The sequence below is a fragment of the Rosa rugosa genome, chromosome 4 (assembly GCF_958449725.1).
Source record: "Rosa rugosa chromosome 4, drRosRugo1.1, whole genome shotgun sequence".
Taxonomy (NCBI): domain Eukaryota; kingdom Viridiplantae; phylum Streptophyta; class Magnoliopsida; order Rosales; family Rosaceae; genus Rosa; species Rosa rugosa.
Window position 1 is genome coordinate 37,930,900 of NC_084823.1, and position 70,455 is coordinate 38,001,354.

The window sequence follows — 70,455 nt, forward strand, 5'->3', positions numbered from 1 at the left end:
TTCCTCATCCTAGTCACTCTAACCGGTTTTGGAGAGCTCAACGAAGTTTTGATTTTCTAGACATTTCGTTGTCAGTTACGGGGTAGAAAATAAGTAAAAGTGAAAAAGTAAAATTTCATGTTTAACTTCTAGGTGGCCGTCCAACGCTTTGCTCCCCACGCGCCTCACCCTCATAGGAAAAGTTGACATTTGTATACCCTCCCACGTGCCACAAGGACACTCAAAAGCCCCCCGTCACGTGCCTGTTGAAAGCCCCTCCTAGTACCCCACTCTCCAATCACAGCCGAGCGTGACGCGCGTCTGAAAAGAATTGCAAGCAGTTTCTAACCTACCCACCTCGCATAAACCAACCCCCCCCCCCCCCCAAAAAAGAAGCCAAAAACCCCCACGCACTCCTCTCTCTTCATCCATGACGTCTAGACTCACTCTCTCTTCCTCCCCCCATTCAATTTCCCTCACCAAACTCTAACCCTAACCCTAACCCTGCAACTCCCTTCCCCCCATCTCCCACCAAAATTCCAAAACCCTCTCAAATTCCGCAATGGAATCGCAGCCGAACAACCTCTTCGACACGGCGTCGCAGCCGGACACGGCCACCGACGCCTACACTTTCCTCGAATTCAACACCCAGGGCGAGGACTTCGACTACCCGGAGTTCCGCGACCCGATTCGGTCCCCGGTGGCCTGGCCCACGCCGTCCGATTCCTTATCGGACCCTGCCGACCGCGACCGCGGCGGAGGAGGAGGTGGTGGTGGCTCCGACCACCAGTCTGATGCGTCGCCTGTTTCGGCTGCCCCGGGCAGCGCCACGAAGGCTCGGGCCGGTGGCTCGGGAAGTAGCGGCGGGAATAATAATCAGGTGGTTGACGCCCTAGCGTCTGGGATGAGTGTGCTGAACTTTGAGGACACTGGGGACGATGATAGCTATGAGTTTGGAAAGGGGGATTTCACTGAGCATGCGTGCCGGTACTGCGGCGTGTCGAACCCGGCGTGTGTTGTGAGGTGTAACGTGCCGTCGTGCCGGAAGTGGTTTTGTAATTCCAGGGGGAACACGTCCGGCTCTCATATTGTGAATCACCTGGTGAGTTTCCGGGTTTATAATCTTGTTACCTTCGGAATTTTTGTTTTGTTGTTAATATTTTTCGAGAATTCAATTAAGAACTGGAAATTTAGGAGTGATTAGTAGGAATGTACTAGTTAGAGATTTGGGGAAATAACTCTGCATTGTATTTAGGAGGTCATTTTCTGTTGAAGTGAATATAATTGTATATGGGGTTTGAATCCTAGAAGAGATCACAAGTATATAGCTTAGTTTTGGATACGGTCGTTGGTGTGCCTGTTCAAAACTGCATTGTTATAAAGAGAACCCAAATTACAGTCACTGGGATAAGAAGCAAACTGGGTAAATTACACTTAGACTAGATGCTTCTATTTGTTTAGCTCGAGTTTCAGTGGTTTGGTCTGATTATGTACTTAAAGAATGTATGTAGAATACAACTTCTTCTACTTTGGTGGTACTTATATCATTCTTCACAATAGTATAAAAGGCATATGATCTGATATGTTTCTATGTAGTTTCATAGAGATTTAGAAGACCTTCCCACTCATGCTACTCTTTAGTAAAGTTCCATTAAGGACAGGGTACTTGGAAAGCAATCAAGAGTACATGCTCTTTAAAATTGAGTTGGTTGTATTTGCGACCACTTACGTACAAGTGCTCATGAGTACATGCTCTTTAAGCTGATTATTATATTATTGCGCTTCCATATTTGATCTTGGAAAACTAGTCTCTGCTCTGTTACAGCATTTTTCCTCTTCTTCTCTCTTACCGTCTCTGTGTTGTTATGGTTTTCTTACCGCAATGACACATTATAATGCAAGAGCATCTATTTGAAGCTTATATCATATATGATTACTTTTTAAAATTGTGTGCTGCTGTGGGGTCGCACTTTAATGTTGCCTGGATACTAAGTTGAAAATTACTTTCAAGTGGCTATTAGCTATTGTTATTATTATTTTCTTGGAGGGTTGATACACCCTGAGAACTTTAAAAACTTATCGGTTATCTTGGGTCCTGCAGGTTCGTGCAAAACACAAGGAAGTCTGTCTTCATAAAGATAGCCCATTAGGAGAAACAATCCTTGAGTGCTACAACTGTGGATGCCGCAATGTATTCCTTCTTGGATTTATTTCAGCCAAGACAGAGAGTGTTGTTGTTCTTCTCTGTAGGGAACCCTGCTTAAGTGTTAATGCATTGAAGGATATGAACTGGGACCTGAGCCAGTGGTGTCCCCTGATTGATGATAGGTGTTTCTTGCAGTGGCTTGTTAAGGTTTGGTATTTTATCTCTTTTATCAGGATTTGTAGTCTTTTTTCCTGTGAGGTAACCTATGATTTTAAGTTCAGACCCTCTAAGTCATTGTGCTTTGCAGGTCCCCTCCGAACAGGAGCAGCTGAGGGCACGCCAGATTAGTGCTCAACAAATAAACAAGGTAGAAGAACTCTGGAAGTCAAATCCTGATGCTTCCCTTGAAGATCTTGAGAAGCCTGGTGTGGATGATGAACCCCAACCTGTGGCCGTAAAGTATGAGGATGCATACCAGGTAAACTTGTTTTCTATGATTGCTTACTGGCTTACTTCATGTGTACCTGATAAACCTGTGGCCGTAAAGTATGAGGAATCTGCAATTGCATATAGCTGCGTATTGATGTGTTAATGGATTTTTTTTATATTTCTGATGCAGTATCAAAATGTGTTTGCACCACTTATCAAGCTTGAAGCTGACTATGATAAAGTATGTTTACTATCCTCTGCTTTTCTCCTTTTTATAGTCCTTATGTTCCTTTTGTGGAGTACAAGCATTTGTCTAAGCCGCTTGTTCTTAATTTTGTTCCAGATGATGAAAGAATCTCAAAGCAAGGACAATCTCACCATTAGGTGGGATATTGGTCTTAACAAGAAGCGTGTCGCTTATTTTATCTTTCCAAAGGTGATTTCTGGGAGTCTATCTGAGATTGACCTTTTTTGGTTGTATTCCAGATTTTTCATGTCCATATATATCTAAGCATTCTTTTTTGTGTTGTGTTGCAGGAGGACAATGAGATTCGTCTTGTACCTGGTGATGAGCTGCGGCTTCGTTATTCTGGGGATGCAGCTCATCCAGCATGGCAGTCTGTGGGACATGTGGTATGATTTTTCCTGACTGTCAACAGTATATTTTTCTATGAATTTATGACCATTTTTTCTTTGGCTCAAATCATATATTTCTCATCTGCCCAGATCAAGTTAACTGCACAAGAGGAGGTTGCGCTCGAACTTCGTGCTAGTCAGGTAATTTTGGTTTTCATGTGGCTAAGTTCCTTCTTTTTTTGGGAAATTGGTTGTTTTTGTTTGTGCTTACTGGTAGTATTGTATGCAGGGAGTTCCAGCTGATGTGAACCATGGCTTCAGCGTTGATTTCGTGTGGAAGAGTACAAGTTTTGATCGTATGCAGGGAGCCATGAAAGCTTTTGCAGTGGATGAGACAAGTGTTAGTGGGTAAGTGCTCTGGTATTTTTTTTATGCGTATGCATTTTCTTTACATGAACAAAATTCTAGAAAGAACAGTATGTTGATAAAATCTTGGTTAGGATCGAATTCCTAAGTTCTAATATGGTTCACAAAACAATCTATCTTTCATCTATTAACATTGGTTTTGTCACCTACCCAATGTCGATACCTGTGTTCATAATTTATCTATTGCTCGATGTTGTCTGGAAATGTCGAGCCTAAAATGGTTTTGAGATCAATGATTTCACTAGTTTAGATGGAGATTAAATTAGCCTGAATTTTCTGGTCGTATCCTTTCATGGAGCTTATTAACCTGATATGAACATACGTATGAAGATTGAACTTTCATGAGTTGTATTGTGTAGTGATCTTACAGCCTGATTATATATCTACAGTTAGGGTCATATATCTAATCTGCCTGTAGGGATTTCTATGCATCTCAAATTTAATGCTCTTTTGTACTTTCTGCAGGTATATTTACCATCACTTGTTAGGCCATGAAGTAGAGGTTCAGATGGTCCGTAATACACTGCCTCGTCGTTTTGGTGCACCCGGTCTGCCAGAGCTCAATGCATCTCAGGTTGATATATTGATACACTTAGTGGTCATATACGCTGGTTGTTATGCTTGTTTGACAAAGATTTATGTTTTCTATGCCAAATTTGTAGACTAGGTCATTTCCGTTTGATTTTATAGATAATTAAGTTGTTTGGAATCTTGGGTCAAAAGTGAATCATCATCATTACCAGCAGTATCAACATCATCAGTGTATATTAGAATGGCATGTATTTTGTTATATATATATATATATATATTGTCTTTTACTTGATAAATGCCTCTGCATGTCCTGGTTTTTCTTGGTTCATCATAGCTCTAACCATTAGCTTACTCAATAATGGCCTATATACCGAGAAACTTTTGGCTTTCAGTTTCATGTTTTTGACTTTCAAGTCTGACTTGCTATAGAACATATTCACACCGTGTCTGTATTTGTGCACGACATAGTTGAGATTTTCTTCATGTGTGCTTAGTAGAATTTTTTTTAATCCTCTAGTTCTTGAAGGGGTCTCATTTCCAATTATTTCATGGTTCCTTAAAAGTTTTGCATTGTAAAGGACTTTTCTGAGTGTCTTATACTCCTTTGTGGATAGGTTTTTGCTGTGAAAAGTGTTCTTCAGAAGCCTATAAGTTTGATTCAAGGTCCACCTGGCACAGGAAAAACCGTCACTTCTGCAGCAATTGTGTATCACATGGCTAAACAAGGGCAGGGACAGGTAGAATCACCAATGTTGATTGCTTCCCCCCTCTCTCCCTCCCTCCCTCCCCCTCTCTCTCTCTCTCACTAAATTTTCACCTTCTCCAGGTCTTGGTTTGCGCTCCTAGTAATGTGGCTGTAGACCAACTAGCTGAAAAAATAAGTGCAACTGGGCTGAAGGTAAAGGAGCAGTGCTTTGCCTGCATTTATATAAACTCTATGGTCTTCTTTGTTTGGTTGTATATTTTGGATTGAATTTTCATACCCTTTCTGGTTCGTGCACTTGATTTTGGTGTCTTGACATGAAGTTGGGTTTTTTTAGTTAAAAAAAAAAATTGTAATACTTCCAGCTGCAACATCAGCAAATAAGCATGCAACATGACTGCTGATGCTGTTGCCCTAGTAACCACCAAAAAGAAAAAGAACAAACAAGCACCAGACCTCTCTTTACTAGAGGCAACCAGAAAGCTTTTCTTACTGAGAAAAGCAGCCAATTTAGAATTACTTTCCTCAAGTAATTTTGCAACTGAGTTGTGTCCATGTGTGTCGAGTATGTGTTAGACCAACACCCGTGGAGGTTACGGGTAACAATATCTCACTGGCATCATGGGATGGGAGGGTAGGGGTGTGATTAAAAAATATAAGGTAGCTATTTAGGTTTCACTCAAAGTAGTGTCTCATTTCTAAATCAATTTAATCTCTGTTAACCAAGATAGCTGTGACTATACTCATGCAGTCCACTTGAATTTAAATTTCAGCTGATCTATATATTAGCGAAACCATAAAATGAAATTCTATAATTTGTATCACATGTCTTTTGGGTAAAGAGTTTGTAGTGTAATAGTGGGGTTATAAGTGTTAACATATGCCATTTATTGGTTTGTAGATAATGGATTGCTTTTCACTCATATGTTTATATGTTTTCTTTTTGGATGTCTCTGAGTCTATTTCTTTCTGTTGGGCTATAAGGTTGTTAGACTTTGTGCAAAATCAAGGGAAGCTGTCAGCTCTCCTGTTGAGCATTTAACCCTTCACTATCAGGTTTGTTTTGATTTGCTAGCTAGTATTTTACATTTTGCTTATTAATTACGTTCATTGCTTTAACCTGGTGCTTACTGATAATAAATAACAGGTTCGTCATCTTGACACATCAGAAAAGAGTGAACTTCACAAGTTACAGCAATTGAAGGATGAGCAAGGTCTGTCTCTCTCCCTCCTCCTCTCCCTTTCTCCTTTTCTCCTTTCTCCCTTTATTTTTTGTAGGATATGGACTTCTATCCATGGCTGTAATAGTTTGCGTTATCTATTCTTTAATTGCAAATAACATTTTCAGTTATTATATTAATGTTCTCTTATAATTTGCTCAAGTAATTATACTTTTGAACCTTGCCGTTATTTTGATACCGATGTATCCTATACTGAACTTTGTTTGGAAGTAGTGTGATAAATTCTAATAGATGTTTTTCGGAACTGCATCTGTATTATTTTTTGTAAATATTTTTCCCCACTTTTCTTCATTGACATTAGTGATGAAAATCTGTAGCATATTGATGTTAATAAGTTAATTCAATGTGTCTTTTTGCAGGCGAATTGTCAAGTAGTGATGAGAAAAAGTACAAAGCGCTGAAGCGGGCAACTGAGAGAGAGATTTCTCAGAGTGCTGATGTCATTTGTTGCACATGTGTTGGTGCTGGAGATCCTCGATTGGCGAATTTTAGGTTCCGTCAGGTTGAAATACATCTTACAAAGCCAGTTCTACTGTCAGAGTATCAGTCACAACTTGAAAGAGCTTAATTTTTTTTTTCCTTTTTCATTTTCATTTAGGTACTTATTGATGAGTCCACTCAGGCAACAGAGCCTGAATGCCTTATTCCTTTGGTACTAGGGGCAAAGCAGGTCTGTTGAGATCAATCACTCAGTTTTACATTTTTCTTCAGGGCTTGATGGTTTAAAAACTGTTTCATGGTTTGCAGTTTAATGTGGAATTTCTATTGTAGGTTGTTTTGGTCGGTGATCACTGCCAGCTTGGTCCAGTCATTATGTGCAAGAAAGCAGCTCGTGCTGGGCTTGCCCAGTCTCTTTTTGAACGCCTCGTTTTACTTGGTGTGAAACCAATTAGGTTGCAGGTAATTGGTCAAACTTACGCAGTCTGCGTGGATGTAATGCGTACTGTAGCTTCACTGAGATATAGATATGTGAAATTGGAGTTCTTCCATGCAGCAATTGGTCCTAACTGATGTTATTGTGGATACGAGTATGACTATGTTGCAGTACTGATGATAATCCTTTGCGATTTCAAATTAGGTCCAATACAGAATGCATCCAGCCTTGTCAGAATTTCCTTCCAACAGCTTCTATGAGGGAACACTCCAAAATGGCGTCACCATCAATGAAAGGCAATCAACGGGAATTGATTTTCCGTGGCCAGTTCCCAATCGTCCCATGTTCTTTTATGTTCAGGTACACCAAGTGCCAATTAAATGTGATATGTGAAAACTTGTTTTGTTTAGAAAAGTGCTGTTTGCTGTAAAATTTTATTTTTATTTATTTATTTTTTCTCTAAATGGTTTTGGACTCGTACATTGGTGTTACAGATGGGGCAAGAGGAGATAAGTGCTAGCGGAACATCTTACCTGAACAGAACTGAAGCTGCTAATGTTGAAAAGATTGTCACAACATTCTTAAGGAGTGGTGTCGTACCTAGTCAGGTGAATCCATGACTTCCATTTGGATTTAGATTTCACTTGAGTTCTTGTATCTGTACTTTAATAATGTCAATGTTTCACAGATCGGGGTGATAACACCATATGAGGGACAGCGAGCATATATTGTGAACTATATGTCAAGAAATGGTGCTCTCAGGCAGCAACTTTATAAGGAAATAGAGGTAATCTGTTTGATTCATCAGATGCATAATTTTGTGGCAGTTGTCCATGTCCATCAATGTTCATTATTTATTGTTGCTACAGGTCGCAAGTGTAGATTCATTTCAAGGAAGGGAAAAAGATTATATCATCCTTTCATGTGTGAGGAGTAATGAGCATCAGGTGAGTGGATGGGAGTGGGCATTTCTTGTTTGTGGAAAGTTTCTTTCCTTGCTGTAGCCCAAATACTATCTTTTGTTTTTGCATTCGTCTGTATTGTGCATCCTTCAATGCCCCATTTTCACATGTTTTATTTATCCCGGATTTTCTTATAACAGACTACTAGAGTTTGCGCATTTAGCTCTAAGATGATTATAGAACAGTTGTTTTCATCAGTAAAGAAGATGGTATTCAATAGATTTTATGTATCTGGCTAATGCACCACTCTTTCAGGGCATTGGATTCCTTAACGACCCTCGGAGGCTCAATGTTGCCCTAACACGTGCTCGGTATGGTATTGTTATTCTGGGGAACCCTAAAGTTCTAAGTAAACAGCCCTTGTGGAATAGCTTGTTGACGCACTACAAGGTATCATCTGATCTCTACGAATTATGCAGCGGTTTGTGTCTGCCCGTTTCTTAGCTTTTGACTCTTTCTGCCAGATGATTGAAAAGGAGTGAACATTGTCCAAGTATTTTGTTTTATTTAAAATTAAAGATAACGTACCTGTGATTTACCTTGGAAATTGGTGTTGAAATCCCTCGATCTCGATCAGAGATGAAGCAAAAGAATTTGAAATAATTGAAAAAAAATGAAGGGCTCTTTTCTTGATTGATTTGTTCGAACTTAAGTGAAAGTCAATGCGTTTTCCGAAAGGGGGTCTTGAAAAAAAAAAGGCCTACCTCTTGGCTGTTACTGTCCTTAGTACAAATCTACTCTCTTATAAGAAAAGGGAATAAGGAAAAAAAAATCTGATCACTTATTCAGTGGCAGTCATGAGCTTTGATTGTTGATGGCAGTGGATTATACTTATGGTCAGCATGATTGTTAACGCTGAATGATGTGATTACAGCTTTTATGTTTTTCTCCCTTTGATGAGGCACCCTTTCAATACTTCTTTGATCTTATCATTTGGTCAATCAAATGATTGCGTTGTATTTATTGAAGTATGTTATTGAGTATGATTTCTGACATTTTATATATTATTAGGAACATGAGTGCTTGGTCGAAGGTCCTCTAAATAACTTGAAGCAGAGTATGGTTCAATTTCCAAAGCCCAAAAAGGTATTTTATTTTGCAAGAGACAGTTATTTTTCTATTCAGAATTGATAAAACAGACGCATTATTTCTCAATTTGTTTTGTGGGAGTTGGATCACATATATAAAATAAAGAATGGATGATAGATGTGAAATCATGTTTGCCATTCTTTTACGCAGATCTACAATGATCGGCGTCTGTTCTTTGGTGGTGGTCCTGGAGTTGTCCCAAGTGATAGTTATGGGTCTATTCCCCCATCCGGTCAGAGTGCTGATAGAAGAAGTGGTCGTGGTAGGGGTATGTTATCTCTAGTATCCTTTCCCCCCACCCCGTGCATGAATTGTAGGGTGATGTATGCAATTTAGGATCCTAATCTTAGAACTCTGGAACAGAACTCTAAGTGTGCTTGTTCTACCAAATCGCTGCTTCTTCTCCTAGTAGGAAGAAACAGAATAAAACTTGAATATAGGGATAGTCCTTAGGTGCACCCCTCTGTGATTAACGGTTTGGATTACAAAAATCTAAGTTAAAGTATGTTACTCACAATGCAGGTGAACCTAAGAATTGTCCATCTAAAACTGAATGCCCAGTGAACTTGACTTTTATTATGTGCATCTATTGTCCAAAATGAAATTTCACATGTGAGGCGAACTAATTATGTTTCAAAAGTAAGTTTTTGGTTGGACATTGAAGAATGATTATATCCCCAAGCAATAATTATATGAATGGTTAACTCGGTAATTTAATAACAGCTGGAAAATGTATATTACGCATTTGTTAAATTGTTTTTGTTGGATCCTCATTGTTTCTGTCAAATCCAGGCTCTTACCTACCTCCTGGTCCACCGAATGGTACCCACAAGCCTGGGGTACATCCTGCTGGATATCCAATGCCTCGGGCACCACTTGCACCATTTCATGGTGGTCCCCTTTCTCAACCCTATGCTATTCCAACTCGTGGAGCCGTGCATGGACCAGTAGGAGCTGTTCCTCATGTCCCTCAACCTGGAAGTCGAGGTTTTGGAGCTGGACGTGGCAGTGCTGGTGCTCCTATTGGCAGTCATCTCCAACACCAGCAAGGCACACAGCAGAATGTAGGAAATCTGGGGTCTAACTTTAACTTTCCTGCTCTGGAAAATCCTAATAGTCAGCCATCTGTGGGCGGTCCATTATCTCAACCTGGATTTGTCAATAATGTTCGTATATTTTTTCTTTTCATTGCTAAGTTTATATGTGGATTTTCTACCTGCATTCAGTCTCATGTCGTCCTATATTTTTTTGCCTGTGACAGATGCCAGTTCAAGGACCAAGCCAAACATTTCGTGATGGATTTTCCATGGCGGGCATGTCTCAGGTTTCTTTCTCATACTTTCCAAGTTCCCACTGAGAAGAACTGTCTATAAATTTGTAGAGCTATGTTCACATCTTAATTTCACATCTCATTGCTTGTTGCAGGAGTTCTTGGGTGATGACTTTAAAAGTCAGGGATCTCATGTTCCTTATAACGTCGCTGACTTTTCCACTCAGGTACGTATTTGTTTTCATTTGTCTAGTGTGTTTATCATTAGAGGAACTATTTAGTTGCTTCAGCAGCATATCTTGATGTTGAAACTTCAGGATGTTCCTGTTTGTCATATCTTTGTTCTACTTGCTTTATCTATCCTCTAGATTTCTCTTAAGCATTTTGCTGAAGTTCATTATTTAATGTTTATATTAAACAACGTTGCTATTCCTTGAGCGGTTTGTTAAATGATGTTAGATCAATCTGTCCTAAAGAAGCTCATTTTCTCTTGGTAAACTTATGGTTTAATCTATGCTTGTATGAAATGTATGAAATGAATTCCCCCTATTATGTTCAGATTACAGAGTACCCATCTTGTACATTTTTTACTTGAATCATCCATGTACTCATGTATACAGTAAAAATCAAACATAGGATTAGGAATTTAGTTCGTAGTTTCCTTTAATTGCACTATATGTTGACATGCTGCTGGCCTTCTCTGCAGGCCTCTCAAAGTGGATATGCTGTTGATTATGTTACACAAGGAGCGCAAGGAGGATTTCCAAGCAATTTTATAAACCAGAATTCTCAAGCAGGGTACTCTCGATTTGGTACAGGGAATGACTTCATGTCTCAGGTTTGCTGCTTTCCGCTAGTTATGAAAAAATAAAAATAAAAACCTATTCTGTGTGCTGTCTTTATCATCGTTTGGGCAAATATGAACTGCGAACTGCATATTTCAGGACTACATGGCTCATGGTACACAAGGTCTATTTACCCAGGTGGGCTACAATGACCCATCACAGGATGATGGATCGCAGAACCACTATGGAGTAGGGAATGCTAATGCGCTTCAGTCTCAGGTTTCTTCTCATACAAACTGTTTGATATATAATTATCATGGATAGGTATTTGGCCATTGTGGAGCGAACCCGTGTAAATGGCCAATTGTTTATTGCATTCTCACTGTTTTTTTTCTCCAGTCATACCTTGGATTGGTGCTTTGCTGACCTCTGTAGTTTTAAAGTTGATAAAGTTGTTCAACATATGTGCAGGGATATATGAATTCTCTGTACTCCCAACCTTTTACCCACTACAACACACAGCCAATGAACTTGCAGGCCCCACAACAGCAGCCGCCTCAGCAGGGTCAGAGCTCCCAAAATCAGAAGATTCACTACAATGGTTAAGAAACAGTAGGGAATAATGGCTGTGATGGGTTATAATCTTTGCATTCAGCAACTTGGTTTGTGCTCTCTTGTGTGCCCAAATATATCTACCCTAAAATGCAGAAAATTTGCCAGTTGAGATCAGTGGTTATCTCCGTAACCAATAGTTAATGTTCTGGGTATTGGTTATAAAGATCATATGAGTGGGGCAAATGAGCATGGGTCTGAGCAAGCAAGAGCAGCACATCCAGGGCTGAGAAAGAAAAGGATAACCCCGATTACCTGCTTGAAGTTTTGTATTGTTCTGAAGAAAGGTAAGAAAATGTTCAACGAGTGAGAGCATTACATGGCATGGTTTTGGTGAAAGGGTGTGGAAACTGGAAGCAGCGGCGGGGCTATATATCTGACTGACTGGGGAAAAACCCCATTATTCATACAGAAGCAGTTTACCACAATTTTGTACAGCATGCTGGGGAAAGTCGCCTAGCCCTTTCAGATCGTGACATGTAATTATACTCTTACATTATTATTGAATAGATGATGATGATGATAGCTTAGCAAGTATTATTCGGTGCGTGTACTACTCGCAGAACCCGGTGGTATATAAAAGCGTGATAATGGTTTTCTTGTGCAAGGCTTGATTCCAATACTGTATTGGTTCAACGTAAAGTGTTTTGAGGTTTCTTGTTTTACATTTTTTGTTCCGTTGGTTTTGAAAATCATCTTGTTTAGTTCAGAAAGTAAGATTAGACTTGTTTGACGTATAAATGAAGATGCATGGAATTTTTTCAAACTGGAAGCTGGCAATATTTCGTCCTTGGATGAAGTGGTACCATTTTGTGCCAGAAATAACAAAAGTCTATAAATAAACATGCACTGATGTAGCTCATGTCCTGTGGTCTCGATTACAAGGGCCATCCATCTGGCTTTCTTCATGCGGTGGTATGACTTGGAAGATGGCAAAGGAATCCAAACTCTCCATGTCCATTCCTTCTGAAGAAGCGAACTCACTCGGCAACTCAACAAGCATAAAGCCTTCTCTAATAAACTCGCTCAGACACTCGGCTGTTGAGGGCCTTACCTCAGTTGCTGCCAAAACTGTCGTCTTTCTGTTGCACACACATTTCAACGTCTTGGCCAAGCCAACCATCTCCTCGGCGTTGTAGAACACATCTGACATCAAAACCAAGTCAAACTCACCGACTTCGCTCAATGACTCGTCTGATCCCCATATGAGTTCCCTGACATTGACTAGTTCACCAAGTCCGTTGGCTTCGACATTCTTCAGCAAACCTGGAAGCAGCGGCTTGATGTCGGTGAGCACAACTTGGCTCGCTCCTAGCCGGGCTGCTGTCAAGCCGGGGAGTCCAGCTCCCGCACCAAGCTCAAGCACGGTCTTGCCTAGAAAACTGAAGTTGGTCCGGCTTTCGTTGGTCATCCAGTTGGATAGGACCAAAGCCGAGGCCCAAATCCATGAGCCGGTGAGTACTCGGCCAGTGGCCGAGTCACAAACGTCCTCGAGCTCATGGATTACAAGCGTGTCGTCGGCGACTTGGATTTGTCTCATGGCCATTGACTCTGAGGCTATTAGTTCCTCGGCTCCTTTACTTGAACTAGCTATATGGTAGGTGCTTTTTATATCCAATGATTCTCTGAAGTGGAGATTGCTGACAGTTTAAAGTACGAGTATTCCAATTCCCAGACAAAATTGTTCTATGAGAATTTGTTCTGCTGGGATGTGTTGGGATTGGAATATGAAGCAAGTGCATAGGCACTACTAGAACAGAAATTTCCCCAATGGCTTATTCTGGAATACGCCGGGCCCGGGCGGATGGTACGCCTTAGATGTCCGTTAACGGAGGGGTATTCACGTCATTCCATGTCCATGGTAAATGAGTTTTAACTGAGCCACCTCCCTCTCACGTGCTATTCAATGGGCCTCATCTTCTTCTTCGAAGACTTCGCGTCTGATATTGTACGAGTCTGGGAAAGGTGGAGAAAAGGTTTGGGAAGACGAAATCGGTGGCGTTGAGTGGATGAAGAAAGTGTAGGCAGGAGCTCATGTTGGTTTTTCAAGCTATTGAATGCATCAAGTTCAGGTTGAATTTCACCAGAAAGATTGTTGTTAGTATCAATGCAAGCAGGCGAGCAGCTGAAAACAACCAACGATGTTTAATGGAATTGAACCTGATAATGAGTTGTGTGAGAGATTAATCACTTGTAGATAGGTTAAGTTTCCAATCCTCGCCGGAATATAGCAATCAATTTTATTTCAACTTGTTTCCTTTTTTGGGGTATTTTCCCTAAAAAAAAAAAGTGATTTTTAATTTTATTTCAAAAAAGAAAGAGTAGTAATTAAATACTACTGGTAACGCTCCAGACTCCAATAGGAGTAGGCAATATTCCTAGATTTGAGGATCTTGTTCTATATAACAGCACAATGCATATAGATTTCTGAAAGGGTCGGGCGTCGATCAATATTCATTATTGTTTTACATAAGCAAAGACTCTTTTAGGGTTTTAGCTCAATCCTAAAACATGGCGTCTGTGATGACAGCGTTTCGAAGCAGAACCCTAACTTCCTTGTTTAAGGTACATCGCTTTTTCTTTTTTTTTTTGGTTACAAGGGGCCTAAAAGGCAAAAACAAAGAGGAAAGGGAGCAAATTAACTACAAGACCTATCAGCAGGTCTGTTCCTGGACTTTCTAACTCTAGTAACAGAGTCCATATCATCGAAATAAGCTTGCAAGGCATGAGAGGGAGGATCTTCAAATTCAACAGTTCCATAGTCATGGGTAATGTTGTTCATTGCAAGACAATCAGCAACGACATTGCATTCTCTATAAATGTGTTTCAGAGACACAGATCGAAACTGAGCAAGCAGATTTTTGCAGCAAGAGATAAGAGAGCCAAGGGGATGCAACGATATATCACTGTCAGTAATAAGTCTAACCAAGATTGCAGAATCAGTTTCGATCTCCAACATACTAATTCCACAGTTATGAGCTTGCTTTAGACCGTAGTACAGGCCCCATGATTCGGCATGAAGAACTTCCCCAATACCCAAATTGGCTTGGAAACCTTTAATCCAGCTCCCATCAGAGTTTCGAATGACACCACCTGCACCAATTTTTCCAGAGTTGTCACTTCTAGAGCCAACAACGTTAAGTTTAAAAGCACCAACAGATGGTTTAGACCAATTTAGCATATTTAAACAATAATCTGAGGTCAAAGATAGCTTCGCTTGAGCTGCACACCATTCCTTTGCAGCATTGGTTATGAGAATATCAGGAGAATGAGGATAATGAAAACCTGGATCAAATATGTGCTTGTTTCTCCATTTCCAGATAAACCAACAGATAAAAACAAAGAAAGAACTCCACTGAATATCCATGTCAAACTTAGTATTGCTAAGAAGATGAGCTTTAATCCATCCAATCCAACTCATGGAGAACGTATTTGCAAGAGCAAGAGGAAGGTTAAAAGAGTTCCAGATAAACTAAATGGCAGGGCAATCTCTAAAAAGATGAACTAAAGATTCAGTTCCAGTATGACAGATGGGACAAGAATCATCTCTAGTAAGATTTCTTTTTGCTCTCTGGACATTGGTTAAAAGTTGGCCATGACAAAGAGTCCAAACAAAGGTTTTCAATTTAGGGGGTAAATGCATTTTCCATATGAATTTCCATGGAGAAGTAGTATGACAATGAGAATCAAAGAACATACCATAAGAAGATTTGACACTAAAAGAACCACAGGAAGTGTGCCCCCAAATCTGGACATCTTCACCGCAGCCATCAAAGCCGGGAGGAATATGAATAATTTGATCAATGACGGTCTGCGGGAGACAAGTAGAGAGTTTGGTGAGGTTCCAGCCATGATCATCCCAAAAGTCCTCAATCTTATCATCAAAGTTGAAAGATGCAGAAGGAAGAACATGGTTAATAAGAGGCTCTGGAGGTAACCAAACATCAGACCAAAAGTTAATTTTCTTTCCATTTCCCACCCTTCAAACATGGCCTCGTTTCAGCAAAGCAGCACCATGAACAATGCTCCTCTAGGTATTAGAACAATCCTTGGGGATTTGATAGTTAGTCGCAGTCAAAGTGCATTTACGAAGATATTTTTCTTTGCATATGTTGGCCCACAACCCAGAATCATTATTGAGAATTCTCCAGCTAGACTTTGCTAGCATAGCTTGATTCATCTCAGTTGTTTTCTTGATTCCCAGTCCACCAAGAAGCTTAGGTAAACAGACAGTCTCCCAATTAACAAGGTGAATTTTCTTTCTGTCCTCAGTATCACCCCACAGAAAATTACGATTCAACTTATCAAGCTCCTCACAAATATGCATAGGTAGTTTTGCCGTCTGCATTGCATAGTTAGGAATAGCAGAATTCACAGACTGAATGAGGGTCAATCTCCCTGCCATGTTAAGTGTTTTGCATTTCCAGCTAGAAAGTCTACTCTGAACTTTATCAAGAATGGAGGCATAAGTGTATCTATTAACTCTTGAGTGTAGTAAAGGCATGCCAAGATATTTTCCCAAGTCAGAAGTAAGAGGAGAACCACAAATGTGACTTATATTACCTGCAAGCTCATTCTTAGTGTTAGGAGAACAAAAAATAACAGACTTTTCATAACTTACAGATTGTCCAGAGATGGAGCAAAAAATGTCCAAGCAACGTTTGAGAACATAAGCTTGATTATGAGTAGCTTCAGCAAAGAGCATGAGATCATCGGCAAAGAAGAGATGAGATATTTTTGGGCTAGATTGTGAAGCTCTAACAGCTTTCCAATTACCAACATTAACTGTAGACTGAATTAAGTGCAAGAGCTTTTCCATACATAAAACAAAGATGTATGGCGATAGAGGATCCCCTTGTCGTATGCCTCTTTGAGCTTGAAATGAGTCAGTTAGTTCTCCATTAAAACATATTTGAAAACTGGCTGTAGTAATGCAGCTCATGATGAGTTTAACCAAAGTAGCAGGAAGAAGAGCTTCATAAAGAACAGTCTCGATAAAACTCCAACTCAACCTATCATAAGCTTTGGAAAGGTCAACCTTCCAAGCAAAGAAACCTTTTTGACCATTGGATTTTCGAAACTTATAGAGCAACTCTTGAGCAACCATAATGTTATCAGATATATGTCTCCCAGGAACATAACTAACTTGGTTAGGACTGATTAAATCTTGCATTAAAGGCCTGAGTCTAGCAACAATTACCTTGGATATCACTTTGTAGATCGTAGTACACAAGCTAATAGGCCTGAACTGAGTCATATTTTGAGGACCAGGAACTTTAGGAATGAGAGAAATGATGGTGTGATTCATACCTGCAGGAATACTACCAGAGGAGAAAGCATTAGACACTGTAGAAAAGATGTCGGAAGCATAAATGTGCCAAAACTTTTGATAAATTAAGGCTGGAAATCCATCATATCCAGGAGACTTGAGCCCCCCGATGGAAAACACAGCATTCTTAACTTCAACCATGGATATGGGACTACATAAAGATTCAAGATGAATAGGCTCAATTGTTGGAAATAGCCAAGGAATGACAAATCTGACATCATCGAGCCTGGAAAGGGAGAAAAGATTCTGGAAAAAGATCACAGCAATACTCTTCATCTTATCAATATCAGTTTGCCAGTGACCATGCTCATCAAAAAGACCCTCAATTTTATTTTTCCTCCTTCTCACAAGAGTTGTAAGATGAAAAAACCTGGTATTTTTGTCTCCATCTTGCAGCTATTTGTCTCTGGATTTTTGCTTCCAAAATAAATTTTCTTGATCCCTTAGATTTTCGTAATCTTTGATTAACTCAGTTTCAAGTTTGACCAGAAAAGGGTTCTCATATCTATCTCTTGCCTTTTGAATACCCTCAATTCTAGCCAAAAGTCTTTTTTTCCTCTGAAAGATATTTCCAAAAGTATGCAGATTCCATTGCTTCAAATCATTCGCCAAATTAGTCGTCTTATCCATCAAGCTTCCAGAGTAAGAATTCCAAGTAGTAGAGATAAAATCAGAAAATTCATGATGTGTCAACCACATAGCCTAAAATCTGAAAGGGGTAGCTTTTCTGTTGACTGAGTTATTGGAATGAAGTTGAAGGAGAATAGGGCAATGATCAGACTTCATCTTTGGGAGGTGTCCAATGAAGGCTTCAGGGAAAGCAGTCCTCCAATCACAAGTACAAAAAGCACGATCAAGTCTCTCTTTGATACTATTATTCGACCAGGTGTAACACGAGCCAACGAATCCCAAGTCAATGAGAGCATTTCTATCCACCCAGTTTCTCAGACCACTGAATCTACCGACAGTATTTCCAAAGTTTTTATCAGTAATAGAATATAATTCGTTGAAATCCCCAATGAAAATCCAAGGCAGCTGATGAAGATTAACCAAGTGTTCAAGATAACTCCAAAGTTTGCATCTGACAGAGTTCGTAGGGCTAGCATAGAGAGTGGTGAGCATCCAAGGAGATTGTCTAGGCAAGGTAATTTTGATAGTAATTGTTTGGACCCAAAATGAGCATTTTGGCCTGACAAAGCACGTCTTGGAGAAATTGAGCCAATGTCAGTGGCTCAAGCTATATATTGTCGACAAGTTTGAAATATATATTTAGAGGCTAAATAAAGCCTACTATAGAAGCATGGAAGCATGGAAGCATGAAAGCATGAAAAGTCAACTTTAGCACATTTTCCTACTTCGGCTAGGAGAAACCGAGGTAAACAAGGAAGGAGGGGCGGAAGACTAACCAAAAGAAATTAAAATGAGCTGAAACTTTCCAGATTAAATCTAGAAAGCCCAAGGATCATTTCTTATGAAGAGTGCCAAAGCTAGTTTTGAGTGGAAGGCCTTCAAACAATCAGTCCAATTTTCTGTAAAAGAAAAACTGGAAAACTGGACCTGTAAGAGGTCCAGCAGCGTTTCCGGCCCAACCACTATATCAAAAGCTCTGAAATTGGACTAGGATGATCTACACTCATAGTGGAACATTTGTTATGAAGAAGTCACGGTCAAAATCTGAGTGCTTGATGGAGATATAATTGAAGGAATAAAGGAGCCGAAAGTGCTTCCTTATCTCCAAAATTCATCATTCCTTATCTCCAATTATGCCTCCTTATCTCCTTATCTCCGAAATTCATCATTCTTTATCTCCAATTATGCTTCCTTATCTCCAAAATTCATCATTTCTTATCTCCAATTAATGCTCCACTATCATTTGTTTAATGCTTAACACTTTGGCATGGTAGCCTATAAATAGAGGTTACAATGAAACACTTAAACAAACAATTCACAACAACAATCTCTAAGATTATCCAAGCCTCTCTAGAGCAACCCTCTCCTTCTCTTACCGGTAGTCATACTCCAGTCCTAGTCTCCTCACGAGCCGACTGTTAGTGCTACCAAACCTTACAGCCAAGCTAAAGTCACGCTTTAGCAAGTTCTCCTCACTTCCTAGTAGTTCTCGCTCTGCTCGATCTACAACATCGAGTATCGATTGTGATTTTGAAAAAGCTCAGCAAAAGTCCTCGCCACGAGGCACAAAGAATCCCACGACGAGGTTGGTGCTCTCCTCGTCCACAATCACTTGAAAAAAGTCAGGTCAAAGGACACCCCCGACGACAGCACCCGAACGGTGCTGGCACGCCCACGCAGAAAAGAGACTGTTGACCAGCTGTAACAAAATTGGAGCCAAACAGTAATAGTTTGGGAGTTATCATCAACAAAGTCAACCAAAAACTTGCTACTATCCCAAAATAACCAAATCCCTCCGGAGAAACCAGTTGCCGCAACAATTCGATGACCAGTAAAACCAAGAGTAAGGAGAGTATCCTTAGCTTTAGTAAATTGTACTCTAGGTTCACATATGGCAAGAATGTCAACATTATTTAATTTAACAAGATCTACAATTGCAGATCTGAATCTCTCACTACCAGCACCTCTAGAGTTCCAAAATAAAGCTTTAATCATTGAACTGAGTAGCAGAGAGGGTGGAAATCCCAAAATTAAGAATCAGCCATACCCTCCACATTAGAGGGTAGGCTGTGATTATTGATATCAACATATGAATCATTATCATGCATTATATTATCAATAACAGGGTCAGAACAAACCTGGCCACTGTGGGAATTTTCACCTTGATGAGTTTTTGTGTCCTGTGATGTGTTGTTGCTGTCATTCTTCAAAATTACAGGTGGACAATGTCCAAACAAGGCAGAAGTATTATTATGAATAGGAGAAGCTTGAACACCATTGATTAAAGTAGTCAAACTTGGAAAAGCAATCTTCCTAGCCGGATCATGCTTCATCAGAGACGACTTTCTAGCAGCAGGTTTGGAAGTAGAAGCAGCAGATTTAGTAGTTTTAACATGAGCCTTGCCATTGGTAATATCATGAAGAGCCACTGTAGAAGTATTGGTAGAGTTGGCATCAATAGTTGTGGACTTCACAGTAGCACCAACATCCACAGAATTGGTTAGTTTTTCCTGAACTTTCTTCCAAACCTTAACAATTTTTGGTTCAGAAGAGCTGTTAAGCTTGGGAAGATGGTCAATGGATGTTGGTGGTTTTTCATTCATGGCATCATCCCCATCAGCATCGAAAGTTTGCAGAAGAGAAAATCTAGAACCAGATTTAGTTGAGACAAGATTGGCAGGGGATTTAGCTGGGTTGGTTTTCCTGTTCTTATACGACATAAGCATCCAGGGACCATGACCTGTGATGGGAGTTGAACTAGCTGGACTTGGATTTTCAACAGTGGATGGCTCAAGTGAGAGATTGGTCTCCATGCTAGCAGTAGAAGAATTGGGCTCAGGTGAGTTTGCTGCACTCGAAACCATGATAGTAGAGGGCTCAGGTGAGATGTTGATCTCCATGTTAGCAACAGTAGTAGTTGCTGGGGATTTATCCATACTCATGGGGGTAGTAGTGTTGGCTTCAGTGGATGCATCACCATTATATTGGTAAGAACAATTAGCACGAAGGAGGTGTGGTTGTGAGGATAGGAGTCAGTGAAAGATAGCGCGTGAGGCACTGACGCTATGCTAGTATGCAGAGTAAAGTTCGTTCCATTTCATAGGTACATCGCTTTCCTCCTCTTTGCTTCGCCTCTCTAAGTCCCAGCAGAAATAACATTCAGACGCCAATAACAACCTGCTTCACCAAAACTCTATGCACCTCTCCTGCCCACCATGGAATTGGTTCTTCCTCTGATGAAGAGGAAATAGTGATTAATAAGCCTATGGTAGAATACAGGAGAAAGAAAACAAACATCGCACTCGGAATCACAAAGAAGCTGCTTCTGAACGAAGCCAAGGACTCAAACCTAGTGTGCACGCCGCTTTCCATGCAAGTAGTGCTCTCTCTTCTCAACTGTAAAACCAATTCCACCTTTGACGACCGTGCGTTGGCGCTCGAGCTCGCGGCTCGGGTGTTTGTAGATGGGTCCCAAAAAGGTGGGCCCCGCCTGTCATGTGCCAATGGCCTCTGGGTGGACGAGTCAGTCCATCTAGAGCCTTCTCTGGAACAGGCAGTGGGCAGTGCCTACAACTCGGCTCTGCACCGAGTGGATTTCGAAACCGAATATGAGGAAGTGAGAACTAGAGTTAATTCATGGGTGGAAGAGGAGACTAACGGCCTCATCAAAGCTGTTCTTTCTCGGGGCTCAGTAAACAGCCTAACGAGGCTCCTATTTGCAAATGCATTGTACTTCAAAGGAGATTGGGCCAAAAAGTTTGATGCATCATTGACGAAAAAGTATGACTTCCACCTTCTCAATGGGAACCCAGTTAAGGCAGTGCCCTTCATGACCAGCTGCAGGAAGTGGCAGTACATAAGTGAATTTGATGGATTCAAAGTCTTAAAACTTCTGTACCGAACAGGAAAAGACAAGCGGGTGTATTCCATGTGCTTGTTTCTTCCGGATGCAAAAGATGGTCTGCCAGCTATGGTCGAGAGACTTAGTTCTGAGTGTGGCTTAAGAAGCCACATTCCATATTCAAAAGAAAGGGTGGGTGAGTTCAGAATTCCAAAGTTCAAGTTTTCTTTTGACTTTGAAGCTTCCCGTGTTCTTAAGGAGTTGGGACTTCTGGGAGGTTTGACAGAGGAGGTGAAATCACGCGTGGGTGAGCCACTATTTATTCCCAGCATCTATCAGAAAGCCGTCATTGAAGTTAATGAGGAAGGCACCGAAGCTGCAGCTGTTACTTGCGGGATAATGGTGTATGCAGCTTCACCTCGTCCTCCTAAACCTAAAGTGATAGACTTTGTGGCTGATCACCCATTCATGTTCATGATTAGAGAAGAAGTAACGGAAACAGTTCTGTTCATTAGTTATGTGCTCAATCCACTACTTGAGGGCTGATTATTTCTGTATGGAGGAAGAAAATAGGCCTGTAATATTTGGGTTTCTTAGTTTTATTAGGCCACTGCTTTTGCTTTTCTTTGCATGTGTAGCTTTGTGAAAGGTTTTATTATTTTCAATGTAATTAGGACGCTCGGATTACAGAAATTATATATGCCTCAGTCCTTGAGTTCATGTATTACAAGCGTGTTTGGATTCATGGTCATGGACTCTGAGGCTATCCTCTTTCATTTACACTGGCTAGATGCTGTCTTTACTTTGGTGCACTCATGACTCATCGATCATTACTACTAAAGACTAAAGTCCTGGTCTTGTAGATCGTGGTCTCATATGTGTCGAAGTTGGGTGTTCATGGCTTTTCCTGTGGCCGGAATTTTGCGCCATGCATCCTCATTTTTGTATGCGCGGATTCACTTGATTTTCTTACAACTTTGGTTCTATGACTGGTAATTAACATATTTAGTACATAGGTTTACACTTTACACTAATAAGTAATAAGTAATAACATAAATAAGTCACAGCTTGAACTAATATCTAATTTATAGAATATGTCATCAGGTCTGCCTCCAACCCTAACCAAAACTAGAATTTTCCAGTTTCCATCTCGTCGCTCGTCCGACGGCTCCCGCCCGTGGCAAGCGTCTGGCTTCGTCGCGGTGTGGAGAGTGCGGCCGGACGGGAATGTCTTGAGGCTATGGCTCCGATGGTCTGAAAAGTTTGCTGCCGCCCGACATGTTTGTTGAGGTAGCGAGGTCCTGATTTGGAGCCTTCGATGCGCGGCGGTGGGATGTACAGAGATGGAACTTGGTCGATTGGTCGTGGCGTTGATGTTCGTGGCGGCGTTGATGCAGGCAACATAGGCGTCGTGGCAGGCTAGACCGAAGGCAGGGAGGCCTGTTGTACGTGCTACAAGAACGTGGAGGAGGGGAAAATTTTGGTCGGGCCGGTGCTGATCCACCTGCTGGGCTTGGGTTGTGGCTTTTCTATGGGCTGCCCTTGTAGGCTATTCTATTTAGTTAGTTTTTTGCTTTCTAATTAATTTCCTATTGTTTTAGGGCAACTATGAGTTTTTACCTTAAACTTGCTTATTTCCTATGTTTTTTCATAGTGTATAGGCTTGCTTAAATAAGTGAGCATGGGTACCGTCAAATGATCGGACCTAATCTATGTATCGCTGTGGTTTACCACAAACTATTTATCTACCCAGAGATGGTAGAGGGAGGATATGTAATGGTCCTTTCTGGCCGGAGTATTAATATATCGACATGATATTCTTAAAAAAAAAAAAAAAAAAAATCTAATTTATAGTAGAATAATGATAGTCTCTCATTTTTTTTAAATTTTTTTATAAGAAACCTTTATTGAAAATGTGTATAACACAGGAATGATCGGTGGTGGATATGAAACACCTCACTCTTCTCCCTAAAGCCTAAACCAGTTACGGGTCCATCATCATGAATGACCTCCATGAGCCGAGAGGGCCCAACCCCTAACCACCTATATCGCCCAGTCTCTCGGAATACAAAAATTTACGAGAATCTCGATACCACCTCATAGACAACTGCTAGAAAAACCAACGCCTTCTTCCACACCGTGTCCCAAAAATATCACATCATGTGCAAGGATCGCTCATCAGCACATTGACCATAAGATAACATCGAATATAAACCAATTCGTCCCCAGGAAAGACACCACATCCATGACACCTCAATTTGACCCAACCCTACCTCAAAAGAGTAGGGACATGCTAAAGACCAGAATAACCTAACCAAAAACACTACGTACTTTAAATGAAAATAAAAACCAGCCGCCATGATCCTCTTCCCTCTTCCTAGGTGCCCCGCTGGCAGAACACCACCACAAATCAATCCCTTCGAACTCGCCTCGCCGAAGAAACACAACCCACACCAAACCACCTGCCTGTTGTCGGCGGGATCCAGACCAAATCCGCGGACCCAAACCGAGAACCAATAAGGAACTTACCATGCCCTGCCACCCGTCTGTGTCCATCAGATTGAGAGCACGAAACCACCATTGAAAACTCCGACTATTGACGCATCTTATAGAAGTAACCAACGCCATACGATCCATGGCATGTCGTTGCCATGATCTGACTTTTGGCCACCTACTCCATGCTTGCGGTCGCTGCTGATTGCCAGTCGCCCATCATCCACACCTGCGCTGCAGCCTGAGAGGAGAGAAACATTGTACACAGCCCATATTAATGAAGAAAACGGGAAAGCTGGAGCCCCGAGACCCCACGAACCCATCCGGCAACACCTGCCACTCGTCGATGAGGCTGGGAGCCATGGTCTACGCGAGGGCGCCGCCGAACAAGCACCGGTAAATTCTTCGTGTTTCCCATACCCTAGTTTCTGTCTCTTGTTATCTCGGAGCGAAAAGAAGGATGGATACCTCTCGAACAATGATAGTCTCTAATTAAATCTTCAAAATTGTGAAATTGGAAACCTCGTACATTACGGATTTACGGGTTGCATTCCACCAAAACAAGATGTCATATCAAAAGTTTATGACAATGAAATTATTGCCAACAAAGATGGTATATTATATGACTTGAACATGACCTAATTAAATTTAGTGGGTTTGAGTTTAGAATAATTGAGCGATCATTTCAGGTTAATTAACTTGAAAGTGACCTGCTAAGAATGTTCACGCTAAACACAAAAATGTCTTCTTCATATATGTGAATTGTAAAGTGATTGTTGAAGAGGTTACACATGCCATGTTATATAAAATTGTTGAACCAACGAATCATCTTTTTCACAAAACCACATTACGGTGTCACCATATCCCTTAATTTGGAATTTCTAGGACTTTCTAAGTTCTACCTACAAACATGACAACCAAACAATGGGCTTCATGGATTTTTTTTTACCTATATACGAACAGATGAACCTCTTGAAGGATACAGCGAGCCTAATTTTTGGTCATCTTTTTAAAGATACTTTTGTTTAAATATATCAAATAAGATAATCTTGTCTTGTCAAAAAATGAGATTGACATAGTACAAAAAAAAAGGAATTTTAATATTGAAATTTTATCTAGAGAAAGAAAAAAAAAAAAGATTATTGGGAGCTCCTCGTCCGTTACCTGTCAGTCTGTCACACACAGTACAGCTAATACAAAGGGAAACGTAGCTTGAAGAGTCTTTCTTCATTGCGTTCATCCTAAAACGTCACTTGACTCGTGGACTCCTTGGACTCGTTTAGACCCAGACTCTCTCTCTCTCTCTCTCTCTCTCTCTCTCATAAATTCAAAAAGAAACAAACAAGTGAAAAAGGAAAAGCCAGCAAAGACTAAAAAAGCAAGGAGCAACAAAGGCACAAACCATTTTCTGACACCGAACAAAAGCGAAGCTTCCTTTTTTCACTCTATGCCATTCTTATCTCTGCCTCTGCTCTCTCTCCTTTCGCTTCCAGGCCAAAGCGGTAAGCTTTTCTCAAGCTCTTGGCTCTAGAAGTTGGTGTTGAATTTGGAATTGGATTTTTCGACTGGAAATTCTGTTCCTGTTTTTGGTTGATGGAATTGTGTTGTTGCTTCATTTTTGATTGCCAAGTTTGATTCTTTGCTACTGTTCTTCGTTTGATTTCAAGAATTATGCTTTGGGCAATGAGAGGTTATATTTGCTTGCTTTTGTTTGATTCTTATGGGATGCGGTAGTATCACATTGTATGATTTCACTAAGAATGTGTAGTTAAAAGTACGAAACTTTATGTGGATTTCGGGAAGGGCATCAATTTGGTGGAGATATATATATATATAATAAGAAATGTTTAGTTTTGATCCAAATGCTTAGTTAGAAATCCTATAATGTGTTTTAGGTATTGTTGCTAAAACCCAATGAAAGAAGTGAAAAGTAGATTTTAAGTCAAGGATAGGCAAGACAAGGAGAAGAGCCAAGATTCCGTATTCAGTATACTTCATGCAAAGCATTTATAAAATCTAATCAAAAGTCGGAGTCTTTTTATTATTAATATTATTTTTTTTGTAACTATTTTGTTTTTTGTATTGTGTACTTCCCAGGATGTTGGAAACTTGGAATAGTAGGATTACTTAGAGATATGAAAAGAGTAATCACTGGTTTTATTGGAACACTTCACATCTGTTATTAATGTATTGTATTTATGGACATTCTAAAAGTTTGTTTCGAGGGGAATAAGGGTCATTAGTAAAACAAAGGGATGGGGAAACCTTGATAGTTTGTGTGATATCAGTTCCTAAACTTTTATCCTATAGGAGTGCTGCAAATCCTTTAGACATTAGGCTTCTAATATCTATATCCTAATCTCCCATAAGTATCTGCAGCTTTTATAAATCTCACATGTTTTTTCTTTTTCTGTTTATGGTTTTAATATCATCTGTAACTTAATTGTGCTGTTGCATGACAATTTTAATGTAACTGGACAGTAGAAGCTGCAAAGTTCCTGAGGATGGTCTACTGAACTTGATATTGTACTGAGAAGTATGTGACTTTTACTGCCTTCTGAGACTAAGCTAGACTTAATGTTCAATTCATATGCGTATGAGAGAAATGTTAATAATCTGTCTCTCTGAGTGGTAATGTCTCCGTCACAATTGAAATGGTACACTTGGTTTTGTATTCTGGTGGGGCATGTTTGCATTTTTTCCCTGTCCCTTACTTCAGGGCAGTACAGAAGTACAGGCACCATGTCAGAAGAGTGGATGAAAGGTTTGGGGTCACATATAAGTGATGGCTTTGAAAGCAGCACCTCGACTTATGTGGTAACAATGTTATCATCTCCATTAAATGAACCAGTATCTTGTGAGGACCTGGAAGGTGTTGGATCATTCAATACCACATGCTTGTTAAACTCAAACTTCTCTTTGAATTCTGATCTTCACATACGTGGTACTGGAAACCTGGAGATACTCCCTCATGTATCAATTATTTGTCCGATTAGAGGCTGCATGATTACATTCAACATGTCTGGAAATGTTAAAATTGGTCAATATGCGGCTATAGTTGCTGGTTCTGTGGTTTTTGCGGCTGCCAATCTGACTATGGGGTATAATTCTTCTATAAATACAACATCTTTGGGTGGACTACCGCCTTCTCAAACTAGTGGAACTCCAGTGGGCTATGATGGAGGTGGTGGAGGGCATGGTGGCCGAGGTGCTTCTTGCTTGAAAAATAATCAGACGAGCTTTTGGGGTGGTGATGTTTATACTTGGTCAAAATTGTCCGAGCCATGGAGTTATGGGAGCAAGGGTGGAGGCACATCTACTAAAATTCCATTTGGAGGAAATGGTGGAGGACGTGTCAAGCTTCAAGTGAAGGATATGTTATATCTCAATGGATCTGTAACTGCAGAAGGAGGGGACGGCGGAACAACTGGTGGAGGAGGATCTGGTGGAAGTATTTTTATACATGCTGTTAAGTTGTGAGTATATACTGTTCCATTTGATATAATGCTTTACTATTTAATTTTGTTTTCTCCTGAAGGCTTCTCCGAGCAACTAGCTCTGTTGGGGACTGTTAGAAACTTAGAATATATAATGGTTGGACAGACACCAATTCTCATTTTTATATAGAACTTTACCAAATCGAAGAAATCTTTTGATTTGGTGGCATAAATTTAGAAGTAAAGGGCATCCATGTGTCCTATTGAACTCAAGAATTTTCTTGATTCTAATAAAAACTGGACTTCAATTGATGTAGTTTATGTTGTAAACCATATTAAAAATTTGCCATGGGATAGTAAAAACAGGGAATAGGAAACATAAAGTTTCGAACTTTATTTGCTAGATAAAAAATTTAATGTATTGTTGGAGGAGTGGGATTTGGAAAGTATAGAAGTTTCTGCATATGAAGTGAATACATCAATAGGTATTGTGAGAATTAAAATATAAGAGAGTAAAGAAATGGTGTGTAAGAGGGAAAAGTGTAGGAGAAAGTGTCCAATGGCCTGTATGTGGGGCCATGTTTATGTTGTAGATAAGAAAGATAAAGAACTCGAGATTAGAAGCTAAACCTATATAGCTTATAGTACATTAGTCTAGTTACTAAAGTACATCATTTCAATTTAGTGTAACAGAGTGAGTCTACTTTACTCAACACGATGACATTAACATTGTAGTAGATGGGTTCCAAATTAAAATGTTGATATCTATCTGTTGTTATATTATCTATTGGCCATTTGACATTCACATAGAGATGCATCAACACAGAACAAATTGCTTCTTGTATTTTTCTAGAGAAGAAACAGCTTTTTATTAAAAAAGCAAAAATTGAGATACAGGGAGGCGGACAAGGAGTCCGCTTTAATGATCTAAAGAGGGCAGCTAGGGCTATAGGCCTAGCATCTCGTCTAATAATACTAATCAAGGCCTAGGGGCTTATACTACAGCTGCTTGTATTCACTTCTACTTATATTATTGTCAAAATCTATGATCCGCTGTTATTCTTGCCACTTAAGGACCTTCTGCTTTATGTTAGGTATTTTGCAATATTTTTCTTGAGGAAGGTTCTGATGAGTTACCTAATCTTTATTTAATGCATTTAATTACTTGGACTGCATTACTTACTAAAAGAATTCCTCTGAGTATCTTCAATTGTTTGCATGTTGTACCGTCACATAGGAAGGGATATGGTACAATAAGTGCTGCTGGTGGAAGAGGATGGGGTGGAGGTGGTGGTGGAAGAGTATCACTTGATTGTTACAGCATACAAGAAGATGTAAAAGTCACTGTCCATGGTTCGTACTGATCTAGTTTTAGAAGCAGTAAAACTTTGAATTTCAAATATTTGGTTCTTATTTACTCTTAAACTTTATAAATCTGAATAATGGTTGCTCACAGAAAAGTTTTACAAATGGGTCAAGCTAATTCTTTAGTTCTATTTTTCTGGAAGTAGAAGCCTAGCTGTTCTAGGCTAGCTCTGTTTTTTAGTGGACTTGTTCACTGCTTGTACTCTTCCTTTTTTATTTTCAATAAGTTCTAGTTTCTTATTAAAAAAAAAAAAATTGCATCTGTTAACTGGTAGGCAGTATCACACATTTGAAAACCATCCAACTGTAAGTAGATAGATTAACCTTGATGCATCAAATCTTTAACAAAAAAAAGAAGTAGAGAAGGGAAGAAGAACAATTAGAGGGGGTGGGGGATCTACTAGTAACTCCCTAGTGTTTGAAAACCAAGTTTAGAGACTCATAACTACATGTTTAGGCTTATATTCTCAACTTATCAATAAAAAGATGTTTACATTTTCCAGTCCTAGACTATAATTTTGTTGGAAATTATTTCTTCTTACTTGATATGCCTTTACTTGTGTAGATCTATTTTCATGGAAATTGGAGCTTTCAACTTTATCTTTATTTTTATTATTTCAGGTGGTTTAAGTATTGGCTGTCCTGGGAATTCTGGAGCAGCTGGCACATACTTTAATGCAGATCTGCTTAGTTTAAGAGTTGGAAATGACAATATCACAACAGAAACTGAAACCCCATTGCTTGATTTTTCTACCAGCCCATTATGGTCACATGTTTTTGTGGAGAATAGCGCAAAAGTGTTGGTTCCACTGCTGTGGACCAGAGTTCAGGTTGCCAACTTTTAGTGTACTCAAGTGATTTTTTGTTTTCCATGAGTTGATTATTATGTACACTTTTTGTTTTTTTGTTTTTGTTTTTTTTTGCAACTATAATAGTTGCAAATTTTATCATGCATGAGATGTGGCTTCATAATATTTGATTGTGGGATGTCCATCTACTTCATTTTGGCATCTGTTTATCATCCCACAAATAAGCCACTGTTACATGCTTATCTTAATAATTTTCTTACTAAATGCTAAGTCCTTCATCTTGTATGCCTGGCAACCAGAAAATATACAAAATGTAAGTTGTAATATCTCTTGTTTGGTTGTGAAGGTGAGAGGCCAAGTTAGTTTATACCGTGGAGGCAGCATCATCTTTGGACTGTCTGAGTTTCCAGTTTCCGAATTTGAACTTGTTGCTGAAGAGCTTCTGATGAGTGATTCCATCATAAAGGTAAAAAGTTTTAAATCGCCAGGTGCGCAATGTATCCATCAGGATGAGCACAGAAAGAGAGTGAGGAAAGTTGATTAAGAATTTGAATAATTTCAGACCAAAATTGTACCTAACCAAGAATATCAAAAGCTATATAACCCCTAAGGGGACACCATGCTCAAGGAAGGAACCAGCTTTCCCACACTTTGGGTTGTTTATTTAGCAAATAATTTATACATACTTTCTCTGAGTTATTCAGCAATTATGAGCATCTTCTTGTTGTGCTTACTCATGACTTCATTTCTGCTCATGAACTATTTGGGCTGAGTTTTGCCTTTCTCAGTTTCACTTCTAAATCTAAGAGGTGTATTTTAGCATTCGATCCTTTGGTACTTTTTGTTGCTTTTTTTGGGTTCTAATTTATCAGAGCTTACAAAATAAATTGGTATTATGGTGCTGCGAGTTATGCATGTAGTTCCAAGTATAAAATCTATATGAAGTCATAAAGCTCTATGAACTCTTTTGTTTTTCTGTTAAGAGTCTAAGAAAATACCTTAATATAAATGAAGGTTTTTGGTGCATTTAGAGTTGCTGTCAAGATGTTACTCATGTGGAACTCCAGAATTGAAATAAATGGCGGTGGAAATACCATTGTTACTTCTTCAGTTCTTGAAGTTAGGAATCTCATTGAAATGAGGGTATGATTGTCTGAACTTCATCCATATTTATGTTTTAGGAATTGAAATCTTTATCCTGTCCTTGAATTGAAAAGCTGAATTGGTGCTTTGTCTTTTGCAGCATAAGTCTGTCATTAGTTCAAATAAAAACTTGGGTGTTTATGGTCAAGGACTACTGAAGTTGACTGATCATGGTGATACAATAAAAGCCCAGCGTCTTTCTTTGTCTCTCTTTTATAACATAACTGTAAGTCGGTTTATACATTTGATGTTATATTAATTGAATTCTCTCAGTACTTCTGTTGTGCTCTGACTTTCCCATTCTAACTGCAGTGGCATGCTGATATTCAAAAAAAAAAAAAAAAATGAACAGCTCAAATTAGGATCAGCTCAGAGATTTAAAAAACTTTAATATTGATACACCATATCTTCTTTGTATTGATGTATTCTAATCAGATTGAATGTTTTTTTTATTTTTTATTTTTTTTTTATAACAAAAAGACTACCTCTCCTAATTCACTAGTGGGTTTTAATTTCTATACAACTCAACAGTGTGATATTTGGTGACCTATGGCATAGATTTCTTAAATGTGCCAACAATCAACCTTTTTCTTTGGTTGACATTTATCCCCATTTAGAATCATTGGGATGTTTTTATTTACGCACTATCAGAATGTGAGCATCATTAAGTTTGTGTCTTTCCCTCTGGTGCATCAGCTTCTGTATATATTCCTGATCAAAACTTACCTAATCCTACTTCCATATATAATCTGTTATTACTTTGTCCGCCTTTCCTTTTTATGGTAGTGCAATTCTAATATTCCATTTGGACAAAACCTCTTTACAACATTTCATACTTCTTAAAACAGGTTGGTGCTGGTTCTTTACTTCAGGCTCCAATGGATGATGATGCAAGCCGAAAAGTGTGAGTATTAAGTTTAGGGCTTTTGCTCTGTGATTATGTTTTCTTATTTATCAGCCAGAGAAGTTTGCTGAAGGTTTTTGTTGGTTCAACTTTTGTAGGGTAACAAAATCCCTATGCGAGAGTGAGACATGCCCGTTGGATTTGATTACCCCACCAGATGATTGCCATGTCAATTATACACTCTCCTTTTCACTTCAAGTAAGAACTGGAATTTATTAGAAACTAATGAAGTTGATTGATGTACTTTCAAAATGAGTATCTGCTTCACAATAATTTTATCATGCTTGATTTATGGTTAGTATGTAAGGTAGGATACCTTTATATATGTAAAATTTCTATATTTCTAGTCCATTTAATTGGGTGAAACTTTGTTTCTACTCATGGCACCTTCCCTGTGTCAAACTTAATTAGCATATTACATTATTCAAGTGGAAAATTCTTTATCATAGCTCGTTTCTTAGAAATCAGACATTCAATTCAGCATAGTTTAAGTCTTACAATACCATAATGAAGATCATTGCTTCAGCATGATGCGAACATTCATTTCGTTCATATAGACAAATCAAAATCAAAATCATCAGGTTACTTTTCTGTCTTTAACCTTTAGTTGAATCAACTCTTTCCTGATGGGTTACTCAGAGAAGTATCAATTTGTGGGTTGGGTTAACAGATATTTCTGTTGACATATATTTTCCTTTGGCACTTTACAGATTTGTCGCGTAGAGGATCTTCTTGTTCATGGCGTTGTCAAGGGAAGTGTTGTTCACATCCACAGGGCTAGGACTATTATTATTGCTACTGATGGCCGGATCAGTGCATCTGAACTAGGTAAATGAGGTTATTCTTGAAAGAAGTTTCAAAGTTTTAAAGCATCTGATTACGTTTGATTCATCTGATTTTCAGGTTGCAGTAAAGGTATTGGAAAGGGAAACTATTTAAATGGAGCTGGTAGTGGTGCTGGACATGGGGGAAGAGGGGGCTCGGGTTATTATAATGGGAGGGTGAGCAATGGCGGTAATGAATACGGTGATGCTAATTTCCCGTGTGAATTAGGGAGTGGAGCTGAGGGTGCCAATCAGTCATATGGAAATGTGGTAGGAGGGGGAATGATCGGTAAGTAAATTTGAATGAACTGCTGGCCATATCCTCACTGTTTAAGTTTTTGTGGTTAGTTGTACACTTGCAAGCTTCCCAATTGAATGAGACTCGCATCTTGTAAAAATCCTTGCAACCTACCAACATAAGTTAATTCCACATTTTGGTCTCTAGTTGTTAAGAGGCCGACCATGTGAAAGGGAGTGTTAGATATAAAATAATTGTTGGCCCACATCCTAATGACTTAAGTTTTTAGAAATGGTGGTAAACTAGTATTTGATATTGAGCAATTCCAACGCCCTTACGACCCCACAACCACCCGACCCCCCCCCCCCCCCCCCCCCCCCACAACAACACCCACCCAAACACACAAGTATGTTTTCACAACAAAAGAAAATTTGGTTTGTTTATGTGCTTACTATATAGGATTATTTGACATTATACCTGGAATATACTTATGATTCACATTTATTGCTTGCTAGTGATGGGATCCATCCAGTGGCCACTCTTAAGGCTTGATGTCTATGGATCTTTGAGTGCTGATGGTCAAAGCTTTGATAAGGCAGCTAGAAACAGTAATGGTTCTATAATTGGCGGGCTTGGTGGAGGTTCAGGTGGGACAATCCTTCTTTTCCTTCAGGAGCTGAGGTTACTTGCACAGAATTCATCGTTATCTGTAGTGGGAGGCAAAGGTGGTCCACGAGGTGGGGGTGGGGGTGGGGGTGGAAGAGTTCATTTTCATTGGTCCAAGATAGAATTCAGGGATGAATATACTCCATTTGCGAGTATAAGTGGCTCCATTAACAGAAGGTATAATTTGGTGTCATTGCTAAATGAAATTGCACATTAGTGCAGTTGCTGCTGCTATCTACCATATCTTTGAGTATTTAATATCCGTGTTGGATGATTCACGTGTAATGAACACCATAAGCATGGTGTTTCAGGCTTTTATTCCAACATTTTCAAAACTTTTCCTTGATACTGTTTCACTTCCTCAGCCTACTGCTCTGATGATTTTATATGCCAGATGCCATGGAATGGTCATCTTGTCTATCATCTCATCCCAGAATTGACTAATAAATATCAAGATTTGAAACCACATTATTTTGGATGTTGTATAAGCAACTAATGATTTTTCTAGTTGAGCAAATACCATACCCTAGATATCTTGAGGTGGTTATAGTAGTCTGTGATATTTCCATCGTTCCATCTTCAGATTAGTTATCACTACTTATCAAGTGATGCCAAAAAGCCAGTAATGTTTGTTTGGCCTCACTTCTTATAAGCAATGTTACTAAAATTTTGTGAATATTTGTTATATTTAGACTTTTTTATGTATAGACTGTTACTTTCATTACTTTCTTGACAACTAATAATAGTAAGACTATTACATAAGATATTTCGTGCAGTAACAGCCTATTACTTGCTTTCTGATATGTATTAGTGGAGGTAATGGAGATGATGGAGGTAGTCATGGATATGATGGAACTATCACCGGGAAGAAATGCCCTAAGGGCCTTTATGGCACCTTCTGCAAGGTAAATTTCATCTTGTTACTTGTCTTGCTTGTATTTATTTATTTTATTGTTGGAGAAATGGTATCCTACAAATTTATCATGATGTCACCTTCCAAGAGTAATCAAATCAGGGTACTTGTTAGACTGGGAGATGTGAGTAGTGATAAAATATAAAACACTTCTCTGTCCAAATGTTAATAGCTTGAGATATTGAGAAACTTTCTACAAGGTACAGTGGAAGCCGCCATGGACCCTTAACTCTAGAGTCTTTGTAAACAGTTGAAGCCTTTTTTTATATTTAGATAACAAATTTTATTGGTTCAGTAAAAGATGGAACTCCAATTTGCATATTATCTTTATCAGGTATGTAATGAATATACTTGCTTGTAGGGTTATGGCAGAGGAATCATAATGTCATGTAAAGCAAAGATTTTGAAAAAGAAACTGTACTTTAAGTCACTTTTGAATCATGAATTGAGTACTGGCTCCTATTGTATGCTGGAATTATTTTTCTGTTTGGGCATTGTGAATTGTACTTTTGAAGGAAAAAGCATTCCTTTTTATTATTATTTTTTTCTTTTCTTTTTTACAGGAATGCCCTGTTGGCACATATAAAAATGTTGAGGGCTCTGATGCTCATCTTTGTATTCCTTGTTCTGTTGACCTTCTTCCACGACGTGCTGAATTCATTTATGTTCGAGGTACTTTGATGAGTGTGATTTTTTATTTCTTAATTGAGTCTCTCTTTGGTTCCCTTAAAATTTTTGCTACTGGGCATTCATCTCACAAAAAGATGCACCCTTGCTGCAGGCGGGGTGACTCGTCCATCGTGTCCTTACAAATGCATATCTGACAAATATAGGATGCCAAAATGCTATACTCCTCTTGAGGAGCTTTTGTATACCTTTGGGGGGCCCTGGCCTTTTGCAATTTTATTGTCATGCATTTTGGTGCTTCTGGGTCTGTTATTAAGTACTTTGAGAATTAAACTTGTTGGATCATGCTCTCACGATAGAGCTGGTTCAGTTGAAGACCATAATCGTCATCGTTTTCCCTCTCTTCTTTCCTTATCTGAGGTACTCTTCATGCAACCAATTACTTTATTTCCATTTTATGGTTTAGCAGCTGTGATTTGACTTGCTGAATTTATGACCCAATTTCCTGCACTCTTCTCCCGTTTTCTTTCTTAAAATATGATACCGTAGGTGCGAGGAACCCGAGTTGAAGAAACTCAAAGCCATGTTCATCGCATGTACTTCATGGGTCCTAATACATTCAGAGAACCTTGGCATCTTCCTTATTCTCCTCCAGATGCAATCATTGAAATTGTGTAAGAAAATGACTGAACCTAGAAGCTAGTACAATTGGATACTAATCTATGAGCGATACTTTGAATTATTAATTCTGGCACTGGAATACCCAAAACCCTAAACCCTATCTACCATTATGATCAATGCACTTGAATGCAAGCAAACTTATTGGTTTCATTATCGAATTGAAAATTTATTCTTCCAGGGTTCGTTTGCTTTTGAAAAGAACACACTAATTAAAAGCACCACTTTAGGGTAGCATCCACTTGCTCTGTCGTATGTTGTAATAGGATTTTATGTTGCAACCTTTTTCTGTGCTACAGGTATGAAGATGCATTTAACAGATTCATTGATGAGATCAATTCTGTGGCTGCTTATGACTGGTGGGAAGGGTCTGTTCATAGTATACTTTCAATTCTCGCATATCCTTGTTCCTGGTCCTGGAAACAGTGGCGGCAAAGAAATAAAATTCATCGCCTTCAGGAATATGTAAAGTCTGAATATGACCATTCGTGTCTCCGCTCTTGCAGATCTCGAGCCTTGTACAAAGGGATGAAGGTTTTAATCTTTTGTTTTTACTTATCCTTCCCAGTGTTCAATTTTGTAGTTACGGTTATTACTCTTTTCAAATATTTATATTCGTATTTGGTAGGTTTCTGAGGTTCCTACTGCTTGTCACTGATGAAATTTGCAATAGTTTCAGTCTGATGCTCATTTCAGCATAAATGCATAATATCATAAAATTTTCAACTGTCCAAAATTCTTTAAACAGTTATTTTGAACTTGGTCCAGCTTTCTGATGTAAGAGGGCTCGAGGTTTCGTAATTCTTCCCTTCAGCCTTCAGATGCAAATTTTGCTCACCATTTCTCATAGCTAGTACTACAGATAATTCCTACACAGAGAGTAACCTTTACTGGAAGTCAACATTACTCTATATCAGACAGTAATTTTATGCTCAATTTTCTGTTACTGATGGTTTAAAATTGGTTCTTGTATGTTCATCTTCATGATTGAAATTGATGCAGGTTGGAGCTACGCCAGACTTGATGGTAGCATATATTGATTTTTTCCTTGGTGGTGATGAGAAGCGTCTGGAATTGGTATCAATCATCCAGAAGAGGTTCCCCATGTGCATAATCTTTGGTGGTGATGGAAGCTATATGTCACCTTATAATCTTCACAGTGATTCATTGTTGACCAATCTCCTTGGCCAGGTATTCATGGTACTTTAATCTTAATATTCAATATTTAAGGTATTTATAATCATTTGTAAATTATGTCATACTGTTCACAGCATGTCCCAGAAACTGTTTGGAATCATTTGGTGGCTGGTTTGAATGCTCAGTTGAGGATGGTGAGGCATGGATCTATTCGTACTCACCTAATTCCTGTTATTAATTGGATAAATAGCCACGCAAACCCTCAACTTGAGTTCCATGGGGTTAAAATTGAGCTTTTATGGTTTCAAGCAACAGCTTCTGGTTATTATCAGCTGGGGATATTGGTAGTAGTTGGAGATTATCCTCTTCAAAGTGTGCACCAGTTGAATACGTGGGATAGAAGTGATAATGAGCTGCCAAGGTAACTAAATTGTTGTACTACATTTCTTCAGAAAGGCAATTAAAATGAAGTTTCTAAGATGAAGTTTCTAAAACCAATCCAAAATGCAAGCTACAGACAAGAGATCAATATTGTAGTTTTTGCCTTACAGACTGATTAATTCTGCTGAAGATGGTAATTGGCCTTCTCTGCTTTACCTTTCAGAGTTATTTGTTCGATGTTGTCCTGAGAACATTCTAATATGATTATTTAAATGAAAATAACCGGACATTATGATGCAATTAGGTTTGGAAAGGAAGAAATACTTGCCCCACAACAAAAGGGAACTGGATAAAATGAAAGAACCTAAGAACTGAATCTTCTTTTAAAAAGAAACTAAAGCTACAATATGTTAGACCTAATGATGCCATATATTTACTTTAATGTTTACTAAGAATGTTTTCGATCTAGTAAGAACAGATAATAATTTTTCAGAAGGTTGTTTGTTTGATTCACTTCAACTATTGGTCAGGAGCAAGTAACAAAAAAAAAAAAAATTTCCCTTCTGCTGTAATTGAGGTTAGGTGTAAGACTTCTGACTGCATAATGTCATTTTGGAGCTTAATAAATTGCACCTAGAACCCTTAAAATGCACAAATGATTGATTCCTGAGCTTTGTGTTCTTTTGTATAATTGATTATTGACTTGTGTGTTCCTATGTTGATCCAACACCAGGTCAAATTCTGCATGTGCAAGAAAGTGTCTAAAGCAAATGCAGCAAAGTTGGCTGTCTGCAGGTCATGCATTATCAATTAGAAGGATAACTGGAGGAATAAATGGAGGCCTTATAAATCATACTACCTTGAGATCTATGGAGTACAAAAAGGATTTCCTCTTTCCACTTTCTCTTCTACTGAACAATACAAGACCTATTGGCCGTCAGGTACGTTATTTAGATATTCATTTATGCGACTAAATAGGTTTATTCTGATGTCCAAGATCTAATACAACCGTATTGCTTCAGGACACCCTGCTGCTGCTGATAAGTGTCATGCTTTTAGCAGACCTATCTGTCACCCTTCTCATGTTGCTTCAATACTATTGGATTTCTCTTGGGGCTTTTCTTGCTGTCTTGCTTATACTTCCTCTATCTCTACTTTCTCCCTTCCTTGCCGGATTGAGTGCCTTATTCAGTAAGGAAAATAGAAGAGCTTCACTTGCTCGGGTATATGCATTGTGGAATGCTACGTCCCTATCTAACATTGTAAGTTATGCAGAGCATGAAATATGGTAAAAGCAGAATTGACCTTTAAAATTTCTATTGCAAGTCCGAAGCAAATTATGGTTGTAAATGTGACACTTGTGCTAATAATGCATATTCACCATATGTTTGAGAATTTAAGAGGGGATGAATTTGACATTTTGTTGCGTAGCATTCGATTTTGGGAAGCTCTATGGGCATTGATTTCTTCAATTTTAAAAAATAGTTCATTTTTGCTCTTCACTTAGATGGTCTGCTGGTCTGCTGCTGTTAGTTAATTGAGTGTTTTGTTCTGCTCTAGTTGGGGTGTCCTGTTGGTGTTGGTGTTTTAGGGGCTTTTTCCAGTGGATATCTTGTCCACTGGTTGGTATTTGTTCATTTTCAATAAAATCTTGTTTCTTATAAATAAATAAGAAATATATACCATATAACAACAATCTGTGAGCAGTTGTTCTTGATCTGCTACCATGATAAAGTTTGTAAGTTCGTCAATATTCTTTGCAAGTTAAATGATTAGTTGGTAGATATCAAAGAAAAGATTCATGGGAAAATGAAAGTTGAAAGAACTATTATACTATATGGACATTCTGCAAGAAGTTCTGTTGTCCTCTCACTGCCTTGAAAATTATACTAAAATGACAGATTTTAGACACAAAACTTCCGTAGAGTACTTACTGAGGTCTGGATGTGTGATAAACTGATAATCTGGAACTGATACTAAATTCTTTTGCATTGTAGTACTCACCCTTTTAAAATCATCTGTGAAATAAAAATTTGGTGTCAGTATTGTAGAGTATCTAAACTGTGTTTGAGATGTTGCCTCAGTTTCCTCTAATAGAAGATAAATAATAATTCAATTCTTCATGGCCCAATTATATTAAAAATCCCTTTGATCAAAATGTGCTCTTGAGATAACCATCTTATTTTCATTTTCATGCATATAAGTATGATTTCAGATGCTTAAGACGTATAGATTTTCGGCTCTAGTAATATTTTCTTGCCTTGTGTAATTGGTTTCAACGTTTCAGGTGGTTGCATTCATATGTGGCATTTTCCATTATAGCTTTTCCTTTTTCCAGCCACCTGACCAGTCAAATACATGGAACACTAGGAGGTGAGGCGTCAACTCTATTCTATCTGAATTCAGATAATCATTTTCTTTGGAAGGAACTATTTGCTGCTTGTGACCTATTTTAATGTTTTTGTTTGGGTACATGCATTGTGCTATGAAGCCAAAAATGAGACTAAATGGGTAACATGTTGAATATGGATCTTTTATTTATTTATAAAATTAGACTATCTGTTGTGCGGAAAAAAAAAAAAAGGATTTCGTTTTTCCATTCACGGAGCGTAAGAGAAACTAAATGCATTCCTTATAATCAACTGATCTATTTTCTTTCAAGTATTAATAGTATATATATTTTGTAAATTTGATATCTATCTTTCATACATGTCAATGTTTATATTCTTCTTAATTGTTCTTTCCTCCAGGGAGGATGATAAATGGTGGCTTTTGCCAACTGTTCTTCTGCTGTTCAAGTTAATACAAGCCCGTTTTGTAGACTGGCACATAGCGAATCTAGAAATTCAAGATTATTCTTTATTTTGCCCAGATCCAGATGCCTTTTGGGCACTTGAGGCTGGCACATAAGAGAGGAAAGGCAATAAAAGTGCCAATGACTTTAGGCTTTTCTGTTATTTTTGTCGTCACGAGAGAGGCTGTTGTGTTTTGGCGCAGTATGGCCGCATTGCACCGGTGTGTCTTCTTTTTGCTTTGTAAATGATCATGTTGTGCTTTCCACCAGTGCGTATTTGTTTTTCTTTGTAAATAGTCTTTAGTTGTATATAAGCAATAGTTATAGGTTTGCAGCTTTGCTCCATAGCAATCATAGTGGCAGATTGATGTAAAAATTTAGGGTAAGTGAGAGAAAATAGATATAGATTCATAAGTCATTTTTCAGTAGTTGTTACTAATGCAAAATTTTATTTATTCTTAACATAATAGTATTTTGGTGAGCCCCTGTGATCTGTATTTCATTTTCTTGAGCATAATTTTAACATTCCTGCACGCGCGTGCACTCAAATTAATTTTCAATTTGCCTTCATATTGTATTCTTCATTGAAAAGACCAGATATAGGACTAATAGGGGTTGGAGATGGATGATCTCAATGAGTAGTACTGAAACTTGAGGTGTCAAAATTTGAAGCAGAAATGATATTTGGGTCCAAGAATGATATCAATTTTTTTTTTTTTTTTGGTTGTAAATGAGTAATGATATCAATGGATAGTATTGAGGCTTGGGGTGTCAAAGTAGAAATGATATGTTAGGGTATGAACCCCAACGAAGAAAGAAATTGCAAAAGGAAGAAAATAACGCAAGAAGAAATATTGATATATTGATAGATGATGAAAGGAGTACAGAGTTCTGGTTTATATAACCCAAGGATGAGCTACCTACCATTGGCTACAATAACAACCCAGCTAATTAACGACTCAACCCAAATTAACCTGATCAACGACTAATTAACCCACTGCACACGTGCATAGCACATGACACATAATGAACTCTCCTACTCGGAACAAGAATGCCTATTTAAGCCTATTTTCATAACATGATATTTGGGTCCAAGGGTTGGAGATAACCCTAGAGGGAAAATACGACTTCAGTCATGCGCCTGTGACACCACTCAGCGGCGGCGTACTATAGCAGAATGACGTCAGCCGCTCGTGTGAGGGACACATCCGGTATTTTAATCTTGGAATTGAAAATTCCAAGACAAGCTCTCTTCCCGCGCTCCCAATTCCCTCAAATTTTCTAGGGTTCTCTCTCTCTCTCTCTCTCAAAAAAAAAAAAAAAAGTTGCTAGGGTTTCCCTATTTAAACTCCCACCTCTCCAAAACCTCCCACTCTATCGACTCAACCCTCTCTCATTCCCGGCCAACCAAACCCTTCAGTTTTCCGGCGATGAACGCGAGGCTAACGGAGGGGGCGATACTGAAGATCAAGACGGAGTTTGTTGACGACAACTATAAGCCTATCCTGCAAGTGATCGACTTGAAGCAGATCCACACACAGCGCGGCGGCGGCTGCGGCACTGAGTGGTACAGGCTGGTCATATCCGATGGGTCCCACACCGCGCAGGGGATGCTGGCCACTCAGCAGAACTTCCTGGTTCAGCAAGGCCACCTTCAGAAGGGCTCCGTTGTCCGCCTGAATCAATTCACCTGCACCACCGTCCAAGGCCGCAAGTATGTGCTAGCTTGTCCTTCCTTTTCGAAATTTGATGCTTTTGGTCAAGTTTAATTGATTCGTGCTTCGTTTGGGAGTTTGTATGATTGATGGAATTGAGAGAAAAGGCTAGGAACGTACTGAAGCTGTGTTCTAGTTAATTTAGAATTCTGGAGTCTAGTGATTTTTTTTTTTTTTTTTTTTTTTTGCGGTTGGTTTGATTAATTAGGTTTGGAGTCCATTTTTTGAACATTGATGATGGACTTGAAACCAAGTAGGAATATCTGTAACATTGTCTAGAAGAAAGTAGAAAAATGCAGTCATTAGTAGATAGTACATCTTTTCGGTTTCTTACGAGATGGAAGTTGTTAATTTGCTACAGTTACATTCCCTAGTTCTAACTTTTCTCTCATTTGCTGGGTGCAGGATCATCATTATAATCTCATTGAATGTGCTAGTTGATAAATGTGATATCATTGGACAGGCTGCCAGATTTTCGAATGCACAATCCCCACGGACAAGACTTGTAGATCAAACAACTGTGACAATTATAAGCGAACCCTACAGTCTTCCGGCGATGAACGCGAGGCTAACGGAGGGGGCGATACTGAAGATCACGATGGAGTTTGTTGACGACAACTATAAGCCTATCCTGCAAGTGATCGACTTGAAGCAGATCCACACACAGCGCGGCGGCGGCTGCGGCACTGAGCGGTACAGGCTGCCCATATCCGATGGGTCCCACACCGCGCAGGGGATGCTGGCCGCTCAGCAGAACTTCCTGGTTCAGCAAGGCCACCTTCAGAAGGGCTCCGTTGTCTGCCTAAATCAATTCACCTGCACCACCGTCCAAGGCCGCAAGTATGTGCTAGCTTGTCCTTCCTTTTGGAAATTTGATGCTTTTGGTCAAGTTTAATTGATGCGTATTTCGTTTGGGAGTTCGTATGATTGATGGAATTGAGAGAAAAGGCTAGCTAGGGTACTGAAGCTGTGTTTTAATTTAGAATTCTGGAGTCTAGCGATTTTTTTTTTGCGGTTGGTTTGATTAGGTTATTTGGAGTCTTGGAGTCATTTTTTTCAACATTAATGATGGAAATGAAAGCGAGTAGGAAAATCTGTAACATTATCTAGAAGAAAATAGTAAAATGCAGTCATTAGTAGAACGTACATCTTTTTCGGTTTTGTTTGCTACAGTTACATCCCCTAGTTCTAACTTTTCTCTCATTTGCTGGGTGCAGGATCATCATTATAATCTCATTGAATGTGCTAGTTGATAAATGTGATATCATTGGACAGGCTGCCAGATTTTCGAATGCACAATCCCCACGGACAAGACTTGTAGATCAAACAACTGAGACAATTATAAGCGAACCCTACAGTCTTCCGGCGATTGACGCGAGGCTAACGGAGGGGGCGATACTGAAGATCACGACGGAGTTTGTTGACGACAACTATAAGCCTATCCTGCAAGTGATCGACTTGAAGCAGATCCACACACAGCGCGGCGGCGGCTGCGGCACTGAGCGGTACAGGCTGCCCATATCCGATGGGTCCCACACCGCGCAGGGGATGCTGGCCGCTCAGCAGAACTTCCTGGTTCAGCAAGGCCACCTTCAGAAGGGCTCCGTTGTCTGCCTAAATCAATTCACCTGCACCACCGTCCAAGGCCGCAAGTATGTGCTAGCTTGTCCTTCCTTTTGGAAATTTGATGCTTTTGGTCAAGTTTAATTGATGCGTATTTCGTTTGGGAGTTCGTATGATTGATGGAATTGAGAGAAAAGGCCAGCTAGGGTACTGAAGCTGTGTTTTAATTTAGAATTCTGGAGTCTAGCGATTTTTTTTTTGCGGTTGGTTTGATTAGGTTATTTGGAGTCTTGGAGTCATTTTTTTCAACATTAATGATGGAAATGAAAGCGAGTAGGAAAATCTGTAACATTATCTAGAAGAAAATAGTAAAATGCAGTCATTAGTAGAACGTACATCTTTTTCGGTTTTGTTTGCTACAGTTACATCCCCTAGTTCTAACTTTTCTCTCATTTGCTGGGTGCAGGATCATCATTATAATCTCATTGAATGTGCTAGTTGATAAATGTGATATCATTGGACAGGCTGCCAGATTTTCGAATGCACAATCCCAAGGGACAATACTTATAGATCAAACAACCGAGCAATTCGGTTCCTTGGGGCTATAATCTTTCTTGGTCGCCTTCTATAAAATTCAAGATGCTTCCAACATGCAATTTTTTTCAAAAATGTGTGTTATATACAGTTAAATCTCTACAAATTAATAGCGTTGGCAAATATATTAAATAATCGATAAATTAATAATTTATTAATTTATCAATTAATTAATAACTCAATTTATCAAAGTATTTTTTATTTTCTTAAATATTGTTGTATTTTGTTCAATGTACTACATTGTTCAATGTATTACGTATACATTATTAAATGTGCTAGTTTGTTCAATGTACTACGTACATTGTTAAATTTTATAAATATTAAGCCAACCAAAACTCTAAGGCCCCGTTTGGGATTGCTTCGCTTTTAAAAAATACAGCTTTTGTTCAAAATTTTAGATTTTATCGTGTTTGGTAAATAAATAAAAAGCAACTTTAATTGAAAGTTATAGGTCACTGGCAGCAGATTTTAGAAGCAGCCCAAAGGTTGCTTTTAGAAGCTGCTGTGGATCAAAACACGCTCTGCAGTTGTTTTTTATACTGACAACACTTTTAAAAATATTATTTACCAAACACAAAACTGTTTTTAATTTCGCAGCTGATTATTCTCACAACACAGCAGCAGCAGTTTTTTTTAAAAGTCACAGTAATCCCAAACTAGCCCTAACTCTTTTTAAATAAAGAAAAGTCATGATACACAACACATCAATGTACTACATTATTCCATTTGTTGCAGCATGAGAAAACAACACCAGAACTTCTTACCATGTTAAGAAAAGTCAGAGATAAGATCCAAGGTGACATCAATTTCAAGAAGAAACAACGATTGAGTCATTCTTTATGAAAGTCTCGTAGTCGAATCATAAACACTATGTATCAAGGAATTATTAATGGGGAGTGAAATCCACACTCCCCATTTTACAATCAACACTCTTTTTTTTTTTTTTTGGTTGAAATTTTGGAGACAAAATTCTAGTCACTAAAAGACAAAATTTAAGTTACTGAAAAAGGAAACATGGAGTGTGGATTGTAAAATGAGAAGTGTTCACTCCCCTTATTAATTTATATATCACATGGGGTCCATATCAATTTTTTTAAAATGTATTAAACTATATATTTAACGAATTATTAATCTAGCATGTTGTCCCCAAGTCGGGACCGATAAAAAATATTATTTAATCAAGGTTATTAATTATTTAATTTATCGAGTATTAAATTATCGAGGTTCTACTATAATAAGAATTTTTCGTCCTGTTTGCATTCTTCACAAGTGCCAAACTAAAACCAGAGTTTCAGATAGATTTGCACTTCAAATGTGGCTCTCGATGTCATATTTGAATTTCAAACAGTTTTTCACTTCAAATGTGACTCTCAATGTCATACAGATAGGTAGGGAGGGAGGATGGCTAGAGTTACCGGAAAATCATAGGCTTTCGAGGATCGATCTGTTATCATTACTAATCAGATAGATGATCTATGCGCATGAGTAGACTTGTGCCGACAAGAGGAACACATCTGCACTTGTTCGTCATCCAAAGATGGCTGGATGATAGAGATCCAACCGTGTCTAGAGTAGACAAGCCAAGACCCCTATGTCGAAACACTTTTCCCACTGGTGCACCTCAATGGAAAGCAAGTGACGACACTGAAAACAAAAAGAAAATGAGGCTAAAATTATAAGAAGTATGAATAAATAAGTGTAGTCCAAACCTTGTTTGATATACTAGCTTAAAGACTTAAAAGTCTAATCGCATCAGCGATTTACCACAAACTAAAAAAATGCTCCACTAACCAACTAGAATTTATCTTTAAGTTTAACCAACATGAACATCTATCATTTTTTTTTGTGGAATCAAATTCTAATCGAATCAATAATTTACCAGAAATCTAATTTGAGACACTAAACTCTCAAACTAATTGTTGGTAAATTATTGAACGATTAGAGTTACCTCCAGTTCTCCAAAGTCAAAGAAATGGCAAATATCTTCCATGTAAACTTTCTGCTACGTACACACATCAATAAGTAGGGTATAATATATAGGTGTTTAAATGGGTTCCTCATGGTAATAGACCAAAAGAAGAAAGTTTTTAAGGCTTGGAATTTAAATTGTAAATTTGTAAATTGTAATCCACTAATTCAGGTAACATTATTAGTATTAATATTACTTATATGTAAAATGAAATCCATAAAAATCATGTTCACCTGCTCGGTCGATTCAAGTGGTAAGGTTGGCAAATAATTAGTTGTTAAGGTTGTACAGAAAATATTACCTAATATATCTAAAACAAAAAAAGGAACATGTCACGAGATTATCTAAAAAAGTTTGTTTGCCACCGATAACGGTTGGCCTAGAACTCTTACATGAGACAGATGGACTTGGTCGACATCTTGACGTCAGAGATTAAAATACTTAAATAATATTCATTAAATTTCAACTCTTCATATTAACTTAATAACTTTAATGGTGGGTGACCGCAACTCGCAAGTTTCTCAATCAAGTGCTGACCAGATGAATGTTTTTGAACAAGAGTGCATTCATAACGTGAACAGACTACCAGTAACTTAAAAATAGGACAAAAAAAATCAATTGGATACAATATTCAAAGTTTAATGATGGTTTTTTTTTTTAAAGGATTTGATTTTATTAGATATCAAAGCCATGAACTAACAGGCCAGAGTATAACAGAACTTACATAAAAAGAGCCGGAACAAACCGGACGTCCTATCTAAGTCACACCTAAACTCATTAAAGTCTAAATGGTCGCTCGCTGACACAGCAAGCCAACAAACTAAGCAAGAATAATCTCACTTCCTAAGGCAAAATCATTCATCTAGTCTAATCTGCCAGCACTCAATTGTGGTACACATATCAACTAGAAACATCTTAGAAAGTATATAGAAATCACTCCCACTCAAGAAGGCTTGAAGTTCAGAATGTCTTGAGATTTTGATACCTTAAGCAAGCACCTGCTCTTTCCCCTTAGGGTTAGAGCTGGCACTTGCCTCAGGCTCTTCAGCAGCCAACAACCTCGGCAACAGGTTGGTCTTCACGCTTTTCTTGGAAATCTGCAGGCTCGAAGTGAACCTAGGCCCAACAGCCCAGGCCCAAGCCCGAGCTAAGTGAAGTGAAGCCCAGTCATGCTGCCTAGCCATCACCGCCGCCGCCGATAGCAGGGTCTCCGGCGGTCGACCCTTCCACCAAACCATCTCGTCGTCAATCAACGACCCACCAAATTTACCGATCTACCTTGCTCTTCAACCACTATGCTGCCTTGACACCGTAAGGAGCTAAGCGCTTATCCAATCAAAGCTAGCCTCCCACCTGCTGCACGACCTCGACGCAAGATACACTTGATGCACCGCTCGGCCAAAGCTTGAACCCAGGAAACCCAAGCCGGTACGAAACCTCCTCGACACCCCGAACCACCAGAACGACCTCCCTGACGCTCTGCCTCCCTGAACCGCCGCCGATCTACCTCGATCCGACAGCACAATAGATTTCGCCGCCAAGAACCTGCCTCGTCTCCAACCAGGTCAGATCAATCCAACCGTCGCCAAATAGCAGACGCTAAGATCTGCTTCTCACAACCCACGACGATGAGTCGCCGGTGCTGCCCAGCCCGCAATCGAGCCGCCGCCACCCTCTACCCAGAAACCCTAAGGCTCTGCTTGACTCTCATTATTCATTACTTTTAACAAATCAAATGACATTATTTTTCAAAGTTTAATGATGTTACTAATACCATCTCAGGAATAAAAAAAAAATAGAAATACCATCTTTATATATATATAATTATATAGACATGGATCCTCCAAAAGTATTTAAGGAACCCCAAAGGAACAGGACAAAAATCATATTGAAAGTCAAGGTTTAAGAGCAAGTTCACCCATTGAGGTCACTAAGTCAATATTATTCACTGCTTTTTGTTTTTCATTTCCACTATCTAGGTCACTGGGTCAAATACTGTTCACAAAATGTCACCGAATGTCAGTTGGTAGGTCACGAAATCGACCCAAAAAGTGACTCAAAGTGACCTTTTGTGAACAGTATCTGACCCAGTGACCTAGATGGTGAAAATGAAAGGCAAAAAATAGTGAATAGTATTGACTCAATGACCTCAACGGGTAAACTTGCTCTAAAGAGAACTTCAACGACCCTTACAAATTCCGGAGAACCTGAAATACAATAACCATAGGGGTCACTAAAGCGACTGAATTTATTGGCGTGAGTTCATGCTATTTACCTTGTGTATTAAGGATATTCCTGTATATGTTGTAATCTATGTTAATTAGACTTTAATTAGGATTACTACTTGCCTTATGGTACACGGATTGTATCTGTATATACTTATCCTCTTTGCGAGAAAAATACATATCAGAAAATCATTCTCTCAAATTATAGTCCTATAATCTTTGACTTGGTATTAGAGCAAAGATCCTATAGAAAATTACTCATAAGTATCATTTTGAAACTTTAATTAGTTATAAGGCCACCTAACGTTTTTTGTTTTCATAAGGCCACTTTAGAGCCTAAAAAGGTCAGCTTCTTTTTAGCTTATACTTTTTTGGCCTCAGCTCTCTCTCTCTCTCTCTCTCTCTCTCTCTCTTATCTTCTTCGGTAGAGCTCATCTGTTTCAAAAACACATCGCTAAACCTTGAGGAAGGTAACCGCCAAAATAAGCAGACACGGAACCAAAGAGGTCAATGTGTAAAGAGAGAGGGAGACAACGTCTCTGGCCATGTTGGTGGCGCCACCAACACTAAGAGTCATCCTAATGACGCTTTCAAATTGCCTCAATCAAGGGAGCATGAGAACAGAGATATATGTTCTTAATGTGGAGCATCCGGTGATTGAGCACACATTTGTAGAGCTCGTGAGAGTATTGCCACCATCTATAAAGCATATTATGAAGCAAGAGAAGCTCACTAAGTAGAACAAGAAGATCAAGAAGGTGATCTCAAATTAAGGGTTGAAGACTTCAAATCTGGGTGGGATCAATAAATCGCCGATTTTGTTTAAGTCTTTATTTTTCCAACAGATGTAATAGGCAATCGCCATATATTTTGTACTAAATGCCATTGGTTTAGTTTTTCTTCAACTAGGCTCATTATGATGTCTAGGAAGGTTTTGAGATGAGTGGTACTTAAGCGAGTTTTGCTCCACCGACATCTCTCTACTCACCTGGTCATACTTATTTTGGAGTTACCGAAAGATGTTAAACGACTACCTTTGTTTTGCATTAGCTAGTATTTGGATTAGATTCTCTTAATGGTTAAGAAACAATGATGCACTCCATTGGCTTATGAATAAAATTTCGTGTTCTTTTTATTATCACTCTATTTGAAATTCTAAGTATATTGCTTCATGACTATGATGGCTGAACCATCAAGATTAGTTCAAGGACATGGAATGGCCCAAATTTCACTTGTCAAATGGCACCTTGATTATTGTCACAGAAACTCTCTACGCTCCTAGGGCTAATCGAACCCTATTGAGCTATTCGAGCCAACGGATTCCATGCGGAAACACATATAGAGAACAGAAAAGAGTTCCTTTGCATTTCCTCTAATGATTGCGAACAAAGGCGCATCTTAGAGAAACTTATGTGTCTCTCTAGTGGATTTTATGTCACCACTATTCGAGCTATTAAATTCAATAACGTCATGAGAGAAGATCTCTTGGATTTAGACACATATTGGCTTTGTCACGACAGGATAGGTCATTCTAGTCATGATATGATGATCCGTCTACTAAAGACTTTACACGGACATCCATTCTTTCAAGCGAAATGAAGCAAGAATCAAAGGTTGATTCCTGGACTGAGTGTGACCGCCGCCGGTGCCTCTGGCGTAGCCGCCGTGCACCGCCAGCCTAGGGCTGGTGCAGTCAATATCCATGACACCATGGATAGCATCCATCATGGTGATGGCGCCCCAGATGATGCTGCAATCACCAAACTTTGCTTCCAATAGCTTTTCAAATGCTCCGGCCCAACCAAAATCTTCATTGGTTGCTTCTAAGGCCTCTCGCTCATTCTACAAAGCCTGTTCCTTAGGAAAATAAGGACTGAGACGGTCCTATGCAAAGGATATGAAAGTACTCATTCTGTTCTTACATAGAATCCGAGGGGATTCTGTAGACTGATACAACCAACTTGCGGACGTTTAAATATTTCATAATGTTGGTTGACACGCAATCACGCTAGTCACATGTTGTGACATTGTCCACTTGTAATGCTGCTTACTCTACACTCCTAGCACACATCATATGGCGACGGGCTCATTCCCCGGATCATCTCATTCAGTCAATTGGCATTGACAATACTAGAAAGTTTACATCGAAGACTTTCGATGATTATTGCATATCATTGGGACTGATGTTAGACATCATATTCCCATGTACACACCCAAATGGTCTCGCATAAATGACTACGATGGTAGCCCGGACATTGAAATGCGCACCAATCTTCCTATATTCGCATGGGGTCATGCAATATCGCATGCAGCTATGCTAATTCGTCTATGACCTACCTCCACTCAATCTATCTCTGCGTTACGGCTAGTGACTAGGAACAAGTATCTCATACTTATGTATATTTGAGTGCGCCATTTATGTGCCTATTGCGCCGCCACAACGCACTACAATGGGTCATCACAGACAAATAAGCAAATACGTTGGATATGAGACTCCAACAATCGTCCGCCACTTAATACCCTTGCTAGGCGATCTCTTTGCCGCATGTCTTGTGGATTGTCACTTTGATGAGACACTCTTCTCGTTGTTAGAGGGAGATAAGAACACGGATGTTCAGCAGGAACAATAGAAATTGTCGTGGTCTGTCCCCATTATGTCTCATCTTGATCCCTTCTAAAGTGACGAGATCACACATATCTGCTACAAACATGCTTGCAAGGATGGACATCTCTATGAGAGGACGTAGTGCCACCCTACATGGAGATAGGCATGACACCAACGCCATAGAGAGTGGCACTTTGGTGTCACAGGCCATGGCCTCAGCTAGGATGCGTGGGAGGCTCGTGGGTTCGAATGATACTTTGGCACAACCCAATCCTTTGATCATCGACACTCAAAATCCGTCTCATGAGAATGTTCATGATTAAGGTTATCGTTGGGGAACCCCTCAACATCAGAATCTATTCCTAAGAATATAGAGCTCTCTGAAAATTACACTAGTGTACATGAGACATGGGACAAAAACTCCATCATGATTGATGATTTTGCGCATTTCATAGCGCATGAGTTTGTTGAGTCCGATGTTATCGAACAATGCTCCGTTGATGAATGAATGTCAACGTAGAGAAATTGGCCTAAATGGAAAGATGCGATCCAGGTTAAGTTGGATTCTCTAACGAAAATGAAGGTTTTTCGAGCCAATGAAGCCAACACCTCCTAACATAAAACCTATTGACTAATGGGTCTTCGTTAGAAAGCGTGATGAGAAAAAGATATGGTAATCTCGCCTTATGGCACAAGGCTTCTCACAAAACGCCCTGGAATCGACTACGAGGAGACATGTATATTCTCTCCTAATGGATGTCATTGCACTCCACTACCTTATCAGTTTGGTAGTTTCTGAATAACTGAACATGACCTTATCAGTTTGGTAGTTTCCGAATAACTGAACATGCAGCTTACGAATGTGGTCACTACGTATCTTTATGGGGGATCTAGATACAAAATATACATGAAGGTTCCTGGTGAACTTCATTTACCCAAGTCAAGTGGCTCTAAACCACAGAGCGCGTTTGCAATGAGGTTGAAACGCTCACTAAATGACTACTTAATTGGGAAGGGATATGTAAATGCCTGCGCATTTCTATGACAAGTTCCGGATTCTATCGCGGTTCATGTTGGTGACATGATCTTCATTAGAACCCCTTAAAGAGTTAAGGGAAACCGCTGAACACTTGAAATCTGAGTTTGAGATGAAGGATCTTGGGAGAACACAATTTTGTCTCAGTTTGGAACTTGAGCACCGTGTTGATGCTTAGGCATTTTGACAAGGTCAAGCATTCAAACACCCCTATGATCATTAGTAGTCTTGATCCTAAAAAGGATCATCTTCGTCCAAATGATGATGACGAAGATGTGCTAGAGGCAGAAGTGCCTTACTTGAGTACAATATGCGCATTATTGTACTTAGCTCAATGCACAAGACAAGACATCTCATTTGCAGTGAGCTTGTTAACTAGGTATAGCTCTGCGCCAACGTGACGTCATTTGACTGGTGATATGGGCTTGTTCTATCCCTACAGAGAAATGATGGCTTCAGACCCATCACACACCAGGAACGCCGCCAACACTGGCTTGCATCCTTTATCCCCATCCCAAAATGACATTAGTGTTTTGGAAGGTTTTGCTGATGTTGGGTACCTCTCTGACCCACACAAAGGTCATTCACAAACTGGTTATGTGTTCACCATGGGTAAGACCGCGATATTTTGAAAGTCTACAGAACAGACCCTAGTCGATATATCTTCAAACCATGTACGAAGTAATTCGTGAATCTATATGGATTGGATCCATAATTACGCACGTTCGAAGTAATTGTGGTTTGAAGTCTACCACAGATGAGCCTACAAGTATTTATGAGGATAATGCTACTTGTTTTGAACAAATGAAGTAAGGCTAGCTACATCAAAGGCGACAACACCAAGCATAATCAGCAACAACAGACTCTCCTCAAGATCAAAGTGAACTATGTTCGATCTAAGGACAATGTGGCAGACTTGTTCACTAAGTCATTGCCAATTTCACTTTCGAGAAACATGTTGGTAGCATCGTTTGCGGAAGTTATCCAAATTCCCATGACTGTAGTCATCAGGGAGAGATGCAGACATTAGGGGGAGATGTCTACATGTATGGTCTCAAAACGTGAAGGGTGTGTTGTACTCTTTTTCTCCTTCAACCGAGGTTATTTTTATCCCACTAGGTTTTTGTTACTCGACACGATTTTTAACGAGGCAACGAGAGGAGCACCACGTTTGGGCGACACAAGGGGGAGTGTTTAAGGACACTTAGTTTGTGTGTGGCCCAAACTCTGATTACTTGTCTGAGTTGTAATAGGGTTAGTCTTACCGATATCTACTGAGATATTTCAATCATTGTATGATTCAGTTACCTTGTAAGACGCATATTCTTTGCTTGTAATCCTCTTTATAAAGAGGCCTTATTATCAATGAAAGCACAACTGAATTCTCTCCCAATTTCAATTTTCCTAAAACAATCATCAAATAATTGTGACAGGGAATGCTAGGCTCACATTTATACCGAGTGTGGATTAGCCACATGCAGACACGTGTAGCCATTTTCCCCTTTCTTAATATCAAAAACAGCCTGGAACGACTAAAACTGATATGACTTCTTTTCCATCTTTTCTATTCCTTTTTTGCCCCTCCTTTTCTCTCTTTCTTCCTCTATCAGTGAGGCCGAAGGAGGACGGTGGCAGGGATAGGGGATTCCGGTGATGACGGTAATAGAGAATCAGTGATGGTGAGAGACTGAGAGTGGTGGTAGAGGGATAAATTAGGGCTGTGCGTGAGTGGGCTTATTGAGATTAGAAATCAAAGAACATGCTAACAAAAAAAAACCCAAAAATCAAAGTTGAAGCACATCATCATTTGAATGGAATTGCATGGCATCAAATGCAAGAGTTGAGAAGAATCTGGGTTTAAGCCAAAAAATTTACAACTAAAACTCTACACAAGTCTTTCAACTCTTCCATTTATCTCCCACACTCTTTTCTCTTCTGCCTCAACTCCTCCTCCGTCGTCGATTGTTTTGATTCTCTCCAACTCCCTATAACTCTCGCTCAATACCCGTAGCTGAACAATTGCTATAGCAATCACAGCAACTACGAAAAACGGCGTTGTCAAGGAGAACGACAATGGTTTCATCCTCATTCTGCTTTTCAATTTATTTTTGTTTTGTCTGCATAGTCTGAAATTAAAAGCTTTTCAATTTCATCGCGAATTATTCAATTTTATGATTTCACTCTAAGAAAGTTGAATTTGTGCTTGTCTTCTTCGACCTCACCGATAGAGGAAGAAAGAGAGAAAACAAAGGGCAGAAAAGGAATAGAAAAGATGGAAAAGAGGTCATATCAGTTTTAATCATTCTAGGTCATTTTAATATTAAAAAAAGGAGAAATGCCTACACGTGTCCACGTGTGGCTGATCCACACTCTGAGTGTGAGTTTAGCATTTCCCTTTTCCAATTAGTAGATACTAGTCTTTATTGACACATGCGATGCATATGTTAAACAATTTTATTTTTAGTTTTATTTTGGGCTAAATACAAATTACTACCCTGTGGTTTAGGTCCCAAATCAATTCAGTCCATGAACTTCCAATTTCATCAAAAACACCCCTGCACTTTCAATTTTGATATAATAGGTCCAATTTGTTAGTTTTCCGACAATTGAGTTATTTAACTTGTTAATATGGCTCATATATGGCCTATGTTTTATGATGTGGTGTCGAGGTGGTCTGCATAGTCAATTTAGGAGTAAGTCCTACTATTAAAAATAAATAGTTTTTCAACAAATAATCCAACTATAACTTGAACCCATAACATAATATTAACGAATTGGACCTATTAGATCAAAATTGAAAGTGCAGGGGTGTTTTTGATGAAATTAGAAGTCCAGGGACTGAATTGATTTTGGACCTAAACCACAGGGTACTAACTAGTATTTAGCCATTTTATTTTTATTCTTATTTTTACTTTTTGGAGGAAAAAAAAGTAGGAAGTTACAACGGTAAGATGCGGGAAGTTATATCTGTAGAAAGTGGGATGAATTTCCTTTTTTTTCCTGAATTTATATTTTTCTATTTACCATAACACCTCTCATATATTAAAAAGTATTTTAAATTAACCTATAGTCTAAGGATATTTACGTAAATTCACACCCACTTTGGGTTCTCTTAATAATAGTATAGATTAGAAATATAGTCTAAAATATTAGTGGTGAAAAAATTCATTGACCAAAGGAAGCCTTTGCAGGAATATCATTTGCACGAAGAAGCTTATACATAGAGTTGTTCCTAGGCCTAGGTGAAACTAGAGAGTACGTTTCTACTGGTTTCTACTGGGATCTCCAAATCTGCTCATTTGACCTCACTCTATTATGAATTATTAAATGACATATATAACTTACTATAAAATGACTATTAAGGACAATAATTATACCCAAAAAATTGTTATATTTATTTTCTCTAGACTTTCCAATTCAATAATATTAGATTGCATTCTTTATTATTTTCCCTATCTATTTTCATTTTCCAATTTGACTACATACTCATTAAGCATTCATATATATTTAATAAGAAATAAAACTATGATTAAGATAAAAATGTATGATATGCATATTGAACGCATATTGGTCAGGGAGAACAAAATAAATTGTATTATGACCTAAATCTAAATCGATCCATTATATTTGCAAAAAGAAGAAAAAAAAAACAGAGCTAGCAAATAAAAATAAATAAATAAATATTTAAATAATTAATCATGAGGTACAAAAAATAGAGAAACATTAAGAAAAAATTATTAATTTTTTTTTTGCAAAGCTAAAAAATAAAAATTAAATAAAAAAATCACATAATAGTTCATGTTATTTTATTTTTATTAATTTTTAAAACTCAATACCTTGTGTTTGATTTTTTTTTATTGGATAAGATCGAGATTTATGTTGTTTGATTAAGGAATGGAGATGTAATTAAGATTTATAGAGTAATTAAATCATTGAAATGACTAAGTTTTTTATTATAAAGATCTTGTTTAAGGAAAACTGAATTGGGAGAGAATTGAATCGTGCTTTCATTGATAATAAGGACCTCTTTAGATAAAGGATTACAAGACATAGAATCAGAGTTGTACAAGGAAAGTAATTAATCGTACAATTAATCGGATATCTATGAATATCTCTAATTCCTAACCATATTACAACTAGGTCAAGTAACCTAGAGTTTGGGCCAGACACATATTCTGGATTTACTTAAACACTCCCCCTTGTGTCGCCCAAACATGGTGCTCCTCTCGTTGCCTCATTAAAAACCTTGCCGAGTAACAAAAATCCAGTGGGACAAAAATAACCTCGGTCGAAGGGGAAAAAGAGCACAACACACCCTTCACGTTTCGAGACCATACATGTAGACATCTCCCCCTGATGTCTGCATCTCCCCTGATGACAATGGTCATGGGAGTTCGGATAACTTCCGCAAACGATGCTACCAACATGTTTTTCGAAAGTGGAATTTAGGCAATGACTTAGTGAGCAAGTTTGCTACACTGTCCTCAGATCAAACTTAATTCACTTTGATCTTGAGGAGAGTCTGTTGTTGCTGATTATGCTTGGTGTTGTCACTTTTGATGTAGCCTTTGCTTCATTTGTTCAAAGCAAGCAGCATTATCCTAAATGCTCGTAGGCTTATCTGTGGTAGACTTCAAACCACAATTGTTTCGAACAGGCGTAATTATGGATCAAATCCATATACATTCACGAACCACTTCGTGAAGAGCAATAATCTCTGCATTGTTCGAAGATATAGCGACTAGGGTCTGTTATGTAGACTTCCATGATATCACAGTCTTTACCCATAGTGAACACTTAACCATTTTGGGAATGACCTTTGTGTGGGTCAGAGAGATACCCAACATCATCAAAACCTTCCAAAACACATGTCGTTTTGGGATGGGGATAGTGGACGCAGGCAAGTGTTGGCGGCGTTCCTAGTGTGTGATGGGTCCGAATCCATCGTCTCTCTATAGGGATAGAACAAGCGCATATCAATCGTACATCTCAAGTACCGAAAGATATCTTTTACACCAATCCAATGACGTCGCGTTGGCGCAAAGCTATATCTAGCTAACAAGTTCACAACATATGAGATGTTCGGTCTTGTGCATTGAGATAAGTACAATAATGCGCCTATTGTACTTAAGTAAGGCACTTCAGCCTCTAGCATATCTTCGTCATCATTCTTTGGACGAAGAGGATCCTTTTCAGGATCAAGACTACGGACGATCATGGGGGTGCTTGAAGGCTTGACCTTGTCAAAAATGCCTAAGCATCTATCAACACGATGCTAAAGTTCCAAACTGAGACATAATCGTGTTCTCCCAAAATCCTTCATCTCAAACTCGGATTTCAAGTGTTCAGCGGTTTCCCTTAACTCTTTAAGGGCTTCTAATAAAGATCATGTCCAACATGAACCACGATAGAATCCGAAACTTGTTATGGAAACGCGCGGGCATATCCCTTCCCAATCAAGTAGTCACTTTAGTGAGCGTTTCAATCTCTTTGTAAAATGCGCTCCGTGGTCTAGACCCACTTGACTTGGGTAAATGAAGTTCACCATGAACCTTCATGTATATTCCGTATCTAGATCCCCATAGAGATACGTGTGAGTATATTGGGCTATTACCATTCAATGCATGATTTCCCATTGTCACAAGGAAAACAAAAGATGCAGATAGACTTGGAGTATGATTCTCCTATCTTCCTGGTGGCTCAAGGAAACAAAGAGGAAGATCACAGAATCGGAACATAAAGAGAAGATCAAGCAGAATTGATTCACTGATCTTGAGTTTAATATGGTATTCATTCCATATCATTTTGCATGACTTTAAATTGATATGCATATCGGTTAGATTGATTCAATATTCTCATCGGCATTAAAAAGGTTGTTTTAACATGCATATCAATTTGAGATATTGATTGATCTTGCTTAGGAAAGATTCGATTGCATATTCAAAAACAGTTTTAAACCTTCCTATATTTATCTTAATTGATAATTAAGACAAGATTTGATTGAGGGGGAGTTTTCTCCCTTATAAAAGGTTTCGAAACTGAAGTTAAGATGTGGGTTTTTTTTATGCATAAAATTGTTCTCTCTTGAACTACTTATTTTGTTCAAATCAGTTTCTGAAAAAACCTCTTTACTTGTTTCTTGTATTCCATTGCATAAGCCTTCATACTTACTCTCAAGATCAGTGACTCATTTGAGAGCAAGGAAGGTTGAAGATAGATTGTCTAGGATGTTGTATTAGGAGTTAGAACAGTTGTAAAACAAGTTGGCATTTGTTGCCAAATGAAAGTGTTTGTTATGAACAACACTACTTGTATTCTGTAAACTCTAAAGTTTCATATTGGATTGATTTTTCGTGTTGGCTACGTAAAAAGTCACGCAGTGAAGTTTCCTCAGTGGAGAGGTTTACACTGCGTTAGCAAATCTCCATGTTGTGAATCGTATTTTCTTTAGATAAATTCATTGAAGTAAAGTATTTTATCAATACTTGTTCCATCGAGTATTTTCAATACGTAGTGACCACATTCGTAAGCTGCATGATCAGTTATTCGGAAACTACCAAACTGACAGGGTAGTGGAGTGGAGTGCACTGACATCTATTACGAGAGAATATGTCTCATCGTAGTCGATTCCAGGGCGTTTTGTGAGAAGCCTTGCGCCATAAGGCGAGATTACCATCTCTTTTTCTCATCACGCTTTCTAATGAAGACCTATTAGTCAATAGGTTTTATGTTAGGAGGTGTAGGCATCACTGGCTCAAAAACCTTCCTCTTCGTTAGAGAATCCAACTTAACATGGATCACATCTTTCCATTTAGGCCAAATTTCTCTATGTTGGCATTCATTCATCAACGGAGCGTGGTTCGATATCATCGCACTCAACAAACTCATGCGCAACGAAATGCGCAACTACATCATCAATTATGATGGAGTTTCTATCCCACGTCTCATGTACACTAGTGTAATTTTCATAGAACTATATATTCTCAGGAATAGGTTCTGACGTTGAGGCGTCCCCCAACGATAACCATAATCCGGAAGATTCTCATGAGATGGATTTTGAGTCTTGATGATCAAAGGATTGGAATGTGCCAAAGTATCATTTGAACCCACGGGCCTCCCACGCATCCTAGCTGGGGCCATGGCCTATAACACCAGAGTGCCACTCTCCTTGGCGTTAGCGCCATGCCTACCTCCGTGTAGGGTGGCGCTACGTCCTTTCGTAGGGACGTCCTTCGTTGCAGGCATGTTTGCAGCATATTGGTGTGATCTCGTCACTTTAACGGGGATCGAGATGAGACATAGTGGGGACAGGCCACAACAATTCCTGTCGTTCCTGCTGAACATCCGTGTGCTTATCTCCCCCTAACGACGGGAAGACTGTCTCATCAAAGTGACAACCTGCAAATCTAGCGGTAATGAGATTGCCTTGCAAGGGCATTAAGTGGCAGACACATATTCTGGATTTACTTAAACAGATCTTAGTTTGTTTGTAAATTATATGAGTGAGGTTATTTGAAGAACTTTAGTGAGATTTAATGAGTAATATTTGAAAATTTGATAGGAGGTGTAAAAAGCATAGAGGTCAAGTGAGTAAATTTAGAGGTTCAAATAGAAAAACTCGTGAAACTAAGGGGGGTGTATTGTATTTGGATTTGTGCAGACTGTTTTTAAATGACAGACTTTTTGAAAAGTCCACAAACTCTTTAAAAAGTTGATAGACTGTTATGGATTTCTTAAAACCATTGATTTTAGCAACAGACTTTTATTGATTCATGAAAATCTATATACTTTATTATGAATAACTTCTACAGATTTCTTAGGATGTACAAAATAAAAATAAATAAAAAACAAACAAACAAAAACAAAAAACAAAAAAAATTAAAACAAATGCAGCCCAAACACAAAACAAAATAATAACTTGTTGTCTCTTCAATGCTCCAGTATCTTCTAATAGAAATTGACTCAAATAAATGATTGTTAGTCTGTCTAGCGAGTTTGTTCTTATTCCTAATCTCCCAACAACATAAATATACAATATAGATTTATTCAAAAAAAAAATATATATATATATATATATATATATATATAATATAGATCACTTGATGTTTATAGTTAATTATTCTCATCAATTTTGTTTTCGCCGATTAACATATATTGTAGCAATATTGGTCAATGTCTTGATCTATAATCAATCAATTGAAATTCAATTGTTCAACCTTTTTTTGAACCATAATATAAATTCAAATTAATGAGAATAATTAATTAATAAGATAAAATTATGGTTCAAGGTCTTAGGGTTAGACCACAATATTTGAGTTTTAGGGTTTCATAAATCATTTTTATTACTATTAGGGTTCGAAGTATCACAATTGAAAACAAAAAAACAAAAAAAAAAACAAAAATCACATTCAACAACTACAATGAACATGTTGGGTATCAAAAACAGGTTGATATCATAAAAGATTAGAGAAAAGACAAAAAATTAAGAAAGAGAGATGATGAAGGACAAACTTCTTCGTGCGTAGAGAGAAGAACTTTGATAGACCTTTTTTTTTTTTTTTTTTGAAGAGGAAACTTTGATAGACTTTTTGAAATCTTTGGTCTGGAGGCTGGTAATTATTGGAGTTTGGTATGTATAGTTAACACTACAAAGTCCATGATTATCCATGATTTTCTAATTCTATAAGTATGAATGATATTTTGAATACCTCTGTACTTTTATTCATTTTTAAAAGTCCTAATTGAATACCCCTAGATTTTGGTGGAATTCATGAAGTCTTTAAAAATCCTAATTGAATACCTCAAGACTTTCATGGACTGTTAAAAGTCTATATTGAATACACCCAGATTTTTAAATTCCATAGATTTGTTTAAAAGTTCCACTAATTTCATATACAATACACCCCCCTAAGCTTAGGCTTATGGCCCCGAACTCTATGAGGCCGGAGAGTAATTACAATCCACACTCCCCATATTTTGTATTCCCTCATTTTTCTTAAACATTTACCAATCTCATTCTCTACAATTGCATTCCACAATTACCCTTTTCAGCTTCCAAATACGCAACCAAAGAAACACAGAATTCTTTCTTTCTTCTCTATCTATCAGTTAATTTCCTCTCCTCTCCCCTAAACTAGGAATTTACGTTCTAAGTAGCTGAAATTTAGAAATTCTCAAGGAAAGTTGTGATCGACTAATTAATGACTAAACATATAAGAATATATCATATATAAGACTTTGACTGTTGAACTGAGTTATGAATAACAATCGTCACCAACCTATTCTCCAAAATCAAACAAGTCAATTAAAAGAATGCCCAGATTGATCGCCCAAAAACTTCATTGTTAGAGATACCCAAAATCATGCTCATATTGTGAGTATGTTTGAGACATCAAGCATCAAAATTTTTGTATTTTGTTTTCTGGGATTTGCTTATCATCAAGAGACAAAGCCAGATTCAGAGGAAGAGAAGAGAGGCATAACCTCAGAGAGGTTGACGACGAGAGAAAAATTGCCTTGATTATTTCATACAACTCAAAAAATATAATTATCAATTCAGGAAAGAAATATCTTTCTGTCTTTTTTATACAACAAATTTGAGAACTTTCATTTCTTTGTATTCTGAAAGTATAGAAGCTAATGAGCCAATGAGGAGAAAGGGTAGGAGAGAATTGGTGTCATACGAGAGGAGAGGAGAGATGTATAGCTTTTTGAAGTTGGTTGAACTTGAAGAATATTCAAGGGCATTTGGGGAAGAAACATAAAAGAAAGAGGAGGGAAGTAGTGTAAAACAAAAAGTACAAATTTCACTCCGTTTTTAGTGCAGATATCATCTAAACCCTATTTTAACTAAAGAGTTTCCTAACGCTCAGGCATGTTGACTGAACTTCTCTCCACAATGGTCGCTGAGATCCAAAGTTCTATGTTTTTTTTTTCTTTTTCCTCTAACCCTGAAAATAATAATAAAAAAGAATAACAATAATTTTCCACATTTTCACGTTGCCACCATTCTTTTACATTTCACTATGTTCTGCTCTCCAAGTTAACAAAACAAACCTAGCTAGAAACGCCAGCGATCACGATCATCATGTTCCGGCAAGCCTCACGTCTCTTGGGTCGAGCCTCTTGGCTGCGGCCACGACCCTTCTGCACAGAGGTCCCAGCAGCCACTCCATCAGCGGACCCAGCCTTTGTAGAGGCATGGAAGAAAGTGGCGCCCAACATCGACCCACCCAGGACTCCATCAACCTACATGGACCCTCGGCCTCCCATCCCTTCTTCCCTCCCTTCCAAAATGACAGTCAATTTCGTCCTCCCTTATTCTTCTGAGCTCTCTGGCAAAGAGGTCTCTGCCCTAAATTTGATATCTTTTCGGTTATTGATTCGCGTTTTCTTATGTTTTCTATTTGTTATTTGGATTGATTTCTTTGATTGGTTTGAGATGATTCAAATCTTGGTGTTATTTAAGAATATGTTTATAATCCGTGGACTCTTGCATTTTTGGTTAGGATGTGTTTGTACGTGAATTGTTGATATGATTATTGTTAGTTTTGGTCATGCTTCATTGTAAATGATATGTACTGATATTGTCATGCACATTCTGCTGGGTTGTTTTGAAAGTTAGGTCAATAAACTTTCCAATTCAAGCTTAGTTTGCCTTTCTAGAACACAATGACTCAGGATTATTTGTTTCTAAATGTTTATGATCTTTCTCTTTTGTCAATCATCGATAAACTACATTGTATTTCTTCTGAAATATGTTAGCTAGTTTCCATTGATTTATGTCATCTTTCTCTTTTGTCAATCATCGATAAACTACATTGTATTTCTTCTAAAATATGTTAGCTAGTTTCCATTGATTTATGTCATTTGAGGTATGAGAATTGCATTTATGACCTCCTTGTTCGAGGTTTTGGTGCTCTTTCAAATGGTCTTTCATTTTAATATCTGGGTTTTGTTTGGGTACAAATCCATCAACTGTGGATATTGTATTGTTTTGGTTTATCACATTACCATCTTTTCAGTTTTTTTTTTTATCAGCAAAAACATTTCATTTGTGTTTTAGAATGTAACTATTGAAAGAGCCCCAATATAATGGTGTGTTTACGAATTTCTATTACAGTAAGCTGCATCCGTGACAAAATTAAGTTTGTTTGAACCAGAAAGTTATCTTTTATCTATTATTTCAAAACTTGCTGCTTCTTGCATAACTTTTGAGCTAGGAAGTGCAAAAGCTGCTAGTATGGGGGAGAGCATTCCCGTTTCTATGCCATGTTCTTGATATAGTGTAGACAGAATAATTGCTTTAGAGCTTAACTGGACTTAATTGGGCGGAATGGGAAATATATACCTGTACTCCATCAGCTTGGAAGCATGAGCTCCTTCATGTCAATCTTTCTTAAAAGATCTGTGTGATACTTTGGTGAGAATGCAATTGTATTTGCATCAGCTTAATGTAAACAGTCGAATATGTTTACCTTGAATAACTCCACAATTTTCTCCAAGTTAGACAGAACCAGAGAAGAGCAAAAAATTCGTAACTCTAATTCTTGTGATGGTTTCATCCTCATTCTGATATATGAAATTATCAGTTGTATTATTGGACTGGTCAGGTGATAAAGGTGTACTTACCATAGCATTTTGTTTTATTGCTCTTAAATCCCTATTAAGAACGTTTAGTTTGTGTGATTCAGGTCGACATGGTCATGATACCAGCAACAACCGGACAGATGGGTGTTTTGCCTGGCCATGTCGCAACCATTGCGGAGCTAAAGCCTGGAGTCTTATCAGTGCACGATGGGAGTGATGTGAAAAAGTATTTTATCAGCAGTGGATTTGCTTTTATTCATGCAAATTCTGTTGCTGATATAATTGCCGTGGAAGCTGTGCCAATTGACCAAATTGACGCAAGCTTGGTACAGAAGGGGCTTGCAGAGTTCACTCAGAAGCTCAGTTCAGCTACAACCGATTTGGAGAAAGCTGAAGCACAAATAGGCATCGATGTTCATAGTGCTCTTAACTCTGCTATCACTGGCTAATGACTTGCAATGCAATCAAATTTTTGTTACTTCTCTCTTCATCTAATTGAGCAGTATTCGACTTGGCAAATCGTCAGTGAGTTTCAGTGAAATAAAGTATATACTGAAGAACCCTTTTATTTATTTATTTTACCAAAATTCTTCTCAAGTTCTGAGTGTTCTTTTATCGTCCATTTTTAGTCTTGAATCTGATCTGTGTTTTAATTGGTAATCAATTGCTCATAGAGTTCTTTTACATTCCTCCATGGTCTACATGGAGTAAGTGGTTTATCACTTCCAGAAACCTTTTTCATTTCAAAGAACACTTTTGCTTCCTTTATTCCTAGCTATTTTACTTGATTTTGGCTTAAAGCCGTTGTCCAATAGGTTATCTGGATAACTAGTGTTCTAAAGATCTAGTTTTCCGTTGGCGAAATATGCCTAAGGGGATAGATCACTCCCACTTCGGGATATATGCTTTGACTTTGGTTTTTGTTCAAATTTTGGTTGTTATTAAAATGAGATTTAATTTTCTTTTAAAAAAAAAAATGAGATTTAATTTTTGTTTTACCTAAAATAACAGTATTTATTAGTAATGAGAATTACATTTTATAAGCACATGGCGATGCAAAACTAGAATAACACCACTTGAAACATACAAGATGTTCCACTTAGGTCATGATGTGGATGTGTAATGCGATCCAGATTCAAATATCGTACATGTCAATTGGGACACCAAGGTCCCAAATTTAGATCCAAACTTGACTCAAATATAAGTCTGACTCCGCCCACAAACTGAATTCAAATCTAGCGTCTCGACATCGACTATCACTGCTATTCGTTTAAAAGTTTTTTTTGATAACTTAAATTTTATATTTTATATAAATTTCTACAAAAAAATGCAAAGAAAAGTGTGAATTTGACTCCGCTATTATAAAGGTCCTCACTAGAGAGACCCATTAATTCCAATATGAAAATCCCGACTAGTATTTGTTTCGGTTATTGAAAAACCAAAAGGACGAGCGTATCACTCCTTTGAGTCCAATCCTCATCTTAACCTAAACATCATACTGAAACGCCAGCATAACAGAAACCAGGCCATCGGCCCAGTAAGAAACTGTAAAGCCCATTCCCTTTTGGAATGTCCCTACGGGCCCTACCAAACGAATCATTAGAATCATGAAAAGTCTCCCTTACCCTCGAGTTGATGGCCCAAACCCTCCGAATGTGCATTGACCATCCTGTCCCTTTCCTTACGAGATATGCTATTAAACCTCGTTAGGGTTTTAGAAGAGAGGCGAAGTGAGGAGTGAGAGTCAGAACCCTCTAGGTGGCCGCCCTCTCTCTCAACTGTCCAAATCCAAAGGGTTTTTGCTCCCAGCCGAAATCAAACTCCAAGGTATGTACTTTGCTATTCTAGCTGTTCTCAACAGCTTGATCATATCAAATTTATCGTATACTGTAACTGTGTTAAACAAGAACTCAACCTTAATGTTCTTATTGGACTGTTTGAATGCTCTGAAACACTTTATCATGTACCTCTGAGTTTGTCATTTCTAAGGGTTAGTTTTACGGGTTTGGAACCGATGACTCGTTTTGGGTTTCTAATGAAAAGGGTCTTATGTAGTATCAGCTTCATGTGTTCAAGTTCTTTTGTGTTATTAGGAAGTTGTGATTATTATTTATTGGAAGCAGATAGGGTTCTGAAAATCTATTTTTATTTTGCGATTTCTAGCGTGGGATGTTGGTGATGATAATGATGCTTTGCAAACCAGATTACTAGATATGGATATATTGTGTACATCTGTTATTGGTGAAGTTTTATTAGTCTCGGAGAGCTGTTGTCTAGTTGAAATATACGACAAGTAATTTGATAGTGGGTTTTATCGGCTGTTTTTGTTTTGGTGGTGTATTGTGCAGAAAATGTCTTCAGACGACGAAAAAACCCCAGTCAAGGCCATATCAGTGAAGGATAGTGAGAAGAAGAAGAAGAAGCACAGAGAGAAAGACAATGATGTGGACCAAGACTACATGATCAAGCCCCAGAGCTCGACTCCCTCCCTGGACACATCTCAGTGGCCCATTCTTCTCAAGAACTACGACCGCCTCAATGTTCGAACTGGACATTACACACCTCTTCCTTCGGGGTTCTCTCCACTCAAGCGGCCTCTTGCAGAGTATATCAGATATGGTGTTCTCAATCTTGACAAGCCCGCCAACCCCTCTTCCCACGAGGTTGTTGCTTGGATTAAACGCATCCTTCGTGTTGAGAAGACTGGTCACAGCGGTACTCTTGATCCTAAGGTTACAGGTAATCTCATTGTCTGTATTGACCGGGCAACACGACTTGTCAAGTCTCAGCAAGGTGCAGGAAAAGAGTATGTCTGTGTTGCACGCCTGCATTCAGCTGTGCCTGATGTTGCCAAGGTGGCCCGGGCACTTGAATCCCTCACTGGCGCTGTCTTTCAGAGGCCACCTTTGATATCTGCAGTCAAGAGGCAGCTTAGGATTAGGACCATCTATGAAAGCAAGCTTCTTGAGTATGATGTGGAGAAGCATCTGGTTGTTTTTTGGATTTCCTGTGAGGCAGGTACCTATGTGCGAACACTGTGTGTGCATTTGGGTCTGCTTCTTGGTGTGGGAGGACATATGCAGGAGCTTAGGAGGGTCAGGTCTGGGACTATGGGTGAGAAAGAGAACATGGTTACCATGCATGATGTCATGGATGCTCAATGGGCTTATGATACTAATAGGGATGAGAGTTATTTGAGGAGGGTTATTATGCCACTTGAGGTGCTTCTGACCAGTCATAAGAGATTAGTTGTCAAGGACTCAGCAGTGAATGCCATTTGCTATGGTGCCAAGTTGATGATTCCTGGGCTGCTGAGGTTTGAGAATGAAATTGAGGTAGGAGAGGAAGTTGTGCTTATGACTACCAAAGGTGAAGCAATTGCTTTGGGAATTGCTGAGATGACCACTGCTGTGATGGCAACTTGTGATCATGGTGTGGTGGCAAAGATTAAGAGGGTGGTGATGGATAGGGATACTTATCCTAGGAAGTGGGGTTTGGGGCCAAGGGCATCCATGAAGAAGAAATTGATTGCAGAAGGGAAATTGGATAAGCATGGGAAGCCTACTGAGAATACCCCTCCAGAATGGAGCCGGAATGTAGTATTACCGACAGGTGGAGATTCTATTATTGCAAGTGCTGCTGCTGGGCTTGCTGCTGCACCTGCTGTTGCCACTGAGACAACTTCTGTTTCGGAGAAGAAGGAGAAGAAAAAGCGCAAACAAGAGGAAGTGACTGACAGTCCTGTTCCAGTTCCTGCAAAGAAAAGCAAAGGTGAAGAAGTGGCTGAGCTTGAAGTTGAGAAGACGGAAAAGAAGAAGAAGAAGAAAAAGGATAAAGACAATGGTGTTTTGGATTCTTCAGATGGGGAGAAGTCTGTGAAGGTGAAGAAGCACAAAGATAAAGAAGAAGCTGGTTCACCTCAAACTGAAAAGTCTGAAAAGAAGAAAAAGAAGAAAAACAAAGAGGCTGAGGATCATGGTGCTGATGCTGCCACTGATAATGGGAAGGGTGATGGTGAGGCTGATAAGAGTGAGAAAAAGAAGAAGAAGAAGAAAAAGGATAAATTGGATGCTGAGGAAGAATAGATGAAAGGTTTAGTAGTAGTGTCTTTAGTGTATGCCTCTCTTTTCTTTCATCTACAATGAGAATTTTCCATCTAACTTATGGATTTTCATATCTCGTATATGTAATTTCTTTATCAATTTTCTGCAGAACTAGTTTATGTAGTTTAGCTTTGTATTGGTCTGTTTTTCTTCATAATTGAGTATTTTCAATTCAGTTATTACATTTTTCTTTGCTTGGTTTCAATATATGGAAGCGAAATCCACTTGCTGATATTTGTGCAGCAGGGAAATGATGCTGTGAGTATGACTTTCCGGTTTATGTGTTTGTACATACTACTCAAGTCTCTTCATGCAAGATAGAAGAGTTCTGAGATTTAGTCCTAAAATGAGTTGGCAATAAAGGGCGGAAGACTCTTCTGCTCTCACGGGTGCAGGTATGGCATCCTCCTAAGTATGATGTCCCTTTCTAATTTCCTATACTCCCAGCTTGAACCAGGTTATGGTTCTAAGTTCTAACTTTAACCAGGTTATAAGTTCTAACTTATAGCTGGTATGCCATCATGCATCCAGAACTCCAGAAGTTCATTCAGGTCGTCATAAAAGACGACTGTCTATAGCGCATACTAGTATGTCGGCCTTCTATAACATATTCATTTCTACAGGTAAATTATGTTAACAAAGAGTACCAACATCCAGAGCAGACGAGGTGGCTCTGCGCACCTAAAGAAAACAACAGCAAAGTCTATTAAGTAGTAGGTTAGGGGTAGTGAATCTTGATATGTATAGGCGGGTTGTAAATTTGTAATCCATCTACTTCAATTTTAAATTAGCCTCCATTTGACATTTCAACGTCTCTGAGTTTATTATCACATGACCAATCCCGGTGTCTTGCTGATAAATGGCTTTGTTCATTAGCGTTTCAGACACCTCCAGTTTTACATTTACCGAGGCCAGCTCAAAATGCAGAACTATTGTCTGAGTTCCGCCTATCCATAAGAACATTTTTACTGGGAAGTTCATTGTCGGACTTGTTCGGTTTCCCTTTCAGATTTCAGTCCTTGTGTGCATTTCCAATGAAAGGATCTTTTGCAACCAGCCCTTTTAAGGTAAGCCACTTCTCATTCCGACGTTAAAAAGAAAAGGTTAATGAAGTAATAAACTGATACGCAAGGCCAGACCCATCACCGATCGCAACATGCTCGCACCTTTAATCTCCAACGACAAACTTTAAACATTCATGAGGAACATGAAGCACTTGCACAGAGGACATTCAAGCATGCACCACATTCTGATGTCATAATTTATCACTTGGGTATTAATTCAGATTGTCCTGCTGTTTATCGTATATGGAACTCCTTCTCTTTGCCTGAATCTGTTGGGAACACCTTTAACATGGATTGGGAGGGTTAGTTAAATGCTCATCTCCACTGCACTACTAAAACAAGCGCTGGAGTTCAGTGGTGCTCAGTCTTTGTCTTTATTTGCTGGTATATCTGGAAGTGGAGAAACAAGTTTGTTTTCGATGCTCAATTTCAAATTCCTACAAACCCTGGTATGTTGATCTCTTCTGCTGCTACTGAATGGATTAATGCTCAGACTGTAGAATCTCTGTAAATCTGTATGTAATTAGGATTTTATTTAATTAGGATATCCTGTAATTATGGAAAGATTGTTTCCTATTAGAGTTAGACTACTCATTTGTACTTGTATATATACCCTCATTGTGGGATGAATAGAATTATCAAATTAACCCTGAATTGAAGTATTCTTTTCTACTTGGTATCAAAGCAGGTTCAATCCTTTGAACTTGCGCTGCATCCTTTGAATCCTGAATCCTGAAGAACACCACAAACCGCTGTGTACCACCACCATTGAAATCAAACCATCCTGAATTTCAAACCACCATCACCCTACCTTTTTTCGAAAAAAAATAAAATAAAATAAAAAAAAAAAAAAAAAAAAAATTTCTTTTCCAAAACATTCATATCCATCTTGAAACCCTTGAAAATCCAAACCTGCGAAAATCATGAATTCCTCAATGATGCAATCAGAGAAACAGGCTATTGGGCATTCGGTGACTACCGAATTTTTTGTTATGGCTCAACGCAAACAGGGTCCTCCTCCAAGCTTCTCAGGACCTTCTCCACGCCGTCTTCTGGGTAAACCAAATCCATATGCAAACAAAAGGTGCATTATTTGTGGGGAATTAGGTCATAGCAAGGAGCGGTGCTATGAAGTGATTGGTTACCCTGATTGGTGGGACTTCACCAAGAAACCGCGAAAGAATCTGGGCAAGGCCGCTGTTGCTACTACAGAGGAAGTTTACCTAGACAATGCCTCCGCTAATGTAGCGCAGTCAGGTATGAAGGGTAAGGTTACTTTTAATAGTACATGGATAATTGATACAGGTGCATCTGACCATATGACCAATGACCCAAGTCTTGTGAAAAACCTTAGACGTTCCCCTCAAGACGTTGTCTCTACTGCTGATGGTACTCCAACTCCGGTCACCGGAGAAGGTTCTATTGCTTTATCTGATACCTTAACCCTTGAATCTGTCCTAGTTGTTCCATCACTAGCCTATAATCTCCTGTCTGTTGGTCAAATTATTTTAGCTCTTGCATGTATTGTGACCTTCTATCCGTCTTTCTGTGTGTTTCAGGACATTCTGACTCGACGGATTCTTGGTTATGGTGTTAGAAGGGGGAAATTATACTATCTGGATCTGACAGAGACTGGAAAAAAACAGAAGCATCTTTTGGGACAAGCTAATCAGATCAACGGGGTAGAGAATGCGAAGGAAGCTGTATGGTTATGGCATCGCCGTTTAGGTCATCTATCCTTTCGTTATCTTAAGAAGCTGCAACCTCAATTGTTTTCAGTTGTTAGTGATTTGGATTTCCACTGTGACATTTGTGAACTGGCCAAGAGTCACCGTATTTCATATTCACCAAGTCTTAATAAAAGTCCTGTTCCTTTTATGAAGATTCACTCTGATGTCTGGGGTCCTGCGAAAATTCCTTCTCTTTCTGGAGCTCGGTATTTTGTAACGTTTATTGATGATTGCACTCGCATGACATGGGTGTCATTACTGAAGAATAAGAGTGATGTATTTGGAATGTTTACCGAATTTCACAAAATGGTGGCAACTCAGTATCAACAATCCATCAGAGTGTTTCAGTCTGACAATGGTGGAGAGTTTGTGAATGGCCCTATGATTGAGTTTTGCCGGTCACATGGAATTCGTCATCAAACCTCCAATT

General features: G+C 38.7%; 7 protein-coding genes across 8 annotated transcripts; 6 read left to right on the forward strand and 1 right to left on the reverse strand.

Annotated features, from left to right (window-relative positions):
* The first annotated feature begins 370 nt into the window (after positions 1-370).
* Positions 371-12,288, forward strand: LOC133707065 (regulator of nonsense transcripts 1 homolog). Its single transcript, XM_062132600.1, has 29 exons — positions 371-1,081; positions 2,081-2,332; positions 2,433-2,603; positions 2,745-2,795; positions 2,898-2,990; positions 3,092-3,187; positions 3,281-3,331; positions 3,420-3,538; positions 4,022-4,130; positions 4,702-4,824; positions 4,914-4,985; positions 5,775-5,846; positions 5,938-6,004; positions 6,391-6,533; positions 6,630-6,701; positions 6,803-6,931; positions 7,110-7,265; positions 7,400-7,513; positions 7,594-7,692; positions 7,775-7,852; positions 8,123-8,257; positions 8,879-8,953; positions 9,107-9,224; positions 9,749-10,122; positions 10,218-10,280; positions 10,382-10,453; positions 10,933-11,064; positions 11,171-11,290; positions 11,483-12,288. Exons 1-29 carry the CDS (start codon positions 542-544, stop codon positions 11,615-11,617), a joined length of 3,831 nt encoding a protein of 1,276 aa, XP_061988584.1. The 5' UTR covers positions 371-541; the 3' UTR covers positions 11,618-12,288.
* A 59-nt stretch (positions 12,289-12,347) lies between these two features.
* LOC133707066 (uncharacterized) lies at positions 12,348-14,004 on the reverse strand. The gene has a single exon (XM_062132601.1). It carries the CDS (start codon positions 13,167-13,169, stop codon positions 12,483-12,485), a length of 687 nt encoding a protein of 228 aa, XP_061988585.1. The 5' UTR covers positions 13,170-14,004; the 3' UTR covers positions 12,348-12,482.
* A 6,700-nt stretch (positions 14,005-20,704) lies between these two features.
* LOC133744774 (serpin-ZX-like) lies at positions 20,705-21,969 on the forward strand. The gene has a single exon (XM_062172820.1). The coding sequence runs from the start codon at positions 20,848-20,850 to the stop codon at positions 21,967-21,969; it is 1,122 nt and encodes a 373-aa protein (XP_062028804.1). The 5' UTR covers positions 20,705-20,847.
* A 3,257-nt stretch (positions 21,970-25,226) lies between these two features.
* On the forward strand, positions 25,227-40,313 carry LOC133742239 (uncharacterized). Of its 2 annotated transcripts, none has more exons than XM_062169914.1 (23): positions 25,227-25,418; positions 26,398-27,392; positions 28,591-28,706; positions 29,340-29,548; positions 29,874-29,993; positions 30,542-30,670; positions 30,771-30,896; positions 31,519-31,574; positions 31,673-31,772; positions 32,285-32,402; positions 32,478-32,687; positions 33,152-33,479; positions 34,114-34,207; positions 34,779-34,887; positions 34,997-35,262; positions 35,392-35,516; positions 35,820-36,054; positions 36,523-36,711; positions 36,792-37,078; positions 37,772-37,979; positions 38,061-38,300; positions 39,326-39,411; positions 39,789-40,313. In XM_062169914.1, the coding sequence occupies exons 2-23, from the start codon at positions 26,551-26,553 to the stop codon at positions 39,946-39,948; spliced, it is 4,353 nt and encodes a 1,450-aa protein (XP_062025898.1). In that variant the 5' UTR covers positions 25,227-25,418; positions 26,398-26,550; the 3' UTR covers positions 39,949-40,313. The 2 variants fall into 2 exon arrangements, with proteins under 2 accessions (XP_062025898.1, XP_062025897.1); XM_062169913.1 differs by having other exon boundaries at positions 26,401-27,392.
* Positions 40,314-40,712: 399 nt separating this feature from the next.
* On the forward strand, positions 40,713-42,541 carry LOC133742426 (uncharacterized). Its single transcript, XM_062170077.1, has 2 exons — positions 40,713-41,546; positions 41,953-42,541. Exons 1-2 carry the CDS (start codon positions 41,263-41,265, stop codon positions 42,440-42,442), a joined length of 774 nt encoding a protein of 257 aa, XP_062026061.1. The 5' UTR covers positions 40,713-41,262; the 3' UTR covers positions 42,443-42,541.
* Positions 42,542-61,509: 18,968 nt separating this feature from the next.
* On the forward strand, positions 61,510-63,725 carry LOC133706624 (ATP synthase subunit delta', mitochondrial). Its single transcript, XM_062132158.1, has 2 exons — positions 61,510-61,884; positions 63,233-63,725. Exons 1-2 carry the CDS (start codon positions 61,627-61,629, stop codon positions 63,575-63,577), a joined length of 603 nt encoding a protein of 200 aa, XP_061988142.1. The 5' UTR covers positions 61,510-61,626; the 3' UTR covers positions 63,578-63,725.
* Positions 63,726-64,797: 1,072 nt separating this feature from the next.
* On the forward strand, positions 64,798-67,415 carry LOC133743700 (H/ACA ribonucleoprotein complex subunit 4). Its single transcript, XM_062171731.1, has 2 exons — positions 64,798-64,955; positions 65,477-67,415. Exon 2 carries the CDS (start codon positions 65,480-65,482, stop codon positions 67,211-67,213), a length of 1,734 nt encoding a protein of 577 aa, XP_062027715.1. The 5' UTR covers positions 64,798-64,955; positions 65,477-65,479; the 3' UTR covers positions 67,214-67,415.
* Positions 67,416-70,455: the final 3,040 nt, after the last annotated feature.

What these genes read in the sequence shown, in the direction of transcription:
- LOC133707065 (XM_062132600.1), top strand. Translation starts at nt 542, where the DNA reads ATGGAATCGCAGCCGAACAACCTCTTCGACACGGCGTCGCAGCCGGAC. An exon ending in AATTTCCAAAGCCCAAAAAG is followed by an intron (nt 8,954 to 9,106) that starts GTATTTTATTTT and finishes TCTTTTACGCAG; the next exon opens with ATCTACAATGATCGGCGTCT. An exon ending in AACCTGGATTTGTCAATAAT is followed by an intron (nt 10,123 to 10,217) that starts GTTCGTATATTT and finishes TGCCTGTGACAG; the next exon opens with ATGCCAGTTCAAGGACCAAG.
- LOC133707066 (XM_062132601.1), bottom strand. Translation starts at nt 13,169, where the DNA reads ATGGCCATGAGACAAATCCAAGTCGCCGACGACACGCTTGTAATCCAT.
- LOC133744774 (XM_062172820.1), top strand. Translation starts at nt 20,848, where the DNA reads ATGGTAGAATACAGGAGAAAGAAAACAAACATCGCACTCGGAATCACA.
- LOC133742239 (XM_062169914.1), top strand. Translation starts at nt 26,551, where the DNA reads ATGTCTCCGTCACAATTGAAATGGTACACTTGGTTTTGTATTCTGGTG. An exon ending in TGCTGTGGACCAGAGTTCAG is followed by an intron (nt 29,549 to 29,873) that starts GTTGCCAACTTT and finishes TTGGTTGTGAAG; the next exon opens with GTGAGAGGCCAAGTTAGTTT. An exon ending in CACTCTCCTTTTCACTTCAA is followed by an intron (nt 31,773 to 32,284) that starts GTAAGAACTGGA and finishes GGCACTTTACAG; the next exon opens with ATTTGTCGCGTAGAGGATCT.
- LOC133742426 (XM_062170077.1), top strand. Translation starts at nt 41,263, where the DNA reads ATGAACGCGAGGCTAACGGAGGGGGCGATACTGAAGATCAAGACGGAG. An exon ending in ACCACCGTCCAAGGCCGCAA is followed by an intron (nt 41,547 to 41,952) that starts GTATGTGCTAGC and finishes TGCTGGGTGCAG; the next exon opens with GATCATCATTATAATCTCAT.
- LOC133706624 (XM_062132158.1), top strand. Translation starts at nt 61,627, where the DNA reads ATGTTCCGGCAAGCCTCACGTCTCTTGGGTCGAGCCTCTTGGCTGCGG. An exon ending in CTGAGCTCTCTGGCAAAGAG is followed by an intron (nt 61,885 to 63,232) that starts GTCTCTGCCCTA and finishes TGTGTGATTCAG; the next exon opens with GTCGACATGGTCATGATACC.
- LOC133743700 (XM_062171731.1), top strand. Translation starts at nt 65,480, where the DNA reads ATGTCTTCAGACGACGAAAAAACCCCAGTCAAGGCCATATCAGTGAAG.